Raw genomic sequence first — 72,089 nt, 5'->3', positions numbered from 1 at the left:
GGGAGGGAACCACTGGATGGAAGATCTTTCTGTCTCTCCCTCTCTCTGTCTGTAACTCTACCTCTCAAATCAATCGCTAAATTGAAATCTTAAAAAAAAAGAGGATGTGACTTTTAAGGTTAAGAAACAGTGCAGACTTAGGAATAAGCAGCCACTATGTCTTTGAAGAAGCAGGATTCAGGAGAACTATTTCAGGAGCAAAGGAGAGAAGCAACGGCAGGTAGGAAAATTAATCAGTTCAAATGTCAGGGGCAAAAGGACAACTCTGTGTATAATTAAAGGAGAAGAAACAGTCGTGAGCAATGTTTAGAAGAACTGTTTTTTAATTCTTTTTAAAAATTTTTTAAACATTTTTAAAGGCAGAGAGAGAGTCAGACACAGAGAGGTTTTCCATCTGTTCACTTCTCAAATGGCCATCAATGGGCAGGGCTGGGCCAGGCCAAAACCAGGAGCCAGAAGCTTCCTCTGGGTTTCCCACATGGGTGCTGGGGCACAAGGACTTTATCCATCCTCTGCTGCTTTCCCAGGCACAGTAGCAAGGAGCTGGATCAGAAGTGGAGCTGCTGGAACACAAACTGGCACCCATATTGAATACCAGCGCTGCAAGCTGTAGCTTAATCTGATACACCACAGTCCAGCCCCCTTAAGTGTAGTTTCTTGTGGAACACTAGATGATGTATTCACAGAAAATAGATCATAGCAGGTGTCCACAGCAGACATTTCTGAAATGGCTTCCAATGTCCCACACACATGACTGCCATATTTTTATGTGAACTCTCTTCGTGTGTGTGTGTGTGTGTTACCTTTTATTTTTTTTTATCTGACCAGAAGATTACAAAGATGATTTGTCTTGTAGTTCAGATATTCTTTCTTCTCCTTCACCAAGTCTGCTATTTTGGCCTTCCATTGCATTTTTTACTTGATCTATTGAATTCATTTCTAATATTTCATTTTGATTTCTCCTTAAAATCTTAATTTCACAGGAAAAATATTCATTCATGTCATATATGTTTTCTTCAGTTCATGGATTTCCTTCTGAGTGCCTTTGAGTAATCCTATGGTTAACTGTTTTTATTCTGTTTCTGGCATGTCCTCAATCTCTTCATCTTCCCATTCTAATATTGGAATGTTATTGTGTTTCTTTGTGGGGATCATGTTTTGTCTTTCTTATTCTTGTGTCTTGAATTTCTGTGTTTGCTTTCAGGCATTGGTGGAGTTGATTTTTGTATTTTTCCTCTGCTGGCTTTTAACTTTGAGCTGTGCCTCTGTGGCTTAGTGAAATCTCTGCACTTTCTGTGAATACCAAGAGGTGAGTGTGGGTGTGGCCAGGGAGCTCTGGTCATTGCTCCAGGACAAGGCGAGTATCCACGGTAACAGAAAAATTGGGCATGCTAAATCTCAGTACCCAGCTACACTCTGCACTTTGTCGTGTAACTACTGAGTCCCTACAGTCTGAGCACACAAGGCTCCCACAGTGGCTGGGTCCAGAGGTTTCTGTCTGCCCTGCCAGTCTGTCTAGTAAACAGAGGCTGACGTTCACCAAGATGGCTTCACATAGGCATGTTGATCCTCGGAGGCCACGGGAGCCTTACCCTCCCAAGTGGTAAGATTGCTCAGCCATCTCCAAGCCAGACTCAAAGTCAGTGGGGACTGAGGATTGTTCCCTATAACTAGAATCTCTGAATCACACACATGTAAAGAGCCACTGGCTGAATCTGCTCCCTCCCCACCACTGCCACCAGCACTGGTGAGAAGACGTTCTGTCTCAGCCAGTTGCTGTGTACACACACAAAGGCTTCTACAGCTGCTGCCCAAACCCAAAATGGCTCCTGCCCTTTCTCAGCTGGGCAGCGGGCAATTCTGTGGGGAAGTTGGGGCAATATTAATGTGCCGTCTCTCTTTCACTGGGCAACCACTAGCAACTACTAGGAACCACTGACCCCCAGGGCTCCACAATGGACTCATGCCATGCTCTCTCTACAGCTACATCACCACGGGTTGCTACCGTCTGGTCTCACCTCTGTCTCCAAACTACCACCTGCTCTGGCTCTGAGCTGCTGCAGTTGTCTGTGTTCGTGCTGTGTGTCCGCATCCTCCACACAGGTCCACGGAGTTCTTCCTTTTGTAGGATTTCCAGTGCAGTTTTCTCTCCAATTCTCCCGTGAGAGTGCACTTCCTACACTTTTTTTAAAAAGTTTCTTTAAGGATTTTTATTCAGAGAGAGAGAAATGCACAGGAAAGAGAGGGCTTTAATTAGTGGGGAAAGAAGTCTAGAAGCTAGATTGGGTCCATACCATGCAAAGAGCAGGCTGGCATGAGGAAGCATGCAGGCAGGAAAGCAGAGGCAGGGCAGAGGCCATAAAGCCTTGCCCTCAGAGGTGCAGTGCAATAGGGGTGCGCAACCGAAAAAGGGAGGGACCCACCATGCTCCAGGCCCTTTATCTATCCCAAAGGTGGTGGTTACATCGTCTGATCAGCAGGTGAGTGTCCAGGTGAGATCAACAGGGGCATGACATCACACAGGGGGCGTGGTCTCCAGCTTACAAATCTGATCAGTTTTATCCTGTCTGCCTGCCTGCATCATTCCCCCCTCAGAGAAATTCCAGACTGTAATCTTAAGGGACTCTGGAGGGTGTCGAATCACTATATCTTCTATAGCTGCTTCCTGCTGATTAGGGGCGTAGTGCAGGACTTGCCTGCCCTGGGTCTGGAAGTCTTCGCCTATCTCATCTAATGAATTTGTTTTATGAGCTGGAGAATTTTTGGTCACCACCAATGGCTGTGTTCCCTGCATGGCCAGTTGTTCTTAGAAGTTGTTGAGTTCTGAAACATTTAAGTTTGTTAATTAGCATGAACAAAACTGGAACAAAGCCAGCTGCAAGTGGTGTGCCCCTTCAGATAGAAAGAACTTATCTTACAGACTTCCAGATAGTGAGTGGTGATAGGCTACCCTTATGTAGAGTATAAAACCATTTAGCTTGAGTGTAGAGGATTATAATAAAAGAACCTAATAAGGAATTTATTGTCAATAGCAGCTCCCAGACAGAATCAAAAGAGGAGACAGGTACAGCATGTCTGCCTTAAGGTGCAGCAGTCTTGATACAGCAAAAGCAAAAGCTTCACTAATCTTTTTGTTTTTGAAGAGATATCTAAGATCCTCAGTTGACTTCAGGAATAATCAGATGTGCCTTTTGAGTTCACCTGTGAAGACTTTGAGCATGACCACCTCAGTACACTTTTTTATCCTTAGTCTAGTGCAGTACGTCTTTCCCTAATCTGCCATCTTGGAATCTCTCCCCAGTATGGCATTCTTTGAAGCCAACCTTGCCCTCTTCCTTTTTTCTCCTGAATTTCTCAAAAATTTTTCATCTCAGTCTTGTAACTCTTTCACTGAATGTTTCCTAATTAATTAAGTTTCATTTACAATATTTTCTCTTCAGTTTAAACTTGATGGTAGAGACCATGTTTGCTTTGTTTGTGTTGACAAAAAATTAAGTCATTTGTCAAAAAATATTTAGTTAACTGAAATACCTATGTTGATTATTAAATGCAGTAGCTAAAAATCATGGATCTTGGGGACATCTATCAGTTCTGGATCTTTCATTCACTACCTATGTTTACTTTCCTAATTATGGCATGTAAAATACTAATTTGCAACCTGCAGGGGACAGAATCAGGACAGCTGGCATATGATCCATTCTATTTTTTTTTTTTTTGACAGGCAGAGTGGACAGTGAGAAAGAGAGAGACAGAGAGAAAGGTCTTCCTTTTTGCCGCTGGTTCACCCTCCAATGGCCGCCGCAGCCGGTGCACTGCAGCCGGCGCACTGTGCTGATACGATGGCAGGAGCCAGGTGCTTCTCCTGGTCTCCCATGGGGTGCAGGGCCCAAGTTCTTGGGCCATCCTCCACTACACTCCCTGGCCACAGCAGAGAGCTGGCCTGGAAGAGGGACAACCGGGACAGAATCTGGCACCCTGACCAGGACTAGAACCCAGTGTGCTGGCGCCGCAAGGTGGAGGATTAGCCTATTGAGCCACAGCACCGGCCCCATTCTATTCTTGGTTACTATGGAAATACACCCAGAGGAACAAGGTATGGCTAGTCACCTAATCCAAGCTCCTTAAACATAGATATCTAGACAACATGTTTATAAGTTGCTATGAAAGAATATCATACACTGGGTGGTTTAAAAAATATTCTTCAGGGAAGATTTGGCGTCTGTTAAGGGCCTGCTTTCTGCATCATAGATGATTGTTCTCCGTGTTCTCACATGGCATAAAGAGGGCTGGTGGGCTCTCTGGGGTCTTTTGTAAAAGCACTAACCCCATTCATGTGGTCTTCACCCTCATCACTCAATCATCTCCCAAAGGCTGCACTGTCTAATATTGTTAGGATTTCAACATATGAATTTGAGGGAACACATACCTTCAATCCATAGCACCAGAGCATGAGGCAAGTAGACTAGTGATCTTTGGTAAGAGGAAGCACCCTTATCTATGGTACACTTCTAGCAGGATGTCTCTGGTTTATAGTTGCTTATAGTAAATACACCTGAAATCTGTGGACTCCCAGAGACTCGGTTCTCTGAATAATATCACACAAGTTGTATAAAACTCTGGGTTAAAAAGGTGTTATTTCAAAACATCAATTTTCCTACTCTATAAGGTGACTGGCAAGAAGATAACAGAAAACTTAAAAACAGTGTTGGAGATTTATGGGATGCTATCAAACTACCCAACATACAGGTCTTAGGGGTTTCTGAAGGTGTGGAAACAGAAAATGGATTAGAAGGCCTTTCTAGTGAAATAATTACAGAAAACTTCCCTAATTGGGAGAAAGAAAGGGACATCCAAGTACAGGAAGCATAGAGAACTCCTAAAAACACGACCAGAAAAGATCTTCACCACAACACACTGTAGTCAAACTCTCCAAAGTAAAACCTAAAGATAAGATTCTAAAATGTGCACAAGAGAAACGCCAGATTAATTTCAGAGGATCTCAAAGTAGACTCACAGCTGACATCTCATCAGAAACACGACAGGCTAGAAGGTAAAGCAAGAGATAGTCCAAGTCTTAAAAAAAAAAAAAATGTCAACCCAGAATACTGTACCATGCAAAGCACTTTCATTTATGAGTGAAGGTGAAATAAAGACCTTCCGTAACAAACAGAAATTGAAAGAACTTGTTGCCACTCATGCAGCCTTACAAAACATGCTTAAGGATGTGCTACACAAAGAAAACACAGAAACATGGTTATCACTATGAAAGAATGAGAAGCAGAAAATAACCCAGTAAAGGTATAATATAAATCCAAAGTAAACAACAGGGATATCTGAGCAAAAACAGCAGGGCCAAGTCAGTGCTCATCAATAATAACCTTCCACATAAAGGGCCTCAACCCTCCAATTCAAAGATACAGACTGGCTAAATGGATTAAAAAACAAAACCCATCTATTTTCTGCCTAAAAGAAACTCATCTCACCAACAAAGATAAACACAGACTGAAAGTGAAAGGATGGAAAAAGATATTCCATGCTAACAGAAACCAAAAAGAACTTGTGTAGCCATCCTAATATCAGAGAAAATAGACTTTAACATAAAAAATGTTAGAAGAGATGAAGAAGGGCAATATGTAATGATTAAGGGATCAATTCAACATGGAAGATGTGATTATAATAAATGTATAGACACCCAATTAAATGGTACCTGGCTAATTAAAAGAAATGTTAATGAATCTAAAGGGAGACACTGACTCCAATGCAACAGTAATGGGGACTTCTATACCCCACTTTCAGCAATGGACAGATCAACCAGGCAGAAAATCAACAAGGAAACAACAGACTTAATCCACACTATAGACCACATGAACCTAAAGGATATCTACAGAACTTTGCACCCCTCAGTGGCAGAATACATATTCTTACCAGTGCATGGAACTTTCTCTAGGATAGACCATTTGCTAGGCCATAAAGCAAGTCTCAGGAAATTTTAAAAGATTGAAATCATACCATGCATCTTCTCTAACTACAATGGAAAAAACCTGGAAATCAACAACTCAAGAATCTCTAGATAACATGCAAACAAATGGAGACTAAACAACAGGCCTCTGAATGAACAGTGAGTCACAGAAAAAAATCAAGAGAAATAAAAAATTTCTGGAAACAAATGAAGACAACAATACATCATATCAAAATTTATGGGATGGGGCTGGCGCTGTGGCTCACTTAATCCTCCACCTGCAGCGCCGGCATCCCGTATGGGCGCCAGGTTCTAGTTCCGGTTGCTCCTCTTCCAATCCAGCTCACTGCTGTGGCCTGGGAGGGCAGTGCAGGATGGCCCAAGTGCTTGCGCCCCTGCACCCACATGGAAGATCAGGAGGAAGCACCTGCTTCCTGGCTTCAGATTGGCACAGCGCCAGCCGTAGCGGCCATTTGGGGAGTGAACCAATGGAAGGCAGATTTTTCTCTCTGTCTCCTTCTCTCTCTCTCACTGTCTATAACTTTACCTGTCAAATAAAAAAAAATAAAAAAAAAACTTATGGGACACAGCAAAAGCAGTGTTACGAGGGAAGTTTATAGCAGTTGGTGCCTACATGATGAAACTGGAAAGGTGCCAAATAAATGAGCTATCTATGCATCTCAAGGACCTAGAAAAACAACAAACCGAATGCAAAATTAGTAGGAGGAAAGAAATAATTAAAATTAGAGAAGAAACAATATTGAACCAAAAAAAATCAGAGAAACAAAAAGCTGGTTTTTGAAAAAATAAACCACACTGATACAAAATGGGTTAAAAAACAAGACCCATCTTTTCTCTGCCTACAAGAAACACATCTTACCAGTAAAAATTGCCATTTTTAGTCAAAATTAAAAAAAAAGAGGGAGAAGTACTTAAATCAATAAAATCAGAGGTGAAAAAGGATATGTAACAACAAATACCACAGGAATAAAAAGAATCATCAGGAACTACTACAAAAAGCTGTATTCCAACAAATCAGGGAACCTAGAAGAAATGGATAGATTCCTGGACACATACAACCTACCTAAATTGAGCAATGAAGAGATAGAAAACCTACATAGACCAATAACCAAGATGGAGATTGAATCAGTAATAAAGACCTCCCCTCCCCCACTCCAACAAAGAAAAGTCCAGAACCAGATGGCTTCACTGCTGAATTGTACAAGACATTTAAAAAGAACTAACTCCAATTCTTTTAAAGCTGTTCAAAACAACTGAAAGGGAGGGAATCCTCCCAAACTCCTTCTATGAAACCAGCATCACCTTAATTCCTAAACCAGAAAAAGATACAATAGAGAACTATAGAGCAATTTCTCAGATGAACATGGACACAAAAATCCTCAACAAAATACTAGCCAATAGAATCCAATAACACATCAGAAAGATCATTCACCAGGACCAAGTGGGATTTATCCCTGGCATGTAGGGATGGTTCAAGATTTGCAAATCAATCAATGTGAACCATCACATTAACAAATTAAAGAACAAAACCCACTGGTGCCGCGGCTCACTAGGCTAATCCTCTGCCTTGCGGCACCAGCACACTGGGTCTAGTCCCGGTCGGGGCACCAGATTCTGTCCCGGTTGCCCCTCTTCCAGGCCAGCTCTCTGCTGTGGCCCCGGAGTGCAGTAGAGGATGGCCCAAGTGTTTGGACTCTGCACTCCATGGGAGACCAGGAGAAGCACCTGGCTCCTGCCATCGGATCAGTGCAGTGCGCCGACTGCAGCGCGCTGGCTGCGGCAGCCATTGGAGGGTGAACCAATGGCAAATGGAAGACCTTTCTCTCTGTCTCTCTCTCACTGTCTACTCTGCCTGTAAAAAAAAAAAAAACCCATATGATTACCTCAATAGATGCAGAGAAACCATTTGATAAAATATAACATCCTTTCATGATGAAAACCTTAAGCAAATTGTGTATAGAAAGAACATACCTCAACACAATCAAAGCAATTTATGATCAACACATGCTCAGCATCTTATTGAATGGGAGAAAGTTGGAAGCATTCCCACTAAGATCCAGAACCAGAAAGGGATGCCCACTCTCACTATTTCTATTTAATACAGTCCTGGAAGTTTTAGCCAGAGCCATTAGGCAAGAAAAAGAAATCAAAGGCATACAAATTGGGAAGGAGGAAGTTAAACAATCTCTATTTGCATATGGCATGATTCTATATATATGGGATCCAAAAGACTCCACTAAGTGGCTATTGAAACTCATAAAAGAGTTTTGTAAAGTGGCAGGATATAAAATTAACACACAAAAGTCACCAGCCTTTGTATACACTGACAATGCCATGACTGAGAAAGAACTCTTAACATCAATCCCATTCACAATAGCTACAAAAAATATCAAATGCCTTGGAGTAAATTTAACACAGGATGTCGAAGAAGGGTGGGAAGCAGGTGGAAGGAAGGTCAGGAGGGGAAGAATCACTATGTTCCAACATTTGTAAATGTGAAATGCATAAAGTTTGTATGCCTTAAATAAAATGTTTCTAGGTTAAAAAATAAAAATAAATTTCATGGACATATCTCAAAAATGCTAAAAAAAAGAAAGAAAGAAAGAAAAAACCTCCAAATACCAACATACTAGGGATTAGATTTCAATATATGAATTTGGAGAATTCACATTCCATCTATAGAATCATGGAATTCGTGGAAGACAGGATGATGAGTCATGATGAGATCTCTACTTTAGAAAACAGGCACAACTGGCAGGGACTCATTTATTATTTCTTCAGATTGATGTATTCTTACCTCTCTCAAAAAGAAAAGTGCTTTGATTTTATTATGGAAATTACTCATATACATGCAGAGATATAATAAAATAGAAACACAGAACTATTTCTTGAAGCCTGAGATTGTGCAACAGCCTTCTCAAGACATAAATTTGTGACCCAGAGCATGATCCAAGTAGTAGAAACAAGTGTCTTGAAGGAAAGTCAGAAAAAAAAACTCACCGGAAGATTACTAACAGAAAAACAGTCATACACTACAGGATATAAATCACAGGGCAGAAGTCATCCTTCTAAGAAATCAGTTAAAATCTTAAGTGGCCTTAAAATCTTAACCTTGGCTGCCTCAGAAATCTTCAAATGTGAACTTGTGTTCATCATATGCAGCCTTCAAATGAGCCTAGAGTAAAATAATTTTCCATCTGTCATGCTTCATCACAGAATACCACCTTGCCCTTCTCAGAAGCACAGAATTGTCACCCTCACGCACCTTACTTCCTCAGAACTAAACACTGCACTTACAAAAATCTCCCTTCTTTCCCACCTCTTCCTATCCCACTAATAAAATTTTAAAACTCTAAAATACTGTTATTTGATTAAATTCTAAGCAAATATTTTAAATATTTAATTATACATTAAATATTTAAAATATTAATTTTAGTTTAATCTAAATGTATCCAATAAATAATCCAACTTTCAAATGTTTGCAAATGAAGAGTAATGCAGTAAATTCATGTATCACTGAGAAATTTTAAATTTTTTCAAGTAAAAAGTTCATTAAGACTTTGTGCAAGTCAGAGCGGGGCAATATGAAAATAAACCAGAAACATCAGAAGTAAAGATGAAATAAACTGTAACTCATCTATAAGAAGAATCCAGTTACCAAGACCTATGGGTAGATTTGGATGAATTATCTGCTTTTCTCGAAGTTCAAGTCAGCCCCCAAACCTTGGTATTTACTTTGGGGGGAATCCTACATGGGAAAACCAACAAACCTGTCTGCAAATAACCCCTTATTATCACCAGTAGGCAACACCTAAAATGACGGAAGAGCAGGTCCCACATCCTTCAAAGATAGCTATCTGAAGGCAACTGCTGCTGGTGGGAGTGTGTGGGGAAGACAAGCAAGAAATTCACCAACCCAAGACACTGCACGGATGGAAGGCCATGCTCTTCTGTCCCTGCCGAGATGCAGGGAACACACCATACTCCAGACCCACCAGCAGCAGCAAGAAGCACACGATTTGGGAAAGATCAGAAATTTTATACAAGTCCAGCCCCCCAGATTCAGGCACATACAATCTCCCCAAGACTAAAGTTGAAACAGGAGTATCAAGTAATGTTTCTCTCCTCACTAGAATTCTTACTCCAAATACCAAAGGACAAATATCGGATCTCACAAGAGCTACTGAAATCTGAGAGTGTGACAAAAATACTGAGAAAATCCCAGTGCTTTCTGTATGCTGCCTCTGCTATGGCCTAGCTTATGAAATACCCTAAATTAATTTCGGGTGCTGGCCTAGAAATCTGATTCTTGAGTTCAACCTTACTGAATGGCTTATTTTTTGTTTTGTTCGGCAAATACTCTGTGCATGCAAACACAGTGGTAGGCATGGGCAAGATCTCACGGAGAACCCTGACTCCCATTACCATACGGTAGTAGCTTGGCAGGTAGGACCAGAGTTCATGTCTAAAGTCCACTGTCACGGAGATTTCTTCTTCCACAATAGCTCTTGATTGAGTCTTCACTTTTATTCCCACTTCCACCACCCCAACACAAATGGTATTATATTGAACATAACTTGCAACACAGAAATTTGCCTGTTTGTGATCTCTCCCCTAGCTTTCTACACCATCCATAAAACCTTTCATAAATCTTTATTAAACTGCTTTTCTCATGCCAGCCCCTGTGCAAGAATCTTCAGTAGATTCCCAAGTCCTACATTCTGATATCCATGACACCAATGAAGACAAGCTAATCTATGGACAGTGCTGGAAGGTCTAACATAATAATTAGGAATATAAGATGGCACTACTTAAGCTCCATTCAAGTTTTAAAAAACAGGATAAAATTATAAGACTGAAGCCCATGGAGTTGCATTTGGAAAATGTTGTATAAGAGAACTATATCAGTGTCCATTCAAAAAGTATGAACTACACAGAGATGCAATAGTCCTCCATTATCAACCAAGGATATGTTTTAAGACATTCTGCAGATGCCTGAAATCATAGATAGTACCATATATATATATACCATGGATACTTTTCACTAGACATACATACTTGTGATAGTTTCATTTACGTATTAGTCACGGCAAGAGATTTCTAAAAAAATCTAACAAAATTAACAATTATTAAAAATACAATGCTATTTAAAATATGAATTGCTTATTTCTGGATTTTCCATTTAGTATTGTCGGAACACAGCTGACTATCGATAACTGAAAATGCTGAAAGTCAAACCATATAATTTCAAATAAAACATAGTTAACTAAATAAAAAACTATTAAATAGTTTCACTGAAAGAGTACAGACAAGAGGTAGCAACTGCAAGAAACAGCTTTTATCCATAGGCTTGAGGGAACAAAGGGAAAAGGGTGAAATTGTTAAAACTTAGAAACTTGGAGGAGAGGCTTATGCTTGATGGTTAAAACTTCCATTCCATTATTTGTTTGCCCTTAACTAGGACTTCAGTTGTTTGGTGTCTTAGTTTGTTTGGGGTGCTATAACAGGTATTTCTCACAGTTCTGGAGGCTGGGAAGTGCAAGGTCAAGGTAGCAACCGCTTTCCTCTCTGGTGAGGGCTCACTTCCTGTTAATACAAGGCACCATTTCACTATGTCCTCACGTGACGGGAGGGACAGGCGGCTTTCTGTTTCTTCTTGTAAATGACATGTATAAGGGCTACATTTTAAATGTAATCATCTCCAAAAGGCCCCACCTCCTCCTTGGAGATTAGAAGTCCAACATAAGAATTTGGGGCATACCCAAGCATTTAGACTATTTGAGTAGTCCTGACAGGCTGAGAAAACCTCCAGGCCTGATGGGTCTGAATCCTTAGTACCCTGCTTTAGTCGCGCTAATTTTCCACTAGCTTTTACAAATGGACATGAAAGTATGAAGTATCCCTAGAAAACCCCATAATTTCCAATGGTGCCTCCACTGTATGACATAAGTCAATTTCCCTTACATTTCCAGATGTAAAGTACTGAATACGTTCTTTTGAATTGTTTTTGTTGTGTTTTGTTGACGAAATGCCAAAATATAGGCCGGTGCCACGGCTCACTTGGCTAATCCTCCACCTGCGGGGCCAGTACCCTGGGTTCTAGTCCTGGGTTGGGCACCGGATTCTGTCCTGGTTGCTCCTCTTCCAGTCCAGCTCTCTGCTTTGGCCCAGGAGTGCAGTGGAGGATGGCCCAAGTGCTTGGGCCCTGCAGCCGCATGGGAGACCAGGAAGAAGCAACTGGCTCCTGGCTTCGGATCGGTGCAGCACACCGGCCATAGCGGCCATCTGAGGGGTGAACCAATGGAAGGAAGACCTTTCTCTCTGTCTCTCTCTGTCTGTCTAACTCTGCCTGTCAAAAAAAAAAAAAAAGAAAGAAAGAAATGCCAAAATATTACATATATTAGATCAAACAGGAAATATGACATGAATTACACAGTAACTCTAAAGAGCAGAACATTTAGAAATGGATTTGGTCTCAGAAACTAACACAAACTGTATCATTTATGGAAACTGATTAATAGTGCTTCACTGCTTCATCAGTGGCCAGCATTGTGGCCCAGTTGGTTAAGATACCACCCGCAACACCAACATCCTATATGATCACCAGTTTAAGTCCTAGCTGTTTCACTTCTGATCCAGCTATTTTACCTACTTCATATAGTCCTTACTACAACTTGCTAAGGTATGTATTATTGTCCCCATTTTACAGAAAACAAAACTGACCCAGATTGACTTGCCCAAAGCTATTCAAACAATGAACAACACAGCACCAAAACACACTTTTCTACTACCAAGTCTTGATTGTCACACCATTCCACACTATTGCTTATTATAAACAAAATTCATAGATATAGTAAATCAAATTATCCGATAGGATTACTACTTTAGTAATGTAAATAAATTCTGAGACATGATCTAAACTTTATGAGTTATGCTGATCTGTATTTTTAGTGATTCAGTTAACTTTTTCATCCTTATCAGATGTCTAGAACTCAAAGTTCAACAAATATTAACAAACATGATTTGTATAATCATTCCTTGTCCCTTTCCAAGAAAAAAGTCATTTTACAATCAGTGTTTCTGAAATTAGTATTTTTCCCTTTTTCTAACAGATGTAAGACACCTATTAGTTTGACTTACATTTCTTTTGTCTGTTATATAGTTTACACCTAGGTTTGTGTTGCACTACATCTTGACTGCATACATATTACAACACACTCATGGCTTCCTTTTGAAATGGCTCCTGCTCTATGACATTAGTGGTATGTATTAAAAACAGACAGTAGGGTGGCATGCTAAGATCCGGCAACAATGAATTCTATCACTTAGACCTTAAGTCAGATTCTCCCTTTCAAACTCCATTTCTGAACCTCATTTAACCCTTTCTCTCAACTAGTTAATACCAAATGCCTAGATCTTCATAGACTCCTTTGTCTGCAAAAGGATGTCCTTCTAAGTCATTGAGACTCTAGGCCAGAAGCACTCCAGGTACGGAAGGTATAACACTGAGCACAAGAGACTCAAATCTGCCGTGGGGGGAGTTTCTGTTCTACTGGGACCTCCCCATCAAAATTCTATCCTTGAGTGTCTTTGCTGGGATGAGGAAATTTCAGATTATGGTATACAAGGGATGGAGTTTTTGCTTAAAAAAAAAAAAACTTATTAATTAAAATATCCTGACATAAGTGGGATGCATTTACCCTTTCCTCCTTTCTCCTGTGAAATGAATTTTTAATTTAAAAATATAATGATGTATTATGGAAAAACGTATAGGGATGTATAAAACTAAACTGTTGCATCAAAAATTCTCAAACATCATTAAACAGTTTCCATTTTCCCTTTCTGCATGAGTATGTTTCCTGAGGACACCACTGGGGTAAAAACTCTTGCTCAAGTTCGCACAGCCAGCAGGCCAGAGAGTAGAAACCCAACCCGACCTAACTTAATTCTCAGAGCAGGGTTCAAGGCCCTAAACTCGGGTTGTGTCAGCATGCATAGTATCCACACTGCTGGTGTGCAAGGTGGCACCATGCCACCTGCACAGCCCACGTTCCTACCTGGAGGTGAAACCCAGAAGCGTGCCGTCACCACGCTGCCACTGCGGTTGCTACAAAAACGAGGTCCACAGTTTCCAGTCACTCCTACCGTTGTGAAAAACGCGCTGTCTCCACACCACGCCGTCCTCACACTGCCCTCACTTGGCAGGGCAAAGGGAAGGCGCCATGTGTCCACGCCACGCCGCTGTTAGGTCCACACACAGCTTCCGGTCATTCCTGCTGTTGTGAAAACCAGCACCGCACCATCTCCATGCCGCCATCGTGGTTGTTATAAATACGAGGTCCACACACAGCTTCCGGTCATTCCTGCCGTTGTACACACCGCACCGCGCCGTGTCCACACGGCCATTCCGCGCCGCCCTCACACTGCCCCCAGTTGGCCGGGAGAAGGGAAAGCGCGCCACGTCTCCACGCCGCCATGTTAGGTCCACACACAGCTTCCGGTCACTACTGCCGTTGTACACACCGCACCGCACCATCTCCATGCTGCCATCATGGTGGTTATAAATACGAGGTCCACACACAGCTTCCGGTCATTCCTGCCGTTGTACACACCGCACCGCGCCGTCTCCACACGGCCATTCCGCGCCGTCCTCACACTGCCCCAGTTGGCGGGGAGAAGGGAAAGCGCGCCGCGTCTCCCGCTCCCGGAGCTGCAGGCCTCCCGAGCGGCTCGCGCACGTCCGTTCCCTCGTCAGCCTCCGCGACGCCCCGGACTGGCGCCCGGGCTGGGCCTGCGGCGGGCGCGGCGCCTCCCTCCGCCATGGCCGCCCTCCGGAAGAAGCTGGTGGTGGTGGGAGCCGGCGCCTGCGGCAAGACGAGCCTGCTGGTGGTGTTCAGCCGCGACCACTTCCCGGAGGAGTACGTGCCCACGGTGTTCGAGAACTACGTGGCCGACGTGGAGGTGGACGGCCGGCGGGTGGAGCTGGCGCTGTGGGACACGGCCGGCCAGGAGGAGCACGACCGCCTGCGGCCGCTGTCCTACCCGGACACCGACGTCGTGCTCCTGTGCTTCGCCATCAGCAGCCCGGACAGCCTGGAGAACGTGCCGGCCAAGTGGGCCCCGGAGGTCCGGCACTTCTGCCCCGGCGTGCCCCTCGTCCTGGTGGGCAACAAGAAGGACCTGCGGAACGACGCGGGCACCAGGCGGGCGCTGGCGGCCTGGAAGCAGGAGCCCGTGCGGCCTGAGGCAGGCAGGGACGTGGCCAGCAGGATTGGCGCCTTCGGCTACCTGGAGTGTTCGGCGAAGACCAAAGAGGGCGTGAGGGAGGTGTTTGAGATGGCCACGAGGGCTGCTCTGCACGCCAGACGCGGCAAGAAGAGGTGGGGCTGCCTGGTCCTGTGAAACCTTGCGGCTCGGTGCGAGTGGCGTGTTCGCCGGGCTTCCTGTCTGCTTATTGGCGTGTTTTTTTTTTTTTTTTCATTTATCAGTAGTTTACCAAAGACTGCAAACCAGAAGTCACCTTGCTACAGCGTTTATTAGTCAACCATGGTCAATGACATCCAACTCGGCCACCACCACCACCACCACCCCCCCGCCCTGTACCCTAACCCTGCCTGACACAGCAGGTGCTGTGAATTTCTTCACTTCTTGCTTCTTTCTTGAAAGGGAAAGCAGGTGTCTCTTGTGAATCAGGTTGGAACTACTTTAAAACCAGCATCCCACCTGGCAGCTGCAGGGTACTCTGACGCGTTACCACTGTGGCGCTTTGCTCCTTAGCAGATCTCATTGGTGTACCTCTGGGTATCCAGTTTGTTTCAAAAAAAAAGGGGGGGAGTGGGGACTCAACCAGCAAGACCAAGTCCATGCGGCTGTGGCAGAGTTACAGCTCTGTGGTTTCAGGTTTGTTACCTTATGGTTCCTGTGTAATTAGTGCCACTTAATGTATGTTACCAAAAATAAATATATCTACCCCAGGCTAAATGTGGTTTTGGTATAATTGCATTGCATAATACCGATATTTGCCAACCCTTCAGAATGTGTATTGGCTTGTGAAAAAAAAAAAAAAGTAGTGTTTGAAAAAAATTGAGATTGAAGTTTCATTTTAGAAATTCCCACTTTATCTCTGGTAAAAGATAACCACATCACTTGTTTTCTACCTATATCAGTACCTGTTTCCAGAGATGAGCTAAGTCAATAGGACTTTGTTTTCACACCTGAGGCAATTAGAATCTGTGGAAGGTGCTATAATCTCTCTCACCTGGCCTGCAGGCTCTGGCTCTAATTCACAGCGCTTTTTCTCTTCACTGGGTCCAGGTTCCCTCACAGAGAAGTTGCCAATCTTAAAGGTGGAGCTTGATTTCCCGCTTCTCTTTAGTGGACTAATTTTTTTCCCCTGTACTTGTTAATTTTTCCAACTACTAATCAAATAAAGGTAGTTTCAGCCCCAAAAACAGTGCTGAAGATTTTTGAAACCTGAAATGGCAAGAAAGGTGATAATGGAAGACAGATTTCAATGTCACTGTTAGTCTAAATTATTAAGCAACCAGATAGGATTTATAGAGATTTAAAATATATCATCATGGTGGGAATAAACAAACATTATCTTGGTTTGTAGCTCCACTCTGAATTCTGTAAAACACTGGTAGAAATGGTTTGCAAACTTGTTCAGTACAGGGCCACATCATAAGTATCTTAGGCTTTAGAGACCATTCTTTGTTGTATATTCTTTTGTTGGTGGTTTATTTTATTAACAACCCTTTAAAGAAACAGAAAGCATTCTTAGCGCTATGCAAAAACAGGCCCCAGGCCAAATTTAGTCCATTGGCTGTAGATTGCTGTCCCCTAGAAATGAGGTTCTGGGTGTCTGGCTCCACCACAGCCTTCTCTGCTATTGTCTACATACATGTCTAAGATATACAAAGTGAACTTTTTCACTGGAAGTTTTGTGACTGGCCGAAACAGAGGTAACTTAAATATTCTGATTATATTTTTTCTTTTAAAAATGCTCATGATGTTACAAAATAAACAGATACAGCGATTTCATGCTATATTAACATAAAGAGATTCTTTGTTTTTCTTTCACTTATAAAAGTTCAAGAAATACTTTTAAATTTTCAAATTGAGTACTTTTTTACAACAGTAAGTGCATAAATGATTGCTGTATCAGAAGTAAATGTATAGCAATTCATTGGGCATTGTAGAGTATCACAAATATATCAAAGTAGACTATATATTTTTTTGACAGGCAGAGTTAGACAGTGAGAGAGAGAGACAGAGAGAAGACTTCATATTTTTGGCCAGCGCTGTGGCTCACTAGGCTAATCCTCCACCTGCAGCGCCAGCATACCGGGTTCTAGTCCCGGTTGCTCCTCTTCCGGTCCAGCTCTCTGCTGTGGCCTGGGAGTGCAGTGGAGGATGGCCCAAGTGCTTGGGCCCTGCACCCGCATGGGAGACCAGGAGGAAGCACCTGGCTCCTGGCTTCGGATCGGTGCGGTGCGCTGGCCATAGCAGCCATTTGGGGGGGGGGGTGAACCAACATAAAGAAGAACTTTCTCACTGTCTAACTCTGCCTGCCCCCCCCAAAAAAAAGGCAAGAGAAGATTTTAGAGATAAATGTGTTCACTTATTTTCTGAAATTGCTTTCATAAAAATGTTCCCTATACAATTGCTGGTTTTTGTAGCATCTTTCTAATACATTTTTACTACCCAGACCTTGTGTTTCAACCTGTGCCTTTTTTGGACGACTATAAACTAAAAATAATTTCTTTTTTGTTCAGGTAAGAAGAATAATTTTACAGTGAAAAATGTTTCACTCTAGCTCATGATGAAACAGGGGTTATTCCACTTATTGGTTTACTGTCAGAGACTGCCTTTTTCATATTAATATTGCATAATAACAAGTTATTTTTGTAAGAAAATCAAGTATGTAGATCTAGGAAGGGAGTTCAGTTTCTGAGTTGTTCAGACTACAAAAAAATCATAAAAGTATTTCCTTACATGTTAACACAATTGTGAGTAAAATATAGTTGCTTAGTTCGAATTCAGAGTATTTGGAATGGTAAAAATTCCAGTTCTTCAAAAGAGGTCAGTGAATAAAATGATTTTTCTGAAAATCAATTATATCACTTATATTAAGGCCTTGTGTACTAATTGTGAGCTTCATATCAGCAATTACAAGTCGCGAAGCCAGATAACATAGGCCTGATACTACTGCCGAGAGCAGAGGTCCTCTTTGGAACCAACTCAGCTCTTATGAAACCATTTGATATGAAAACCATCTCTCTGGCTTTAACTTTTTGCAAAACTGAATATCCAGAAGTAGTTTGGCATGCAGATCCCATGATTCCAAATGCACATCTTTGCATGGTTGTAAGATTTCAAAGAAATTTAAGTCTCTAGGACAACTTAATAAACTATCAATTTGTTTATTTGCTCCTAATAAATTGTTATAGAAAAAAAACTATCAACTTGCTTTTTAAGTATCTGATCTCTAATCTTAAAAATGAAAGAAACTTTTAAAATAACTGTTGGAAAATTTATATAATCAGTGGAACAGATTAAGTGCACATAGGTTTTTTCCCCTACTGAAGTGGTATTAGAATCTCTCTCTTCCTTTAATGAGTTTTGCTGTCAACTTTATCATGTGATCTGATTCTAAATGTTTTTAACTTGAGAATCACTGTCTTGGCTTGCCTAAAAAAGTACAAATTGCAAAGGGAGTGTCATAATATCTTGCTTCTCTTAGGTGAAAATGACCCATGCAGATGTTCAGGTAAAGGAAATTTGGCCTGGCTATCAAACGGTCATGGATGAAACAAACAAGAATTTCAACTGAAGCCTGAGATTTGCAATCTACACCACTGCTTTTCCACTGAGTAGCATATGAATTGACAATATGATCATCTGCTTTCTGTTATCATTAGCTGATTGTATTATTGGTTAAAGCCAGCCTATGAGGATGAACATATAGCTTAATATGCAAATCAAATAAAATGTGAAATACACTTATTTACGATATACTTGCATTATAGAAAGTATGATTAAAATTTAAAGTAATTTAAAAAGTTAAAAGTGATTTTTAAAAAGATTTATTTATTTGAAAGGCAGTTATAGAGAGAGAAGGAGGGACAGAGATTGATCTTCCATCCACTGGTTCACTCCCCAAATGGCTGCAATAGCTGGGGTTGTGTCAAGCCAAAGCCAAAAACTAGGAACTAGTTCTCACTGGGTTCTGCTGCTTTGTGCCCCAGCAGACTGACTCCTTCCTATTACCTCCCACTACACCCCACTTTCCAGATGCTCTGGTTACTGTCGTTTCTACTGAAGTTTGTTTCAGCAATTTCTACACTGGTTTGGATATTCCTGGTAGGACGCACTATGGTGATTGATTAACACTATTTTGTAAATTAAAAAAAAGTATTGTAGTATTGTATGCGCACTTGTGTGTCACCTGTGTTACAATCATTTGGGTTCCATTTCAGGCTTTGGCTCTGGTTACTAACGTGGAGTTAGCCAAACTATAGTTTGAGTGCATGATCATTTCTGACACCCACTGCAAGGAGTTACAGTCCAGCTACAAAGTAAAAAGGGAAAATTCATACAAGATTTCTCTGACTTCTGCACCAACTTAAAAGTCAGTAGTTTCCCAAAACTACCCTTGTGCTTGCTAATTCACGAGAAAGGCCCACAGTAATCAGGAAGGCTGTTACACACCTGGTGATGACCAATTGTAATGCAGGGGAACAGAGGATTCCACATGCCCCTAGCACATACTGCCTTCTCGGCACTCGTGGGTGATAACCACACATGCAGTGCTGCCAACCAGAGAAGCTGACCCAGGTCTCCCCGTGTGCAGAGCTGTTATTGTGGTCCTATTAGGTAAGCATGATGGATTGACTGACTGCCTCTGTAGTTGAGATTCAGCCTCCAGGTTAACTGATACCACATGATTCAAAGACCCAATTCTAAAATCACATGGCTGAGCTTTCTGGTGTGGTCTGCTCTCATCTGAAGATTATCAGTCATGGCCAGCCACATTCTCAAATAAAAACATTCCAGATAGTTATGATACAAATTTCTCTCCAGAAGCTACAGGCAAAGTCCAGACTCCACTGTGAACTACGTAACATCTCTAAGCCTGTGTTTTTTCATCTGTAAAATAAACATAGTCATACTTTCCCTATGACTTTCAAGCCTTAATTCATGAAGAAATGCTGTAATCCTCTATATTTAGAAAAAAAAATCCCAGCTAGTAAAAATTAAAAAAAAAAAAAACTCTTCATTTCTACTAGAATGAGGTAGCTTCTCTGTCTGACAGAATACTGTCAAATGGCCCCCACCACAAATCCCATTTTCCAAAGATAATTCTGATTGCATCATGTCCTCAGACAGGCTCTCCCATTGTCAGGGGTACAGTACCTTGTGGTGAGACATCCACTGTACCAACCACTGGCAGGAGAGCCATGTTCTAAGCACTCATTAGCTGTGTGGTGTCATACAGGTAGTCTAACTTCTCTAAGCGTCGGTTTCCTTGTGAAGATAGCGTACTCGCTTTGTGTGATATCACAGCTTATTGTTAAATCAATTGAATGTCATTGAGTTTAAAAATCATGACAAATATATATGTATATGAAAATACTCATAAGTCAAAATTTAGTGAATAGTAAAGCCTCCAGGTACCCCCAAGACAGTGGATTTCAGTAATGTACAGAAGAAGAAAGGGACTAATGTGTCAATACAAAGTGTAATTCTGAGTGTTTCTGTCCCCACAAAAACTCATGTATTACAATCCTAAAGCCCAGTGTGGCTGTATTAAGAGGCTGGACTTTGAGGCTGTGATTTGAAGCAGCTCTGTCTTCATGATTGGGATTAGTGTTCTTATAAAAGAGGTCCCAAAGAGACCCATACCCTTTCTACCATATGAGGACAGAGCAAGAAAATTGTGCTAAACCATGCTGAATCAGTTAGCACCTTGATCTTGCACATCCCGGCCTCCAGAATGTGAGAAAAAAAAAGTTGTTCTATTGTTTATAAGCCACCCAATCTATGGTATGTTGTTATTGCAGCTTGTAAGAACTAAGAAGTGGAGTGTTGAATTTTCTGCTTCATCTCTCCACAGTACTTTCAAATGTTTTCTCCTGTATTGGTTTAGTAGCGTTAAAACATTTGTTAGGTAATCTCTCTTCAGCACGTACTCAATCATAAATACACCTGCTGGGAGGTACAGACAGAAGATTTTTGAGAATACGCAGTTCCCCGACTGCTGAGTTTGAGATTCCATCCTCCCACGTGCCTACTGGGCCTTCAGGATCTCAGACACAGCCTTGGGTATGAAACCTGATGCTGGCCTCATTTGCTCTTCTTCCCTCCTTGAGAAATAGCCCAGCTGCGGCGATCAGCAGCACCCTCACGCTCTGCCTCCTTTCCTGCACTGGCAAGCTGGCCAGACAGCCAGGGAGGGTTTTCCTTCGGCGTTAACAGCCAGCTCCTACTTCTTTTCCAATATGCTGGGACCTCACTGCCTCCACAAGCCAAACAGACCAAAGAAGGTGTGGAGGTTTGTTAAGACTCTCCCAGTACTTAGACCACACAATTCAAAAGCCTGCAGCTCTCGGTGCCACAAGAAGCAGCAAATGATTTGGGAAGATTAATGTCAAATAAATACCAGCTCAGGCTTTAACTTGGCCCATCTTCAACATTTAATAATTTAATGTTTAATAGAAATATCAAAATTCACATCATTTAATAAATTTAGAACAAGGATCCTTTATATATTCTATATTCTGTGGTAATATGTCATATATTGTGGGTTGTTTTTGGCCCTATATCTTTTAAATCTAACCATCCAAATCTGACTTATATAGCACAAATGATTTGGGAAGATTAATGCTAAGTAAATACCAATTCAGGCTTTAACTTGATCCATTTCAAAATTTACATCATTTAATAAATTTCTAAATGTTAAGAAAATTGCTTATTCCAAAGTTGAGTATGAATATACTCAAGGATCATGGAAAATGCACAGGAAAATGTTCATGAAAAACGTGTGCTATGAAAAAAGTATGCATGGATTTTGAAAAAGTATATATGAATTTAAACATTTTGCACCAAAATTATCTTTTAATTCATTTCTCCATGACCTTTTTGAAGTACCTTTGCATATTGTCCTGAATACAAAATGTTTATGAATTTGAATCTATCGAAAAGAGTCCCTGGTGTATGATTTACTCATGATAGATTTGCCTACAGTTATCTCTTCCTGTTTAACCAAGGTCTTGAAAACCAAAACTCTGACATGCTCACAGAATTCTTAAATTAAATCAATCAAAAATAACCTTGGTGGGTAATTTGATCTACTCCACTTCAGACAGGACTACACCAAATCCATTGCAGACAAGTCAAAGTCTACTCTGTTTTAAATTCAATCATTTATGTGATGGCCTAAATGCTGGCCTTCAGAAAGATACGTCCATACCCTAATGCCAAGAATGTTATCTAATTTGGAAAAATAAAGTGATCTTTACAGAAGTATTTAAATTAATGACCTTGGTATGAGGAGATTATCCTGGATTATCTAGGTGGACCCTCAATCCAGTGCCAAGTGTCCTTGCCAGAGACAGAAAAGGAGGAGGACAGACAACAGAGAAGCCAGGAAGGTAAAACCACACAACTTCTACTTTGTCTCCCAGGACCCCTTAATATTTATGCAGTGTAACAGACAGATATGTTGAAGTCCTAATCTCTGATCATGTAAATGTTACCTTCTTTGGAAATAGAGTCTTTGCAGATGTCATCAAGTTATGGATGTACCTGGGCTCCTAGTTTTGGCCTAGCCCAGTCCTGGCTGTTACCAGGGGAGTGAACCAGTAGATGGAAGATCTCTTTCTCTCTGTGTCTCTTCCTCTCTCCTTCTCTCTCTCTTTTTTTTTAATTTTTTTTTTTATTTTTTGACAGGCAGAGTGGACAGTGAGAGAGAGAGACAGAGAGAAAGGTCTTCCTTTGCCGTTGGTTCACCCTCCAATGGCCGCCGCGGCCGGCGCGCTGCGACCAGCGCACCGCGCTGATCCGATGGCAGGAGCCAGGAGCCAGGTGCTTTTCCTGGTCTCCCATGGGGTGCAGGGCCCAAGCACCTGGGCCATCCTCCACTGCACTCCCTGGCCACAGCAGAGAGCTGGCCTGGAAGAAGGGCAACCGGGACAGAATCCAGTGCCCCAACCGGGACTAGAACCCGGTGTGCCGGCGCCGCTAGGCGGAGGATTAGCCTAGTGAGCCGCGGCGCTGGCCCTCTCTCCTTCTCTATAATTCTGCCTGTCAAATACGTAAAGATAAATCTTAAAAAAAAAAAAAAAAGAGTAGGGGTCTGCATTCTGACACAGTGGGGTAGGCCGCAGCTTGTAACACAAGCATCTCATACTGAGGTACAGGTTCAAACCCTGGCTGCTCTGCTTCTGATCCAGCTTCATGCTAATAAGCTCGGGAAGGCAATGGAAGATGGCCTAAGTAGTTGGGCCCCTGTTACTCACGTGGAAGACTTGGATGCAACTTTAGGCTCCTGACTTGTCTGCCTGTCAAATAAATAAATATTTTAAAGATAACCAAAGGGCTATAGATGCACCTAATTTAATTACTGGTGTCTTTTTCAAAGAGGGAAACTCGGTGGACATCCATAGACACAGAAGAATACCATTTTATTACAGAGGCAGCTACTGAAGTGATGTGCCCACAAGCCAAGGAATACCAAGGACTGCCAGCAACCACAAGAAACTAGGAAGACACAAGAAAGGGTCCTGGCCTGAAGTCTTCAGAGACCATAGCCCTGCCTATACCTTGGCTTCATATTTTGAGTTTCCAGAACTGTAAGATAAAAAAAACTCTATTGTTTTAAGCCATCCAAGTTTGTGGTAATTTGTTGCAGCAATGATGGAAAACTGGTAGACCATGTTTGCAATAGATGATAGTTCCTGACTCAGCATCAACATACATGTGTTAATGAGATTCAAATGAAATACTGCCAATGGAAAACTACCTTCAGAGGCAAGGAGTTACTTTTCAAGCACGGGAGAGGGCATTGTCATTGGGATTGACTGATGTTCCTGAACGTGATGCTGCTCACAATTTTTAGAGGGTCAGTACCTGAGCAATACGTTTCTATCATTCAACTGTATGTAATTATTTTTGTGACGAAATAAGAAGCTTTTCTAAAGACCCTAAGCAGAGGTTCTCCACCAGGGGCCAATTTGTCCCCCAGCAGACATTTGGCAGTATATAAGATTTTCCATTGTTACACATAAAGGGTGCTACTGACCTCTAGTGGGTGAAGGCCAGTGATGCCACTGAACATCCAACAACACACGAGAAAGTCCAAATGTCAATAGTGTCAAGGTTGAAAAAAACCTAATCTATAGGAATATTCCAGGAATGTGGGTTGGCAAAATAATTTGTTATTGTAGAAACAATGAGCAAATCCACATTACCCCAACAGACAACATTCATAGATGGCTTATAATGGCCCATCTCACAGACGCTCGATGATGACTTGTTAGTGGAGACCACAGCGCTTTGGTTTCCCTGTCTTTGAAATGGATATTAAAACAGGATGAACATTTGTATTGGCCATAAAGTAGGACATGTACGAAATGTGCTTAACACATTCCCTGTTGAACAGTAACTTCTTCAGTAATGTTAACTATTGTCCTCATCACTGCACGTACATTGTGATTACTACTAGTTGTTCTATCCTATCACTAATTTGTCCCAGAATAACCCTCTCATCTCACTTCTGAGTTTTCTGTTTTAAAATTACCTGATTCTGTGAACTTGCAGGAAAAATGAATTGCTGATCTTTGACAAAAATTCTAAAACCAACCTGAATCCATTTCCACAAAAATATATCAAACTGGAGGTAAAGGCAAAAATGGACATCTCATTATCCTTGAATTACCAAGTATCATCAAGACAGACAGGATTCTGTCTCCATTTCCTTATTTTGGGAAAAGAAACAAAAAGTCTCTACCCTCTACTTGATGTTCTTTTGGTTTGGCCAGATTTTTCACTACCCAACTATGTGGAAAATGTTTCTAGTTTTTATGTAAATTAAGCTGGTTACATGGTCTTACAAACCTATTTAATTGTGTTTTAGTTTTTCATAGGGCTTGTAAAAAAAGGCAGAAGACTGCTCTCTCCAAATCATGAATTTGCCCAGGGAAAAAAAACCTGGTTTCCATATGTAGAGATTTCGTGCACCTTTATCTCAAGTAATTATCATAACAGCTAGGCAAGGGATATATTTTTATTTTTGCTTTGGGGTTATAAAACTAAGCCTCAGGGAGATAAAAAACTTATGAAACATCACATGGTTTATCAGTGGTCAAGCCTGGATTTGAACCCAGGTTCATCTCATTCCAGAGCCTGACCCCTTCCCATGATTCTTCATGATACCCATCAGCATCTGATCTCTGGCATCTTAATCTCAGCATAGAAAAGAGCAATGAGACAGAATGGCAAATGCCCTAAACAGCACTCCGGCCTCAGAATCAGCCCTTAAGGCATTCAGATCTGGCTAAAAGGCCCATGAGAGTTTCGCAGGAATGGAAAGCCAAGACACTGTGCCAAAAATGACCTGAGGGAAAGATCTCTGTGAGTGAGATCCCAGTGGAAAGAACGGGCCATCAGAGAAGGAGGTACCTTTCTCTGAAGGGAGGAGAGAACTTCCACTTTGATTATGGCCTCGTCTAAATAAGATTACAGTTTGTGAACTCAAAAGGCTTCTATAGCCTTGGCAGCTCATGACAAGAGCCTCGGGCGATTATTGACATCACAAATAAGAGTGTCAATTGTTAAATCAACAATGGGAGCCACTGTGCACCTGCTCCCCATGTAGGACCTCTGTCCTTAATGTGTTGTACTATGAGAATTAACGATAAAACTACTAGTCGAACAGCACTCTATATCTTGTGTGGTTGTGTGGGTGCAGTCTGTTGAAATCTTTATTTAGTATGTACTAAGCTGATCTTCTGTATATAAAGATAATTGAAAATGAATCCTGATGAAGAATGGGATGAGAGAGGGAGTGGGAAATGAGATGGTTGCGGGTGGGAGGGAGGTTATGGGGGGAAAAGCTGCAAGAATTCAAAACTTATACTTTGTAAATTTATATTTATTAAATAAAAAATGGAATGCTATGTTTAAAAAAAAGAGCAATGAGAAATCATGTTAGGGCACTTTAACAGGTAATTGTAGGGAACATTGCCCGTTGGACTGTGGTGGCCTAGAGGAGGATTCTGCCTAACACTTCTACAGCTAAAACCTGATGAAGAGTGTTCACTTCTCTCACTAAACTCTCCTTCTCCAAGAGCTTTGAAAACAATTTTGAGGGGCAGATATTTGGCCTAGCACTCAAGACACAGGTTAAGACACCTGCATCTCACATCAGAGTATCTGGGTCCCATCTTGGCTCAGGTACCTGATCCCAGCTTCCTGCCTGTGCAGATGCTACGAGGCAGCAGGTGATGGTTTGAGTAGCTGGATTCTTGCCATTGTGTTCTCAGCTCCCAGCTTTAGCCTGGCTCAGTCCTTGCCAGTGCAGGAGTTCGAGGAGTGAATCAGCTGATGGGAGTGCTCTCTCTCTCTGTCTCTAAAACTATATATATATGGGCCACTGCCTGCGGTGCTGGCATCCCAATTGGCGCCAGTTCGGGTCCCGGCAGCTCCACTTCCAATCCAACTCTCTGTTGTGGCCTGGGAGAGCAGTAGAGGTTGGCCCAAGTCCTTGGGCCCCTACGCCCATGTGGGAGACCTGGAGGAGGCTCTGGGCTCCTAGCTTTGGATCAGCCCAGCTCCAGCCATTGTAGCCACTTGGGGAGTGAACCAAATGATGGAAGACCTCTCTCTGCCTCTGCCTCTGCCTCTTTGTGACTCTGCCTTTCAAATAAAGAAACCTTTTAAAAATTATATATAACAATTTTAATATAAAAATATAAAATAAAGGTAGGTTTTGAAACAGTCCTTGTCCTGCTACTAAATCTGCAACTTTTCCCTTTTTTTAATATGCTTTTTTTTTTAAGGTTTATTTATTTATTTGAAAGGCAGACTTATAGAGAGACGAAGATCTTCCAATATCTGGTTCACTCCCCATATAACCACAACATCCTGGACCAGGCCAAACCAGGAACTTGGAACTCCATCTGAGTCTCCCATGAGGGTGGCAGGGGCCCAAGCACTTGGACCACCTGCTGCTGCTTTCCCAGGTGCATTAACAGGGTGCTGCAGCAGAAGCAGAGCAGCCGGGACTCAATCCAGCAATCTCATATAGTTAAACCCACTATGACACAACACTGGCCTGTCATTGGCTGCTTGCCCCCACCCTCCCAACTTGGTCTTAGAACTCAAGGGCAGAAATACCTGACAGCACAGGTACAGGGTGAATGGACTCTGCTTGTCTCGAAAGGAGATTCCACAGAAAACTATGCTGACCCAAACCCAAACAGGCTGGAGAGGGAAGAATGCAACATTCTTTCCCTGGTGTTCTCAGCGGGCCACAACCTGCGTCCCTTCGCTCCTGTCTAAATTCCTTCAAGGCCTTAGGTTACAGCCAAGGCTTATTCTGACCGATTCGGTAGTATTTACACATACTGTGCTTCTCTTTTAAAAGTATGCCAAAGGGGCTGGCGCTGTAGCGTAGTGGGTAAAGCCACCGCCAGCACTGCTGGCATCACATATAGGCATTGGTTCCAGTCCCGGCTGCTCCACTTCCCATCCAACTCTCTGCTATGGCCTGGGAAAGCAGTAGAAGATGACCCAAACCCTTGGGCCCCTGCACCCTGGTGGGAGACCCAAAGGAAGCTCCTGGCTCCTGGCTTTGGACAGCACAGTGGATGAACCAGTGGATGGAAGACCTCTCTCTCTCTCTCTCTCTCTCTCTCTGCCTCTCCTCTCTCTGTGTAACTCTGACTTTCAAATAAATAAATAAATCTTAAAAAAAAAGTATGCCAAAGCCTCTAATAAACCAGAGACGGACTTAACACATGGCACTTGTGTACTTACTATGACCCAGGCACTGTGCTAAGCACTTTCTGTAGATCACAAACATTTGTACACGTGGAAAGGGTGGGAAAAAAAGAAGAGTGGGAGGAATTCCTTCTGGAGTCTGACTTCCAGCAAATGTCAAGAGCCCAAAGCTACCTCCCATCAGTGGAGGCCTTGTTGGTTGAGGTTTCCATTGGCATCCTGCAATATTTAGTCACTAGCTGAGCAGCCTCCCATGGCCTTGTTTCCTAAGCACTGGCCTTTAAAGGAAAAAGAAAAAAAAAACCTTGCAAGGCCGGGACAAAACCTGACATTCAAAATTATCAGAAGTACATGTAGAGCCGGCGCCGTGGCTCAATAGGCTAATCCTCCACCTTGCGGCGCCGGCACACCGGGTTCTAGTCCCGGTTGGGGCGCCGGATTCTGTCCCGGTTGCCCCTCTTCCAGGCCAGCTCTCTGCTATGGCCAGGGAGTGCAGTGGAGGATGGCCCAGGTGCTTGGGCCCTGCACCCCATGGGAGACCAGGAAAAGCACCTGGCTCCTGGCTCCTGCCAGGATCAGCGCGGTGCGCCGGCTGCAGCGGCGGCCATTGGAGGGTGAACCAGCGGCAAAGGAAGACCTTTCTCTCTCTGTCTCTCTCTCTCACTGTCCACTCTGCCTGTCAAAAAAAAAAAAAAAAAAAAAAAAAAAAAGAAGTACATGTAAATGGTAATGCTTTGAAGCTCAAAGATCACATGATCTGAACTCCACAAAGGGTGCTTATACCATGAGGAATGCTTGCGGCTACAAGTCACCATAAACAGCCAGGGAAGAGTGTCGTTTTCTCACTCGGACACTGGTATACACTCACTTTTGTCCTTGAGCAAAAAACTCTGATGAAGTTAATGTCCCTTTTAAAATTCAAGATAACTTTTCTCTGCAGAAATCCTGCACAAATCTCCCCATGGCATCTGAACTATTTTTCTATTACTGGGCACACACAAACGTATGGAAAGATAGATCATCATGATCCCATCCATATCAACAGCATAGAATTCTCATGTAATCCCATCTGTACCTCAGCATTACTGTGATAAACAAGCCAGAAACTATGTCAACATGCCTCCTAAACTATGGAGAGATTTAAGACAGTGTATTTCAGCTTAAAACTCTGGCATTCTTAAAAACAGAAAGTAATTCTATAAGGACATTTTGAAAAGCTAGAGAAAATGGAATTAAAATTATATTTTGATGCAAAAGATTCAAAATCCATGCATATGCAGGGGGTTCAAAAAGTTCATGGAAATGTGTGTTATGAGAAACAGAGATTTTGAAATATTTTTCATCAAAATAAATTTATCTTTAACGCCATTTAGCCACTACCTCTTTGAAGTAAGTTCATATTTAACACAGAGAACTAAAGGGAGAGCAGCAATCCTCTTCCATGTCCTCTGATTTCAGAGATCCCACCAAGGTTCTGGTCTGCCTAGTGGAAGTGACTGGTAATGAGGTGCCAATAGCTCCTAGGCTTAGCTGGATACAGAGACACACAGATATGGGTGTAGCTCTTGACAGAGGTCTACCTCCTGATTCAAAGGATATAGCTGGACTCAGAGCATCATCCCATGGTTTAGATTTGATGCCAACAAGAGCATCCCTGTCTGTTACCTCCTTTGTCCCACTATCCTGCTCTCTCCCTCTTGTCCTTGCTCCTGTCTTCCAATATCCGCACCAGTGTTCACTGATTCCTCCCCAAGGCTCTTATATCTCGTGCTGGAGCTTCTTTATGACCCCAAGATCCATTCTGTGAGGGGTGTGGCAGCAGGAAGACATGTCACAAGTCCATGGACTTGATTCTCTGTCTTGCGCAGGGGGCCAATGTCCAGGCTCTAAGGAACAACAGCATTTGTCATGAACAGATTTTTCTGGGCAACAGAAAGCTGTTTCTGAGCGTACATTTTAACCAAAATATACTCACCAGCACAAGGTAAAGATTTTTTTATTACCTTCCATTTTGACCCTCTTACTTTCCAAAAGAAATTTCCTTTGAAGAGTCAGAAGATTATTAGGAAAAGAACCTTAAAAAATATCATCATGGCAGCTCTATACCTTCAAGCTAAATATAAGTATACTTCAAAATGTTCATGAAAGTGGAATTAGATAAATTTATTTTGACACAAAAAGTTTTGAAATATCTGCAATTTTTTTTTCACGAACTTTTTGAAGACTCCTCATATGCATGGATTTCAAGAGGATTTTTGGACTAAAATAAATTTATATTTTTATTCCACTCTCCACCAACATTTCAATGTACCCTCATACAAGCAGACTGAGGTTCCCAAAGCAGCCAGCCCCTCTATGAGATCAGCTCCACCTACTGCTCATGTCTTCTGAGCCCACCCAGGGCCCTTCCTACCTCCCATGCTCTTAATCTGGGTGATTCCTCCGTGACTCCCAGTTAGTCAGCTGCAATTTCAGGTATTTGTCAACAGTGAGGGAAACAATCTAACTCTACTCAATCTCTGTTTATGCAGGAGACCTGATTTCAGGGAGGCCTCCGCCCGGCCCAGAGTCAGGACCTGGCTATTGGTACTGGGGACTGGATTGGGAGAATTATAAGGTGGTGAACAGGTTGGAGGGGGAGCTCTCTAGAAAGCAAGCTCCCCCGAGAGCTACAGGATCTGAGGAAGATGCTCTACTTTAGAGGGTCCCTTACTGAGGGAGAGCCTGTGGGAAAAAGGAGGAAGAGGAGAGTCTATACGATTTGACCTCAGTCACTTTCCTGGCAAAATGCAGTTATGAGCCAGAGATGTCTAGAGAGTCAGTGTAGAGCATGCAAAGGAGGAAGGAGAGAGAAGGAAGAGAGGCTAAGGAAAAGTGTGGAAGTTTGAATGAATAGAACACACATGGCAGGGGCTGGCACCGTGGCACAGTAGGTTAATCCTCTGCCTGCGGCGCCAGCATCCCATATGGAATCCAGTTTTTTTTTTTTTTTCAGTTTATTTGACAGATAGAGTTATAGACAATGAGAGAGAGACAGAGAGAAAGGTGTTCCTTCCGTTGGTTCACCCCCCAAATGGCTGCTACAGCCGGCACACTGTGCCGATCCGAAGCCAGGAGCCAGGTACCTCCTCCCAGTTTCCCATGCGGGTGCAGGGCCCAAGCACTTGAGTCATCCTCCACTGCACTCCCGTGTCGTTCCTCCATGAAGAGGGGGAGCGACATAATGGTGCCGTGACTCGGATAGGAAACTTAGGAGGGAAGAAACGGGAAGAAGTGGGAAAATACCGGAGAGAGAGACTAGCAAAGAGCCTAGGGAAAAGCCGGACGGAAAAGGTGCCGGAAGAAGCTATTGAAAGCCTAGGCATAGACTCGGATATGGACTGTGGGAAACAAGTTAGGATTGAAAGCGAAAGTGAAAGCTTTCATAGACTCGGATGCGGACTATGGCGGGGAAGCTAGGAGATTGAAAGCGAAAGTGAAACCTAGAAGAAACTTAGACTTGGATACGGACTGTGGGGAGAAGCCAGGAGAAATGAGAGGGGAATATTGTTGGAAGAAAAGTTAGGAAACATACCGGGTAGAGAAAAATATGTTAGGGAGGATGAAGCCGCGAGGGCAGGCCGAGGCGGAGACGTAAGCTATGTTGGAATTCTTCAAGTCAGCCCGGGGAGCAAAAGGCGAAAAGCTAAAACTAGAGGCGGACGTGTAAGCCAGGTTGGAATCCGTCAGATTAGCCCGGGGAGCAAAAGACGGGAAGCCAAACCGAAAGGTGCAGACGTGAGCTAGGTTGAATTCGCCAGGTTAGCCCGGGGAGCTTAGACTGAATACCGGTGGCAGAAACGTGAGCTAGGCTGTGTGATTCGCGGAAGCCACCGTGTGCAGAGAGAGCACGGGGCGTGAATAGATAGGGAACGCAGGGCTAGCGCGAAGGCCGTGGTGCGGGCGCGAAGGGCGTGGAGACCGCGGAGAGCGTGCGAAACCGGGAAGCGGCTCAGAGCCGGGAAGCCGCCTGGGGGCGAGGCGCCAAGAAGCAGCCTCGGGGCGGGTGCTGGGAAGCCGCGGGGATAAGAGAAACAAGTTTAGAAGTAAAATGAGAGAAATAGGAATGCTGGCAGATAGAAGTAAAATGGGAGAAATAGGAATGCCCAGAGATAGAGAAATAGAGAAAAATAAGGCCTCCCCACAACACGGCAATGAGAGAGCTTGGATTCGGTCTGCCTGATTAGTAAGACGATAAGCACCTGCAGGCGGCTAGCAGCTTATGCGCCGCAGGTCACCGAAGACAGGCACGTTATCAGCACCAATAAGTCTCCCCACAAGACGGCAATGAGAAGGCTTGGATTCAGTTTGCCTGATTGATAGGGCTTGTAAGCACCTGCAGGCAGTTCTAGCAGAGCAGAGCATGCGCTGCAGGGCACCGAACACAGGCACGCATCAGCGCCTAAAAACCTCCTCACAACATGGCGAAGAGAGGACCCGGATTCGGTTTGCCTGATTGGTAGGGCTTGTAAGCACCTGTGGGCAACTCTAGCAAGTAGAGCAGAGTGTGTGCCGCGGGACACCGAAGACAGGCGCGTATCAACGCCAAAAATAAAAAGAAAGGGGGATCTGTGGGGAGCAGCTTGGACTAGACTAAGTTACTCGAATTAAGACTTATTCTATGCATCTGCTCTCCCACAATATGGCGCTGGGAGAGGAGGAAACAGCTTCTACACAGCTGCCTCCAGTTCAACCAATAACCTGCAGGAGCTGATCCTGCTCCTGATTGGAGGAGAGCAGTGTACTCGGCGTGTGGGTAGCAGAGTTGGGATTGGTGGAAGAGGACTATAAAGGAGGAGAGAGACAACATGCACCGGGAACATCTATCTGAAGGAACACTTGTGCAGCCCCCGAGAGAGCTGGCCGGCGGTGTGCCGCTCCCCCACGGAAGTGGGGAAAGTGGCAGGGGGAACCGCCCTTCCACGGAGGTGGGAGGGACGGTAGCCAACCCAGGAAGAACCAGCAGCAAACCCGGGGAGGGCCGAGCAGACCAAAGAACAACGCAGGGTCCTGTGTCGTTCCTCCAGGAAGATGGGGAACGACACTCCCAGGCCACGAGCAGAGAGCTGGATTGAAAGAGGGGCAACCGGGACAGAACCCGAATGGGCACCAGTTCTAGTCCTGTCTGCTCCTCTTCCAATCCAGCTTTCTGCTGTGGCCTGGGAAAGCAGTAGAAGATGGCCCAAGTCCTTGGGCCCCTGCACCCAGTGAGGGAGACCTGAAGAAGCTCCTGGCTCCTGGCTTCAGATCAGCATAGCTCCAGCTGTTGCGGTCATTTGGGGAGTGAACCAACGGAAGGAAGAACTTTCTGCCTCTCCCTCTCACTGTCTGTAACTCCAGCTCTCAAATAAATAAATAAAATCTTTAAAAAAAAAAAAGAACATACATGACAGGTGATTAGAAAACAAAGTAGAAATGCAAGTGAAATGGGGTGCCATATTTTACGTTATAAAAGCTCCTAAATAATAATACTGGGTTTGAAAGTGATTCCTGAATGGGAAAAGAGAAATGACTTTCTTGCTTTTCCATTTTTCATATGTTTTGATGTCATTCCAGAGAATCTGGGATGGCAGTCCCTGGCATGCCACCCATGTACCTATAAGCCACATACCACCACCAGCCTAGGTGCATGAGGGCTCGCCACAGCCCATGTGAGAAACTGGAGTTTGGAGGCTGGGGTTGTGATTATGGGGCCCATATCCTCACTTCTGCATTCATGAATGAAAGAAAGGACCAGCACACTCAGGGTTATGCAGGCAGGAGCCTGCTGGACCATTCACCTAGCAGAAGATGCAACCAAACATCCAGCCTCCAGCGCTTCTCTTCATATCTGCCCATCAGTCCTACTTGTTGGCACCTGTACCTTGACAAAGAGCACATGTGGCAGCCTGGAGCTTAAGGTACACCCACAGAACTGGTACTTTATTACCTCAATTTCACACACACTTGGCTTTGAAATGCCTCTGTGTGTTCAATGCGCAAGAAGTGTGCTTTAGGTTTTAAGCAAAGAAAGCTGTACCACCTCCCAGTTTAATCTTCCCTACCCAGACCCAAATCCTAGAGCAGTGGTTCATGAAGCCAGATAAGCCATCACAAACACATCTATGAAGCTGTGCTTAGACTCAAAGCCGTTTTCTCACCATCCTGCTCTTCAAATCGAAAGTTTAAAATAAACCCAGGGGAAAAGCTGCAGTGACATTTCTGGAGCAGAAGGGAGAGGTAGGCAAACGACTTTTGCCAGCTGCACCATCGCAAGGGTAGGGAATAGAAGTGGGCTCAGCAGTGGCAAAGCTGAATCTTCAGGAATTTCTAGAATAAATATTAGTGTCATTGTAAGAGGGAAGAACAGTTTTAGCCAGAGGGTTCACTGAAAATTTTAAGTCCTGCAGTCAGGACAATAAGAAGAATGCATTATTATAATTTTCAAACTCACAAAAGGACAAACTCGGCCACTGGTTTGGCTCTTCATGTTCTGATTTACACACTCTGCGGGGTGCTGTATTTTGTCTTATGCTCATCAGCCAGTGATTTCTCAGTAATTCAGTAATGATATCCACCAGGCCAGTTTTCTTTCTTAAGTCCATGAATAGGATTTCAGCTTGATCAGTTTGCATCACAGAGTTAATAATGGTTTAATTCTGAAAAGTTACAAAGAAAATAAATGAGAAAATGACCACATTTCTCCCAGTTTTGTAGCAATTATAGCAGGTAAACTCTGTTTCTAAAATGAAAAAGGAAGAGTAGTGAGTGTTCCATCATGTTGAGTTCCCAGTAAGCTTTCTAACCATGCATACAAAGGATCTTCAAGAAGTTTATGGAAAATGTGAGTTACGACAAAACTAGGCTTGTATCTCAATTTCTGGACAAAATGACCTTATCTTTTAACTCCATTTTCCATGAACTGTTTGAGTTACCCTCTTATCTAAAGGTAGACATTTATCCTAGTTACCCAGAATGTCTGGGCAGAGTCCTTCCACTTTGTGTCACTGTCATCTCCACATGGATGCTTAGGTGATAACCCTTCAGAAGCACCAACCGATCCAGGCAGATTTTAACAATGCAAGGTAGACACCAGTCTCACAAGTCTTGAGGTATAAGCCCACTATGCTTTTCTCTCTCTTTTTTCACATTATCATTCTGACCTTAATATTCCGTGGTTGACTGGGTAGTGTTTGGTCTAGAGGCTAAGGTGCTGATTTGGGTGCCGATTTCCACATGGAAGAACTTGAGTTCAATGCTCATCTCTAGCTCACGTTAGTGCATGCCTGGGAGGCAGTGATGACAGCTCAAGTAATCGGGTTCCTGCTATTCTCATGGGAGACCTGGGTTGAGTTCCTGGCTTATAGTTTTAACCCAGTCATTTGGGAAGAGAGCTAAGAGATAAGAGATCTCTTTGTCTCTCTGCCTCTTAATAACAATAAAATATATATTCAGCAGTTGCTGATTAAGCAGCATCAATAGAAAAAACACAATCATTTAAAAATAATTTTTAAGGAATACTACTATAGTTGATACTGAAATTATTATCATGCAGTCTAGGATTGCCTTATCTCTTTGTCACCACTCTCCACTAAATACCACCAGCAAGCTCAAGTCACCTGCAAGCGCCTGAGCTCATTTTGGCCTAACAGAGACTCAGTATTACACCACCCCTCTTCTGATACCTGGGTTTTCATATCATCTACCAGCATTATCTCACCTGAGGTTCTTCTTTTTTTCAGGTGAAGTTTCAATGGATATTAAGTCTAGGGTGGCGCCTTTCTCTTCCCAAAAAAATCTAGCTTCCAACGGTGCAGAGCTGGTGGAGCGTCCATCCGTAGCCCACTGCCCTGGCTCTGCCTGGGGGCTTCCTCTGCCTGCTCACATCACCAGTGTTCCCACCACTGCTAGTCTTTTGGGGGATTCTGGGCCAGCTGCTGCTCCCACTCAACTTCCACCAACTTGTAAAGCTCCATGGTGGCCTGAGCTTCTTCCACAGGGGAATGTCGGCTGTTCCCGACCTGTGTGTCCCAGTGCAGCAGCTTCTGGGTGAGATGCCTCAGAGACATGGTGGCTTTCTCTGGGAAGCTGGCTTTCCGGTTGAGGAGGGCAGGGGATATGGAAGATGTCCCGGGTTAGGGCTGAACGTCCTGGAGGGCTTTGAAGTCATTGGGGATGGCACTCCTCACCACGCCTCCCCAGTGGGTAGCTTCAAGATCTGCCTCTGAGCAGTCTTGAAGGGTGTAGCATTAGCCATGCGCTGTTTCTGGGTACCACAACACTGTGATGCTGACAATGCTCCATGGAGCCAAGGAACTGCCGCGCCCTTGGGTCCCGTGCCCACCATCTCACAGCCAACTGCCACCATCGTCCTCTGCAACTTCCGGGAGAACTTGTTCTCTGAGTGAGCCTGCGTGGGCTCTGGGCGACATTCTTCTGGGAGCCAGTGGGGCGGCTCTTAATCTTCGGAAAGGCGCCCTGGAACTCCCTCCAGCGACAGCACGGGCCTTCTGGGGAGGGGCGGGGGGCAGCCAGGACACAGACACGCAGCTTTCTTCTCCAGGGACTGCTCTGACCCAGTGCTGCAGGCCCCTGTCTCCTTTCTTGAGAGGGAAGGGGTATTCCCAGCGCCATCCACTGCAGGAGCCTCCCCTGTCTCCGGAGAGTCCGAGTGCAACTTAGGAGGAGACTGGCCCAGGGGGCTGTTCTCTTCCTTCCAGAAAGCCTGTCCGTTCCAGGAGCCGCCGCTTCTTGACAAAACGTCGAGCACTCCATCCCGGCTGACTCCCACAGCGGAGTTACGGATGAGGCTCTCCTAGACCGGCCCCACTGGGAACAGAAGCGCCCGGCGCGGGAGACCCAAAGGAGGCTCCTGGCTCCTGGTTTCGGACCAGTGCGGCTCCAGCCATTGCAGCCATTTGGGGAGTGAACCAGCGGTTGGAAGACCTCTCTCTCTCTCTCTCTCTCTCTCTCTCTGTCTCTCTGTAACTCTGCCTTTCGCATAAATAAATAAATCTTAAAAAAAACTATTCAAAAAAATTTTGTTGAATTGATTTGAAAAGGGTTCTTAAATTACCTTTAAATGGCCTTCCTTCAGAATAAGTAATAAATACTACTCCAAAGCCCAAAGTATAGCAACCCACATATTGGAAGTCAAAAAACAATATAAAACAGGATACATTTAATTAAGACTACAGTTCTTTCTAGGTCATACGAAAGACGTGAGGTACAGTGGAGCCAGGATTGGCGCAAGGGCAGGCAGACATGAGTTTTACTCTCGCTCTGCCATTTAGTAGCTGTGTGAAGTGAGCAGTTTAATTAAATTCTGAATATCTTTCTTCATCTGTTACATAGGAAGACTGTAGCACTACTTTTTTTTTTAAAGAAAAGATTTATTACTTATTTGAAAGTCAGAGTTACACAGAGAGAGAAGAGGCAGAGAGAGGGAGAGGTCTTCCATCTGCTGGTTCACTCCCCAATTCGCAGCCAGGAGCCAGGAGCTTCTTCCAGGTCTTCCACAGGGGTGCAGGGGCCCAAGGACTTGGGCCATCTTCTACTGCTTTCCCAGGCCATAGCAGAGAGCGGGGTCAGATGTGGAGCAGTGGGGAGTTGAACCGGTGCCCATATGGGATGCCAGCACTGCAGGCGGCAGCTTACCCACTATGCCGCAGCACTGGACCCAGCACTACTAACCTTAAAATATTGTAACTGTAGTTTCAAAATACTGCATTTCAAGTGTCAGGCACAGAGGGTAGCACAAGACACTTCTCAGTAAAGGTAAGGGTGATAGTGACAGTGATGACAGCATTGATGGGGAGGACCACAGGCCACCTTCCTGGGGGAAAACATGGGGTGAGCGTTTTGTATTTGCTGAATAAATCTTCAAAAGAAAAGGAGGGAGAAAAGAAAAGGTAAGAGAACATCCTCAAAGAACTAAGACAGCTTTAGATTAAAAGAAGTAGGGGGCTGGCGCCGTGGCTCTCTTGGTTAATCCTCCGCCTACAGTGTCGGCATCCCCTATGGGTGCCAGTTCTAGTCCCGCCTGCTCCTCTTCCAGTCCAGCTCTCTGCTATGGCCTAGGAAAGCAGTGGAGGATGGCCCAAGTGCTTGGGTCCCTGCATCCGCATGGGAGACCAGGAGGAAGTTCCTGGCTCCTGGCTTCGGATCGGTGCAGCTCCAGCTGTTGCGGCCACTTGGGGAGTGAACCAGCAGAAGGAATACCTTTCTCACTGTCTGTAACTCTACCTGTCCAATAAAAAAAAAGAAGCAGGAGAAAGTACAGCACTCTACAAAGTTACTGCCTTGGGCCCCCTGGCATCATGAGGTGTTCCAGTAAGTTTCATCAAGGTGATGTTTCTTCTCTTGTCTTTATTTTATTTTTAGACATAGGGACAAAGAGCTTCCATGTACTATTCCACCTTCCAGATGCCCACAACAGCTGGGACTGGGCCAGGCTGAACCCAAGACTCAGGACCTAATCTGGGTCTCCCACGTGGGTAGCAGGGACACAAGGCCTTGAGCCATCCCTGCTGCTTTTCAGGGTGCACATCAGCAGAGCTGGGACTCAAAGCCAGGTACTCCTTATGAAATATCTGCAACCCAAATGGTGTCTTCACCACTAGGCCAAACACTTGCCCTGATTTCTCTTATAGACTATATACAGTTTTCAGCTTGGTCCACATGCATGGCTCCTACCCCAGCAAAGAGAAATCTTAGTCCTGTCTTTGAAAATACTCATTCTCAGGAATTTTGCAATGATTTAAATTAATCACATAAAACTATCATTATAGCCTATTGTAGAAACTCAAGTCATGATAAGTGGATTCAATTATGACTGTATAGTAGAAAGAAATAAAGGGTAAGGAATCATAGCATTTGTAAGTATGTTAGATGATGTTTAAGAATAGCAAAGTCAGGATGCAGTTTATTTATAAGGTGAAGCACAAAAAAATCTGGGCATATTGTATCTTGACATTTTTCAGGCGAAAATTTGAAATGTCATCCAGTCCTAACCACAGAAGACAATCCTCGTGAGAATTTTGAAAAAGAGAAGTTGAGTAATATGTTGGAGTGAATGATAGGTTTTTAGCCTCCCACAACACCAAATCATGGAAAGATTTCAGAGGTTGAGTATATAAATAAAATATGAATTTCAAAGCTCATAGTTCCCTTTCTGCAAATACTCTATCTCTGTTTATGCGAAGAATTGGACATAAAAATATGAATTAAAATGAACTATTCCCTCCATGGTAATGTGTCTAGTTTCCATCATCAATGAGAAGAAATAGTAATGTTCAAAAAGTATTATTTAATTACAATCAATTATACAGTCCTCTTCCTTGCTGATTTTAATTCCCTAAAACAATCTGACCTTGGGTCTGGCACTGTGGCATAATGGGTAAAGCTACTGCCTGTAGTGCTGGCATCCCATATGGGTGCCAGTTCGAGTCCCAGCTGCTCCACTTCCAATCTAGCTCTCTGCTAATGCACCTGGAAAATGAGCAGAAGATTGCCTAAGTGCTTGGGCCCCTGCACTACGAGGGAGACCCAGATGAAGGTCGTGGCTCCTGACTTTGGAACAGCCCCACTCCAACTATTGTGGACATTGTGAATTGAACCAGCAGATGGAAGATTTCTCTCTCTCTCTCTCTCTTTCTCTCTCTCTCTCTTTCTCTTTCTCTCTTCCTCTCTCTCTAACTCTGCCTTTCAAATAAAGAAATCCTAAATAAAATAAAATAAAATAAATTTGACCCTCTTTTTCACAATTCAGATTTGTTTAATCCTCAACTTACATATCGCCCAAGTCCTTGCTTGCTCTAACCTTCAGTTCTAAACCAAAAGTCTAAATCAGAGTTTTCATCTATGCTAAATTTACACGAATCAACAATTTGATGTCATTTCCAAAAATGTAAGCATCATCTTGAACTGTCTTAAGAGAAAGACAGTATTCCAGTAAGACAGGTGCTTCTGCAAAGGCCACATCTAAAATATTAATGAATTATATCTCCTAAGGAAGCTATAGATTCAGCTTCCATTTCTCCTGTTCTTGAGTTCAGAACCAGTAGAAAAGTAAAGACAAGTTAAGCTGTCAACTTTATTCTTGATAATCTGTTTCGAGAAAGTGATATTAGATCTGAGGACCAAGATCCCATTAGTACTCTGTGCCAGTCAACTACCACTTTTGTCCCCAGGCACCCAAAGCTTATGCCAGCACCTAAGAGAGTTTGGAGCTGGCTCTAGGGAGGGGAAGGGGAAGTTTACAGTTTTCTGATAGACTTGTTCTGCCCAATTAAGGCACCATGTTCTCCTCGTAATTAGGTGACTGACTTCTCTACAGGGAGGAGTGAGAGAGGAGTGGGACTAAGGCCAAGAGTCTTATTCTAGGAGAGGTCCTTCTGCACAGACACGAACCCAGGGAAAAGGAGCTTCCCTCCCAAGAGCACTTAACCTGCACTCCCCATTAGACAAAATTGGTACACTGTAAGAACACAAGGCCATATAGCTCAACAAATGGTTGCAAGAGCAAGACTGCAGGGAATTAATACCTTCCTTCCAACAGCTGTATGGGTAATTCAGCTGGTCTGTATGGCTCAGTGGTAGAGAGGCACGTTGTATGTGCTCCCTCACCTTCCTTGCTTTCTGTTCAGTTAGGCAAGGCCATGTGACTAGCCCTGGCAAAGGAAATAGGAGCAATGCTGGCATGTGAGACTAAGGCAATGCCAATTCTGCTCTTGGTTCTAGTCTTTTCCTCAGTGGATCGGGAAGTCACACTTTCTAGATGGTACAGCTATGCAGAGTGGGACCTTCATCAACCTAGGATCAACCTAGGTCCTGAATGAATGAGGAAGAGGGCAAAGTCACGCTGAACTGAAGATACTGCTTAGGGTGCCTGCATCCCACGTTGGAGTGCCCGGGTTTGAATCCAGCTGAAAGCTCAGCTTCTAGTTCCAGCATCTTGCTAATGTGCAATTGGGAAGCAGCTCAAGTAGCTATGTCCCTGCCACTGACAGGAGACCCAGATTGGGCTCCCAGCTCCAGACTTTTACATAGCCTGGCCCCAACTGTTGTGGGCAGCTGGGAAATGAACAAATAGATGGGAGATATTTTCTCTCTCCCTCTTCTCTCTCTCTCTCTCTCTTTCTCTCTCTCACCATCCCTCCCAAATAAATAAATACATAAATTTTTTAAAGAAAAGTGCAAAGTCAGACCATGAAAACCAGTAAGAGAAGCAAGCTGTTCACAGAGTGTAGACCCAATTCTGAGATCAGAAATGTTTTCCATCCCCCAAACAGGAGGCTTATAAAATATCTACTTGGCAAGATTTCAGAGTTGCTGCATACTGATGAGTGCTTGTACTGCTTATTCTTCGCCACTTCAAATGGGGTGTTTACTGACTTTGCCTCAAACACAACCTCTCAACCACTGAACCTTGTGTTTGATAGACACATTGACTGGTCTCTCTCTCTTTAGTTCCTAAGTGTCTGGAGCAAGAGCAGGAACATTCAGAGCTGATGTAGACACTAGTGTGGGATCACTCAGAAATCCCAAAATTGAAACTCAAAACCATGGTTTGATGTGACGTTAAGTTGCCCCCTTGTGGAGTGAACCCTATGTTTGGAAAACCGAGAGCAAAGTCTTGTTAGCGACCAGGAGAGAGGACTGTGGCAGCAATACGGTTGCCCAACAAATGTGGTTAAACAGGGCTGTGTGACTAATTCTGCCCATGGGCACTTCTGCTATGGGCAGCAGTGACTTCAGTTATCTCTGTGTGACCAGAATGAGACTGAGAGAACCTTGGGTTAGCTGTCCGGGTGACAAGGCTGACAGCCTATCGCTGGGTCACTATGTGCGGAACAAGTTTCCTGGAGAGTTGCATGGATGTTACAGACTTCTCATAGGAAACAAATGATTAGGTTAAACCACTGAGGTTTGGGGTTGCTTCTCTTTATAGCACAACCTAATATATCCTGTTTTATATAGAACTACAAGGAGCGAACTTTGAAGTTCCTTGGAGTTCAATCCAGATCCTGTTTTTCTTCTCGCTCTGAGTTCCTCCTAGGGGAATCTGTATATTCCTGTGGTCTTAAAGATGACCATTGTACCAAACTTTGCCCCCAAAATGCTAGATTATACCTAATGCCCTCCCATAATCAGCTATGTCCCTTTCATTCTTTAAAGGGCCACAGTTTGGATGATTAAATTAAAGGAAACATCTGCATGTTGATTTCACCTGACTTTCCACCTCCAATCCCAGGCCCCTTTTTCAAGCATCCCACATGGAAGATCCAACCACACACCTCCATCTGCATATTCTCAAGTATAGGCACCTCCAACTTAGCATTTCCTAGACTGAAATTACTATTTTCTCACCTTCCCCAATCTGCTTCTTCTCCAGTGAGCCATAGACTACAGACCCACTTGCTGAAGTTGGAAACACAGTATTATCTCCGATAGCTGCCTCTCCCTTGTCACCACATCCAATCCATTATCAAGACCTGTCAATTCTACCTGTGAAATATTCACATATAAACTCTCTTCTTATCACTACTGCCACCACCTGATCCAAGTCACCTCTCTCTTGGACTCCTGTAATAGCTTCTTATCTGCTCTGTGCTCTTGCTTCTACTCTCTCCACAGCAATGAGAATACTCCTTAGAACCTAAGTTACATCATGTCCCTTTCTAGCTTACAGATACTCAGTAATTCTAAGAACTCAATCCTCAGTCTTCACATCTGGTCTATGAGGTCCGCATGATACTTTCCTGTGCACCTCCCAGGTTTTAATTCCCATATCTCACATCTCCCTGCTCCATTCATTCTGTCCTTAGTCCCCCAGAAACATTCTTTTTTGCTCTGATTCCTTTGCACCTGCTGATCTTTCTAGCCAGCAGACTGCTGGAGGTTCATCAAAGTCCACATTCTCCTCCCCCACCTATATGTACTGTTGGACTATATTTCCCAGACTCCTTTGCAGCTATTGTGGCTGAGGAATGTAACCACAGGCATGTGAGGTGAGCAGGTGGAATCTATCCCTCTCCCAGGCCTGGCCAGTGAAACATCCCCTCCATGCTTCACCACGCTCTTTCCTCTCTTCCGCTGGGAGCGATAGAGATGACCACTGATGCAATCCTGGTGGGCACATGCAGAAGATGGTAGATTCTTCAAGAAGAATGGGATGGGAGATGCAGTGGGAGATGGGATGGGTTGTGGGTGGGAGGGAGGTTATGGGGGGGAAAAACCGCTATAATCCAAGGTTGTATTTTTGAAATTTATATTTATTAAAAAAATTTTCTGAACGAAAAAAAGATGGTAGATTCAGGATGTGTCCCCAACTGTGTGGTAAAAAGGCACCTTATCTATCTTCTTCCCAGTACAGGTCCCTGGACCAAGAAATATACTATGTTCTAAGCTAACATATAACAGTCTTTTTTAAAAAAGTTCATGGAAAAATAGAATTAAAAGACAAGCTTATTTTGGTACAAAAAATGGAAATCCATGCATAATTTTATCATAATATCTATTTTCCATGAACTTTTGGAAGATCCTTTGCGTATCTGAAGATTCACTGCTACAACATTTAGCACTATCCTAACAAAAATGTGTACCTGCGACATTGAGCAATCATACTACCACCAGCATACACACACACACACGCACATGCACACACACACTCAGTCACTCTGCAGGGCTCCCATCTACTCATATTTTAAGTCTGGGCTTATGTGCATAAAAGGCCTCACTCTCGTACCCAGTGGAATTTAATTTTGTCTATTATTCTTACTCTCCACACTCTATTCTTTCCCATTGATTTACTCACCAGAATGCATTAATTACGTATTAATTTTTGTGTGTGTTTAAAGTTTGTATCCACAGCTAGCCCATAAGATCCATGGAATCAGAACCTTTTGTCCAGCATGATAATATACACAATGCCAACACCTTGCTTGGCATATAGAAGTCCACGCATTTTAAAATGCAGATGAACAAATAAGAAGTCACTATTAAGGGAATATATTTTTTTCATTACAAGAACTCAGCTCTAAACCAAAAACAATGAAGAATCAAAATACACACCAGGAAGATTTTTTTGTAACCTTTATTCATTCAGAATGCATTTTTGAGTCAATCTACAACCAAAAGAAAATGCTAAATTCTTACGTAGTGTTAACAGGCTGAATGATATAATAGTGCCCCTATGTGTGCAAGCAAGAAGTCGGTCTCTATTCCTTTCATAAAATCTCTTGGTAAACATGTATGTGTTTTTTCCATCAAAAATGCATTAACAACATCATGCTTATGTAGCTAGTCAGCACAATAGACAAATAATAATTTCTACTGAACTACTGAAGTCTTGCGATAGAGTGCTCACAACTCCAAGCAACGTCCATTGATCTTTTCAATGGCATTCATTATGTGACAGGCTCACCAGTTACATTAAAATAAGTCTACTAATTTTAAAAGCTAAAATTACTCAAAAAGTCCTGTATTGTAAATAACACCTAGAATATTGCGTTTGGCTAAGATGACTAGATGACATAAATCTTTTCTACAGTCCTTTCCGCAGATGTAGGAAAACAAATGCTATAAGAGAGTGAAATAAAGCTCTTATATTTTTGCCTAAAAGTCTATTTATGTATTTTGCTTAATATTTAAATGATCAAAAATCAATATTAAATAACTGCACAAAACCTAAAATAAAATGGCCACATTACATCATACTACATTATATAGACAGATTAGAAGCAGCTAATTAGAAGCCTTTCTAAAAATTCAAAGTTTCTGACATCATTTTCCACCATTCCATCAACTCTTCCTTCTCCTCTTCTTTCCTTTCTGAAAATGACTCCAGTTCAAAATCAACCTAAGGGAGAAAAATCAAGAACTTATTTTTATCAAATTGCTTTTAAAAATAGACATAAAAATGAACAGTTTCATTGCTTAAATAACAATCTCAACTCAGTCACCCAAATTAAAGTAGATCCTCAAAAAATCTCTTATAATAAACAAGAGATATTCTCGGGGAGAAAAATCGAAAGTCATTATGTTTGAAATGTGTTTTGCTCAAATCACTTTAAGGCAGGTATAGTTCAAGAAAACCTCCTGCCCCAGTCTCTTTCCCTCATAAAAAGGTGTCACTTGGAGTTAATATTCTGCCTTTATCTATTGAATGAGCTTTCCCTGCCAGCTTGGACTTTCTCTTACTAGATGGAGACATATGGGAGAATACAGTTCTATGTGCTGTTGTCCCCAGCCATCAAGTTCTGCCTTCCAAAGTCTTGAGTTTGTTGAAGAACTGAATGAAAACACGTATCTCCAAACCACTGCCCTTGTCATGTGGGAGCTTCGTCAGGTCTAGGCGGCCTCCTGCACAGAGCCTATTCAAAATCCGCAGCACTCAGCCCCAACCCTCAGGCCCCGCTCCGCATGAAACCAAGAGTTCTGAATGTGGCCACCTGCACCCCTGGTTGTTCTAGAATGTGATTACATATCCCGGAACCAAGACAGCCAGAAAAGTTAAGGATCAAAATGGTTGAACCTTTACGGACTGTTCCTGGGGCTATTTTTTTTTTTACTTTTTGAAAATTTGCCTCCTTATTTTAATGTATACACAACCTAACTCACACGCACACACAGCCAAAACCAAAGCATAAGTTAAAAACTCGATATATTTTGTTTGCCGAAAACAAACTTTAATACTCCAAACTTTGGGTGCACAAATAAAACACAATACATTTATTTCAGGTAAGCCTTTGAATTGGAAATACTGTGGTCTCATCACCATCTCCTTTCTAGCAAAATTAATGGTATCTGCTTGAATAAAATATACGTTTCAGTAGTACTTAGCATAGGGGCCGTGCTCATGGTGTATGCTTAACAAATGTTTAGTTAAAGCCCCAAATCGTCTAGTTGGCATCATTTTTTTTTAAATATTTGGTGAGTAAAGCATTGTGCTATGTGCCAGAAATAAAGACAGAAAGGAACAAAATTCCATGTAGATTGAAATTCAGGTTAGCAAATAAAATTGTAATTTTTCATGTATCTTTAAGAAACTGAGAAATGGTAACACCGGTGGTAAATCATTCAATGAGATTTGGGGCAGATCATCTAGTATTGTTAGGCTTCAGTGTTCTCATCTATTAAATGGGGCTAATACTCCCCACCTCATAGGTTTATTATGAAGATTAAATGTAAGTCACTCGAATATGCCTGACAATGGGTGGTACTTAGTTTTTACTAGGTTCGCTATTATTGCCATGCTAAGTTCTTACGTTTACTCACCCCAACAGCAGGGCTATAAGGAACTGCTACCTTCTTCGTTATTGCCAGATAGCCAGGAGCTGAGGCCGTAAGTTTATAGTTTCCAGGTACGAGCAATCTCCAGTAATCACCATCTTTCGCTGTAGGAAAACAAAATATCAAATCACAAGGCACACATGTGGATCGCATAGTTATGCCATCTAAGAAATACCTACCATTGCTTGGTTAGACTCCGATCCCTATTTTTAAAATAAATATACAGGGAATTTGAAGAAGTTCTCTTGAAAAGGGAAAGACGCTCTCCCAATATGCTCGTTTCTTACAGCTGCTTTACAGACATTACTGTTATCTAGCAGACATCTAAGAGCATGGCTCTTCTGATTGCACCAGGAGAAATACAGGTAAAAAGACGTCTACAGTGGGGCCGACACTATGGTGCAGTAGGTTAAGCATCAGGCTGCAGTGCCAGCATCCCATGTGGGCACCAGTTCTAGTCCTGGCTGCTCCACTTCTGATCCAGCTCTGCTGTGGTCTGGGAAAGCAGTGGAGGATGGCCCAAGTGCTTGGGCCCTGCACTCACGAAGGAGACCAGGAAGAAGCTCCTATCTTCGGATCAGCCTAGCTGGTGAATCAGCAGATGGAAGACCTGACCTCTCCCTCTCTCTATCTCTCGCCCTCTATAACTCTGCCTCTCAAATAAATAAATCTAAAAAAAAAAAAAAAAAAAAAAAAAAGATATCTATCAAGTCCTGAGTGGGGAGGTCAGAGCACCTGGCAGCACGTTTTGATTCATGCTAGGTGAAGACCTGATGGTGCAAGTCCAGGTCGGGGGTTTGCAGAGTGCAGCCCAAGGGCGGCATCCCCACAACTCCCGAGGATCTAGTTAGAAATTCCGATTCCTAAAGATTTCAGAGCAGGTGGATCTCCTGAGTTCTTCCAATCTCCTGTTTTCCTACATCAAGGCTTCTCAAACTTAGGTGGATATCAGCCTCCTGGAAAACCTGACAAAATGCACAATCCGTTGCACTGGCTCTGGGTGGGCCCGAGATGGGGGCCTTCTGCCTCTGCAGGGTGGTGCTGAGGCTGTGGTAGGAGCTGCACTCTCTGCAGGAGGTCCTCCAGGACAAGCCACACTTCCTCCTTCTCCTGAGTTGGGCCACACATCCTCCTCACCCGCTCTCTCAGGGCATACTTCCCATCTTATCTCACGGTGAAACAGATCGAACCAGGGCAGGTGAAGCCCCCATCACCACATCGTCCCGTCTGTCTCCAGACCCCCACATCTCCTTTCAGACAGTGCCTCCTGTATCTTGTTGATAACCAAAGTTCTGGAAAGATCTGTCCGCATTCTCTGTTACTGATGATTCTCCTCCTACTCTCTCCTGGACTTTCTCCAATCAGGTTCTGCTTATGCACTCCACAGGAAACAGATCTTGTCACAGCTACCCACACCGGTACAGGGGAACTGGGCAGGGTGTCAAGAAGAGTTGAGCCAGAATATTTTCGCATAGGCATTGTAACTCCTCTCCCTTACCTGTCAATCCAGTATGCTCACTTTCCCATGATGCTCCAGTGTCTCATCTGAGACCAGGAAGGAGGAGATGCCATGATGGGCACATGGAAGTTAAGCTCCAGGTGGAGGAGGTATGGAACTCCCAGGAAGCCTCATACACACTAAACTCCACCTCGCTTGTATATTCTATTAGGGCACTTCACCGTAAAACAGATACATGTGGAGACACCCTTCTTTTGCCCTTGGCCATGTTCATGGGTTGCCCTCTGGCCTCCTTCCCATCTCTCCTCATAGGCAACCCTCTGGCCCACTCCTGATGGGCATTTCTCCATGTAGGGTCCCCCACACTCTGGCATGAATGTATATTCACCGTCTCCCTTAAATAAATCTCTCACATGTGTACCATGTTTATGTCTCTGCTTTGAATTCCTATCTCTAGGCAAGCAAGAACCTGGAATAAAATGCATGGTACTTGTGCCCCTAATGACGTGGCTAACTCCAGCGATGCATTCACGAGGCTGCTCTTGCTGGCATTCCTTATCACCCCCTCCTTCCTGAAACACCCCCAGGCTTCCAGGACAACGCATATTGTTTTCCTTCTGCTTTGGAGGCCATTGTTTGTTCTCCCTTCCTTATCACCTTGACTTTGAAAAGCTGGAGAGGCCGGCACTGTGGCACAGCAGGTTAACACCCTGGCCTTAAGCTCCAGCACCCCATATGGGTGCCGGTTGGAGACCCGGCTGCTCCACTTCCAATCCAGCTCTCTACTATGGCCTGGGAAAGCAGTAGAAGATGGCCCAAGTCCTTGGGCCCCTGCACCCACGTGGGAGACCTGGAAGAAGCTCCAGGCTCCTGACTTCGGATCAGCGCAGCTCCGGCCATTGTGGCCAATTGGGGAGTGAACCATCGGACGGAAGACCTCTCTCTCTCCTCTCTCTGGGTAACTCTGTCAAATAAATAAATAAATCTTAAAAAAAAAAAAAAAAAAAAAAAAAAACAGGAAAAGCTGGAGTATCCAAGAGTCCAGTCCTCAGATTTCATTCCCTTTGATTCCCTAGGTCAGAGTTTCCTAAACTTTTCATATGATGGAATGAAGAGAAAGTAATATTTGTATGGCAGCCAATGGTTCACAGACAGAAGAGGTGTCCTGGAGCCAGAGGGTCCCAAGCCGGAGTTCTAGCCCTGCTAAGAGGTAAGAGGACCATATCTTGGCCCAGATTCTGGAGGCATGCTGCCCTCAGTGGGGTGTTGATAAATACTGCTGGGCATGTGAGTAAATGGCATTTAAGAGGACAGATGTTATAGATTTAAAACAAATCCAAGCAGTGAATGTGAAGATTAAGAAACAGTGATATATACACCAGTTTGGGAAATTAAGGTTAATTATGCGTTAGACCTAGAAAAATTATAAAAACCTTATGACTTAAAAAAAAATGTTGCAATGATCCCAGCAGATGACAGTTAACCTAAAATGAACTTGACAGGAGTTTAATAGCAGGAGTGCAGAGAAGTGCCAGGAAAATAGAACATTTTTCCCAAACTGGGAAACTGGAAGTGGGGCTTTAAACCAAGAAATAAATAACATCCCACTTGAATCCTACAGCCTCCAGTTTCACCTTGAATAACTCTGCATTTATGATACGGAGTAAGTGAAGAAATAAATGCAAATTCCAGACACACTCTATGCCAGCAGTTACCTTCTACCCTACCCTTCTAGACCCCTTCACAGCTCATTGCAGAGACTAGGAAAGACACTAGTATGCTAACTCCAGCCAGCTTTGTTTCCCTTTGCTTTCCTGGGCAGCTCTGGGGAGACACAGCTGAAGAAAGGGCGCCACCTGCTGCACCCTGACTTCCAGGCACAGCAGCCACCCTGCGTTTCACTGTGCCTGACCTGCTCCCACAAATGCAATGGGCCTAGGTCAAAAGTAAGGGAGAGACAGTGGAAAGAGACAAGGAGGCCAGGAGTGTAAGATTATAATTACGATAATGAGAAGTAGGCTTTTTTGTACCTTGGGCTCCAGGTCAGAGCAGACACTCACCAGATGTAACATCGTGATCTATTCCTTCCACGGAGATGGTTGCATTGGCAATCGGGTTACCTTGAAGGTCTCGGACAAATCCTTTAACTCCTCGGTGTATCTATCAAAGTCAAGAACAAACAAAACATTCCTGTAGTAAGTGGCCTTCCAAATGTTCCATGCCAAGCATTCCTTATTTTCTAGCGAAATACTGTCGATCCTGAGTGTTAAAGAATCAAAGCATGAGAAACATGCCAGGGGATTCCAATGCAATCCCATCAAGGTGGCATGTACCAATGCCATCTCACTAGTCAGTTACAGGGGACTCAGATGATGATTGATGTCATATGTAAGAGTGTCAATTGTTAAATCAACAACAGGAGTCACTGTGCACCTGCTCCCCATGGAGGATCTCTGTCCTTAATGGGTTGTACTATGCGAATTAACAGTAAAACTACTACTCAAATGGTACTTTATACTTTGTGTATCTGTGTGGGTGCAGTCTGTTGAAATCTTTACTTAGTATATACTAAGTTGATCTTCTATATATAAATAGAATTGAAAGTGAATCTTGGCCGGTGCCGCGGCTCACTAGGCTAATCCTCCACCTGCAGCACCAGCACCCCAGGTTCTAGTCCCGGTTGGGGCACCAGATTCTGTCCTGGTTGCTCCTCTTCCAGGCCAGCTCTCTGCTGTGGCCCGGGAAGGCAGTGGAGGATGGCCCAAGTGCTTGGGCCCTGCACCTGCATGGGAGACCAGGAGGAAGCACCTGGCTCTTGCAGGTGGGAGGGAGGTTACGGGGGGAAGCTGCTATAATCCAAAAGTTGTACTTTGGAAACTTATATTTATTAAATAAAAGTGGCAAAAAAATCAAAGCATGACCAAAAGGAAATGACAAGTAGCTTCCTGAAAATTTGTATCTTGTTCTGAGTTAAAGAAAGACCTTAAAGACCTTGAAGTACTTTCTGGATTAGAATAAATAAAGTTTTTCATATTTGTAAAGTCACAGGACTTACTACAGTGTACAAATCAACACCCTGGTAAGTAGGTAAGTATCAGGGGCCGCTGGCTAAGTTGCTGCCTGTGGCACCGGCATCCCGTGTTGGAGTGCTATTCTAGGTCCACGCTGTTCTGCTTCAGACCTGGCTGCCTGTTAGTGCTCTGGAAAGGCAGCACAGGGTGGCCCAAGTGCCTGGGCCTCTGCCAGTCATAGGGAGTTCAGGCTCCCAGCTTCAGCCTTGCCCAGGCCTGGCAGCTGCAGCCATTCCTCTCACTCTCGCTCTCTCTTTCTCTCCCTCTCTCTCTCTCGCTGTCACTCTCCCCAATGCTCTTCCTTTAAAATAAATGAATAAATCTTTTTTGAAAGCATCTCCCCTCTACTATGCCAATTGTGGGCAGCATTTTTCTCTCTTTTATCCTTTCAATTTTATTTTTTCTTTATTCTTTTTTCTGATATGCCAACTTTTCTGTTTAAACGATTCCACTGCAGTAATAAATACCAACAGAAGGGTTATGGGCTGTCAGAACCCCACATGAATTCAGGTTGGAAAACACTATCACTGCATGGCTTTTGCGAAGGAAATCACAGAAGTTCTAGTTTCACTCACAACTTAGAGAGGCTGTTCATGACCCCTGCCCCTCTAATCATCTCTACCCAGATTCTAGGGCGTTTCCATTTCAACCAGAGTTTAAAAAGCATCCAGGAGATTCTCCATTGTTGCTGGGACTATTTGTATCAGTAGCTTCTAACCTCTTATGTGCTTAGGTATCACCCAAAGAGTTTTTGAGGGGCCAGTGCTGTGGCATAGCCGGTAAAGCCGCAGCCTGTGGTACCAGTATCCCATATGGGTGCTGGTTTGAGTCCTGGCTGCTCCACTTCCAGTCCAGCTCCCTGCTCATGCACCTGGGAAAGCAGTGGAAGATGGCCCAAGTCCCTGGGTCCCTGCCACCCACATGGGAGACCTGGACGAAGCTCCTGGCTTTGGATTGGCCCAGCTCCAGCTGTTGCAGACATTTGGGGAGTAAACCAGTGAATAGAGTATCTGCCTCTCTCTCTCTCTCTCTCTCGCTTGCACTCTCTCTCTCTCTCTGTAATTCCGCCTTTCAAATAAATAAACATTAAAAAAGAAGAGTTTTTGAAAGAGTGTGACTCCACATGAGACAAGAAATTCATTTTTAAGGACTCAGATGATTCTGATACAGGTATCCATGAACCAGTCCTGCAAGATCCCTTGAGAATCTTCGTAATAGACCTTTCCAAAGCTGTTGAGTGGGAGACACTGCTCCTCAGCACACCGTTTACCTAATTAGCTTCACAGGTCTCAGTTCCTGCAAACATTCCTTTAAAACCCTGCAAGAGATTCCTTCCCAACCAACCAGAGTTAGCGCCACTAATCACCTACTTTCCATGAAGTGCAAACTGGTCCCGGCCTAGATTTTAGGCCCAGGTGTTCAATCAGTAGTCACCACCACTGTCAAGAACACCGCATCAAGGCAGAGCTCCTGGCGGTCTTCCCTGATCTTTCATCAGCCTCGGATTCCCTAAACGGAGTGTTTATGGTGTCAGCTGTGTGAGCCTGTTCATTACAAAAGACCACTGTATCTGCTGCTACACAGCTCGCACCCCTAACACCAGCACCGTGTCAGGGCAGGTCATGGGGATCACAGAGCAAACCCCTGTCCAAGTGACTTCCAACAGAGTACATAACTTCATCCCTCTTTTCAGCTGATTTCTTTTCTTTTTTTTTTTTTTTTTTTTTTTTTTTTTTTTTTTTTGACAGTCAGAGTTAGAGAGTGAGAGAGACAGAGAAAGGTCTTCCTTCCTTCCTTCGGTTGGTTCACCCCCCAAATGGCCACTACGGCTGGCGCACTGTGCGGATCTGAAGCCGGGTGCTTCCTCCTGGTCTCTCATGCGGGTGCAGGGCCCAAGTACTTGGGCCATCCTCCACTGCACTCCCGGGCCACAGCAGAGAGCTAGCCTGGAAGAGGGGCAACCGGGACAGAATCCGGCACCCTGACCAGGACTAGAACCCGGGGTGCTGGCGCCGCAAGGCGGATGATTAGCCTAGTGAGCCGCGGCGCCAGCCTCAGTTAACCTTGATCTTAGAAAATCCACCTAAACACAGCTGTCTTCAAAGAAGACCTATAGGGTTCCCACCAAACCTGATCTTGGGTTTGGAACATGGCTACTTATCCTTAACTTTTGTGGTTCAAACATATTTTTATGCTAATTTGCAACAGGAATCCCCTGACTGAAAAAATCCTGTGGAATGGGGCCAGCGCCATGGCATAGTAGGTTAATCCTCCACCTGCGGCGCCGGCAACCCATTTGGGCGCCGGTTCTAGTCCCAGCTGCTCCTCTTCCAATCCAGCTCTCTGCTGTGGCCTGGGAAAGCAGCAGAAGATGGTCCAAGTCCTTGGGCCCCTGCACCCACGTGGGAGACCAGGAAGAAGCAACTGGCTCCTGGCTTCGAATCAGCAAAGCTCCAGTCATTGCGGCCATTTGGAGACTGAACGAATGGATGGAAGACCTCTCCCTCTGTTTCTCCCTCTCACTGTCTGTAACTCTACCTCTCAAATAAATAAATAAAAGCTTTAAAAAAAATCCTGTGGAATGGGCATTCTGTAATCGGGTCCATTCCAGTGGCTCTAGTCCATGATAGTCCTTGTTAGTAGGGCTGTACAGATGTTTGACATGTGTAGAAGAGTTGCTAAGCTGACTTTGATTTTTGGAAAATGAATTGGTTTCATATATATATACATGTGTTTATACAAACACATGTATATATGTAAGTGACTAAATATTAACAGCCTTTGTTCGTATCAGATTAGCTAATAAATGTGTGTTTCTACTGTCATGGATGTTGACATCACTCTACTGGACTTTAGGTGTAAATGACCACATTCAGAACGGAATTCAAATACTGTCTAGGCACTCAGGCAAGGAATGGCGTCTACGTCCTTCCACTGCCCATGCCCAATACCAATGTCACAGCCTATACAGGGAGTGAGGCAGCAAGGGGCTGTCCCGGTCTTAGGCAGTGAAGTGCTGGCAGAGGATGAGAACCTCTGCAATTCTACACGGATCTCACCAGAAGGGCTGCATCAGTGACTCTCTGGTGACTGTCCCAGCTATGTCATAAGAGGCATAGAGCACAGTGATTCTGGATTCAAATTCCAACTGAAGGACCTCCCTGTGTGACCTCCCTGTGTAGCTGATTCTTCATCTTTAATTCACACACTGAGGAAGGTGATGGTGGTGGTGGTAGTGGTGGTGGAGGTGGTGGTAGTGGTAGTACTGATGTAACTTCCCTCACAGGGTTGTCATGAGGATGAAGTGCCACTATTGTTACATGCCAGTCATTTAGGATAATGACCGGGAAACAGTAAGTGCCCAGCCAGTGTAAGCTGCCATGATCGTGATTACCCATGATGCAGCTGAGCTAGGCTGAGACAAGCGAGGGATGCAGGACATACAGTCAAGGACAAACTCACTCGCAGTCCTGCTGCTACACTTGCATGAGCTCAAGAGTGAAGTGCACCCTGTGGGCCTCACTTTCCCTACTCAGCCCCTGGCCTCCTGGGGTGCCACACACTGAAGGGGCTCAGGGAAGGTGAGAGTCCGGGATTGCTCGTTTCGAATAATATGGATGAAAACAAGGTTCTACCTCACTTCTCCACAACTTTCCAGTGCAGACATTCTCAGTGAATAGTCATGAAGCACAAAAGCTATGACAAGTGAAAGCCTAACTAACCCATGGCCAGCACCTGTCTTCCAAATAAGACAGCCTCATTCTGGGGCAGATGGATGCCTCGGGCTGAACACCTCTTGGGAGACTGTGGCACACCAGTGTAAATGCTCCTGAATCTCCCATTGCATGCTGGGGACTGCATTTACCTGCTCAAGGTAGCTGATGAGGGAGTTCTTATTATCCTTCCAGTAGCTCTTCAGGGTCTCCTCGGGTGGGAACTTCTCACAGCTGAGCTCCACTGTGATCTCGAAACAGTTGCTGCTGAGGTAATTGAAGTCCTGCATCCCTGCCAAAGCACCAAATGGAAAATCAAATACTCTCATGGTGATTAAAACTCTACACAGAGGCCGGCGCCGCGGCTCACTAGGCTAATCCTCCGCCTGGCGGCGCCGGCACACCAGGTTCTAGTCCCGGTCGGGGCGCCGGATTCTGTCCCGGTTGCCCCTCTTCCAGGCCAGCTCTCTGCTGTGGCCAGGGAGTGCAGTGGAGGATGGCCCAGGTGCTTGGGCCCTGCACCCCATGGGAGACCAGGAAAAGCACCTGCTCCTGGCTCCTGCCATCGGATCAGCGCGGTGCGCCGGCCGCAGCGCACCGGCCGCGGCGGCCATTGGAGGGTGAACCAACGGCAAAGGAAGACCTTTCTCTCTGTCTCTCTCTCACTGTCCACTCTGCCTGTCAAAAAAAAAAAAAAAAAAAAAAAAAAAAAAAAAAAAAAAAAAAAAAAAAAACTCTACACAGGCCACTCTGCCACCTTGAGGGCCAAGCAAAAGATACACCAACTGGTGCATTTGAGGAAGTTTGTAGGAAACTTCCTACCATCAGTGATTGAAAAACACACTTAGAAAAGACAGTCACTACCCTTAAAGCACCAACTCTCCTAGGTTCTTAAGCGATCATTTAGCTTAATGCATTGCTGAGGTAGGGTGCTAAGGCAGGTGTTACCCACATTCCCTGCTTCTGGAATGGGCTTCAAGAAAGACAACAAGGTAAAAGATTCAAGCTCATTTGGACAACCGCATCCCATATTGGAGTTTCTGGATTCAAATCCTGGCACTGCTTCTCGTTACAGCTTCCTGATAATATGCACCCTACGAGGCAGTAGGTGATGGCTCTAGTTGGGTCCCTGCCACTCACATGGAGGATATGAATTGAGTTCCTGGCTCCTGGCTGCAGCAACCACCCAACCCTGGCCATTGCAGGCTTTGGGGGAATAAACCAGCAGATGGGAGCTCTGTTGTCTGTATCTCTCTCAGTCTCTCAAATGAGAAAAAAATTCATGGAAAACAGGTATTATGAAAAAGTATGCCTTAGTTACCAAAAAATTTGCACAAAATAGACAGGAAATTTATTGGTAGAACTGTAAATTCAATGTACTCTATAACAATGGAGGAGGATGAATGGCTGACTCTCAGTGGTAACTGTCAATAAGCAACCACCACATAAACAAAGATCAGAATGGAAACTCACCGCCAGGCACACTATACCAGGCACCACCGTTGGTTGTGCCTTCTACAAAGCTGCTGTCATCATCATTCTTGCGACAGGGTGGCCGGTTGGGGTCAGACATGACTGGGTTGAAAGAGGAGTACGCCCGAGCCACGCTTTGGAAAATGGCATCATCTGGGCAGGAGCTGTATTCATGAGCACTTCCTGCAAAAATAATTCTCAAGATGAAAGGACTCGACACTGATCAAAATACCCTGCTTGTTTTTCCAAGGAGCGATTCCGTGTTGAGTTTTTACTGGTACTTTTTTTCCAGCTATGTCACCAGGGGAAGTGGGGTAAAGGGTGAAGTACTAAACTATTACCCATTGTGCTTAGGTTCTGTAACTTCCGCTCCTAGCACTGCCATGGAGAAGTTGGATAGAATGCATATGCCACTTACTAACTGGAGCTTCACAAGAAAAGCTGGTAAGGCCACAAATTTTGCAATCATAGTTTTTTTATATGCATTTCCCATGAACTCTTACTCAGGTAAGGATAACAGAGACAATCCTGCTGATTAAATGTTATTTAAAAATGCACCTGCACAAACCTCACTGACTCTATGAACCACTCTCACACAAGCTATTCAGTATTCTACTTTAATTTCGTTTTAAATCTCCTATGTACATTGAAGAAATACATCATATCAATTTTATGCTTTGAATTCTTACTTATGTACTATAAAATATGAGGGGACTTCAAAAGGTTCACAGAAAACTGTATTATGTGAAAACTATGCATGGATTTCCAAATTTCTAATACACTTATCTTTCAATTGCACGTTTTGGAGTTTTTTGAGGTTTTTGGAGCTCCCCTTGTATTTCTAGCCTACAAATTTCCCAGCTCCTGACAAGTCACAAAATTCCTAAGTTTATTTAACAATTTTGTTTCACTAACCTTTCTTCAACTCCCAAAGCTTCCCGAAATCTAAAAGCATCATAGCATGTTTACAAAGCGCTAACTCTTTCAAGGTCCCCAGGAGTGGATACGATGCAGGAAACTTCCTGGAGCAAGAAAAATTAAGCTGAAATAACTAGCTAAAGTTTGCGCTACCTGAGGTGCAACTGAAACTCATGGAGGAGACCAAGCGACACTTCCCCTTCCTGGCATCCCCAGAAAAAGCGCACACCAAGATGCACAGAGTCACGGCGCCCTGCCCAGGCACCAGGAGGCTGTCTCTGTGTGGAAGTCCTTGGCGCACAAGCCTATGTAACTTCTGTAATCGCTCCCTTTTACCAGTGACCAGGAGCGACCCAACTTTGACTTCTGTCTTCTTTTCAGAAGTATTCTATCGGCATCATGTTTGGGGGCGGGGGGCGGGAATCTAGCCTAGCCATTGGAACACTGGCTGCCCCATCAGAATGCCCGAGTTCAACCCTGGCTCTGGCTCCAGCTTCCTGCCAATGCAGACACTGGAGGCAGCAGTGCTGCACTGATCTCTCAAGTTATTGGGTTCCTGCTACCCACGTGGGAGACTGAACTTGCACACCTGGCTCCTGGCTCTGCCCCAGCCACTCACTCAGTCCCGCCTGTTGCAAGCATTTGGAACTGATCCAGTGAACAGGAAGGTTCTCTCTCACTCACTCACTCACTCTTCCCCTCCGCCACTTTGCCTCTCCTCTCCTTCTTCCTCTCCCTCTCAAGTTAAACAAATACACCTTTGAAGAAAATCCTGTTTCTATTCACCTAAGCTTTGAAAAAACATTACAGTCTTTTTATGTCCAACAGATGTGCCACTGCTAAATGAAATTATTAGAGGATGTTCCTGTTAAACAATACGTATGTCTATCACTTAATGACTGGTTATCTAACAGAGTATCACACAAGTCATCCTATATACCCTCACTGAGCATAGTCATTGCAAACCATGAACCAGTTGGACAGGCAAGAATACCTACCACTCCTGGTCTCATCGTAGGGATAATTGGCCACAAGGTCTCCTCCATGGAGATTGGCAGAGAGCACAAAAGGAATGTCCATAATCCAGTGAATGACAGCCTTGGTCTCAGGAGCAAGCTATATGAAAGATTGGAGAGGAAAAGGACTATGAATTGGAGTCATTGGTACGCTCTCATGACAGCAAAGACATAGGAAAGGTCAAGAAAAAAAACTGGAACCTGGTCCTATTTCAACCACTTTGCGGTTGTTTTCATTGGAAAAAAGTTTCCTGTAAGAGCAGCAGCCCGCATATCTATCTTTCTCAGATGTGTAATAAAAATATTTCAATAGCACTTAAATTTCTTTACAAGTCCTGTCCGTTTTTCTCTCTTTGGTAAATTGAAAACAAACCTGCAAATCACTTACAAATGTCGGGACAGCTTTAGCTGATCTGTCATAGCTCATGCATCTCGGCTCGTAATAGTTAAGAATAAGATAAGGAGAGAAGATAACAGTTGGGCTGCAGAACAGAGTTCCTCATCTAAGGTTCTTCAAACACGTGGTAGATTTTTGTTTCCAACTTTTGGCTTACTGTTTTTCCAGTTTTCTTCTACTACTTCAAACACTGTCCCTATAAAAGAATATTAGTCTGGGTCTATTTTAGAGGTAACTATAAAATCTCAGTTTACTTTGGAATGATCATCTTAAATTTACAAACAAAAGCACACGTTTCAGGAATTCATGTTGAGTTTTTTGAATGATTCACATCCCCTCATATCTTGGAAGCAAAACAAAGGAGAAAAATTTATACCAAAAAATTAATCTGGAGCCAAAAACTTGATACTTTTATATGATGAGCTTTTAATAGCAGTAGGGGAGATTCTAAAACTCCAAGTATTTCTGTGGTAAAAAGAAAAAAGCTGTCCCTGGAGATGTGATCTGTACTGTTCTTTGGGACAGCAATTCTAAAGGCATCCATATGGGTTGGTGGTCAGGGTGAGATCATGTATTTGTGTATCCCAGTTTGGCTTATGAACAGCTCTCATATATGCTATTTTATTGCACTTCGTAACACCTCACTGGATAACAAAGACAGGGAGCTCCACTTCCCAGGGGAGAATCTGATGCTGGGGGGTGTGAAATCCCATGCACAAGTCCACACAGGTGAGGATTCCAATCCAAAGCAGGAGCCAGAAGACACACATTACTCTTAGTATGTCAGCGTCACTGCAGAAAACGCTCCTATTCTTCACATGTGCTACTCAGAACTGTGGAAAAGGGTGATTTAGGATATTGTTAAGGGGTAGCAAAACATGGCTAACTGGAAGAATAAGTTGTAATGTTCTACAACATGGCAGGGTGACTATAGCTTACAACAACTTATTGCATGTTGTATAAAGAACTAGAAAAAGGAGTCCAGAGGCTCTCAATGCAAAGAAATGGTAAATGTTTAAGGAAAGAGAAACAGTAGATACCCTGATTTGATCACCCCACAATGTGTTTGCTGTATTATCATACCATACTCCAAAAATTCGTAAACTTATTGTATGTTGGTTACAAAAAGATTAGGGTATTATTTTTGCTATTTGTCTGGTTGGTGGATTTTCCCCTCACTATTAACAAATGCTCACTGCACAAACTGTAGAGGAGACAGATAGTCACAAACAAGAAAATTAAAATTACTCATAACTTTGCTACCTAAAGAACTTTTTGAGAACTCCCACATTTAAGTGGCCCACCGAGAAGACACCAAGACACCCCTAAGATCAAGCCCCTGTGGAACCTAAAACCAGCTGTGGCCTATCTTTACAGCCTGCACTTGGGGGCAGGCATTTGCTGCGGTGGCCAAGGTATCACTTGAGTGGCCCTCATCCCACATCAGAGTGCCTGGCTTTAAGTCCTGGCTCTGCTCTCATTTCTAGCTTCCTGCTAATGTGCACCTTGGGAGGCAGTAGGTGAGGGCTCAAGGACTTGGCTCCCTGCCAGCCATGTAGGAGACTAAGATTAAGTTGCCAGCCCGGCCCCAGCTACTGAGGGCATTTGAGGAGGAGTATCTATGTGCGTCTGTCTCTGTCTCTCAAATAAAAATAAATACTTAATTAACTTTAAACTTCCATTTAAAGACTGTAAATGCAGCCCAAATTTTAGGCTGTATCATTAGATGACTTTGGCTCCCAAAATAAGTTGAAACTCTAGGAGTGGTATTAAAAATGTATAGAAAATACATACCATAAAAAGGTTATGCATGGATTTCAAAAGTTTTACACCAAATTAAACATATCTGTTAACTCTGCTTTTCTATAAACTTTAAAATTTTTTTGTTTCTTTATTTCAGAGACAGAGAGAGAGAAACCTCCTACCCTCCAGTTCACTCCCCAAATGCCTACAACAACTGAGGCCGGGGCTGGGCCAGAGCTGGAGCCTGGAGCTGGGAATACAGTCTGAGTCTCTCACATGGGTGGCAAGGACCCAATCGCCTGCGCCATCACTGCCACCTTCCAGCATGCTAGCAGGAAGCTGGAGCCAGCAGCAGGAGCCAGAACTCAAACTCGGGCACTTCAACGTGGGACCCAGGCACGGTGCTAGGCCAAACAGCCGCTCCCCGATTTTTCCATGGACTGTTTGAAGTTCCTCATTTGATTTAGGTTTCTTCACAACGGTAACCATTAAAGGTAAGTATAAACTCAACAAATTATGGGATGCATTTTCATCCACTGAGCCTGGATGACAGGGGAGGCAGCTGGACCGACAGTTGAAGAGCGGCTGAGAAATATGACCCAGCAGGAAGAAGAGCAAGAGGAAGCTCTATGCAGAGAGGCTCAGAGGGGCCAGGAGAGTGTTGGCCTCGCGGCCCGTCTCAGGGGGGCCCCGGAGCACCAGGGGCTCGTGGAGAATGTCAACTCCTTCCACCACCAAGGCCACAGCACACACCCCAGACTCCATGGAGCCGTATCAGCTGGAATCTGCATCTCTAACACAGGAAGGCTGGCCCAGCAAACAGCAGAGCTAACCTTGCGATTCCAAAGCATTCCTAGGTGATAGGCACAGACAGAGGTATCAGGGGCGAAGGGAAGGGAGTGGGAGGGGATATATAGTGACGCTTATGAAATCCCTGCCAACTGTCTCTTCCCTGCTGGGTCTTAACACTCCCGCATTCTTACTGACAAACTGGGGAAACGGAGACAAGGCACAAGACATGCACAATACCATCCCCCAATTATAAACAGCTTTACTGAAGAATCAGTATACAGTAAACACATTTGCTTTATGTTTCAGGAAGGGGATTGAACTTTGATTTCCATGTATTTTTCTTTAATTTGCATTTATCTAGAAAATGTAGTGGCACTGAGTTTTGGGTTTTTTTTTCTTTTCAATAAAAGTTGTTTATTTTTTTATATTTGACAGGTAGAGTTATAGACAGTGAGAGAGAGAGAGAGAGAAAGGTCTTCCCTTCATTGGTTCATTCCCCAAATGGCAGCCACGGCCGGCGCTGCACCGATCCAAAACCAGGAGCCAGGTGCTTCCTCCTGGTCTCCCATGTGGGTGCAGGGCCCAAGCACTTGGGCCATCCTCCACTGCACTCCCGGGCCATAGCAGAGAGCTGGACTGGAAGAGGAGCAACCAAGACTAGAACCAGCACCCATATAGGATGCCGGCGCCGCAAGCAGAGGATTAACCAAGTGAGCCACCGCGCCGGCCCCTCAATAAAAGTTCTTATTTAAAAGAATACCATCGGCATAGGCATTGCGGTACAATCAGGTTAAGCCACCACTTAGGAAGCCGGCATCCCGTATTGGAGGGCCTGGATTGAGTTCTGCCCCCCACTCCCGCCCTGTTTCCAATGCAGTTTCCTGCTAACATGTCTGTGAGGCAGCAGGTGATAAGCCAAGTACTTGGGTCCCTGCCACACATAGGGGGAACCTGGATAGAGTTCTAGGCTCTTGGCTTCAACTTGGCTCAGCTCTGGCTATTGCAGGCATTTGGGGAGTAAACCAGCAAATGGAAATCTGTCTCTCTCTTTTTCTTTCTCTCTCTCTTTCTTCATCTGTCATTCTGCCTTTCAAATAAATATTTTTAAAAAATAATAATACCAATAAGCATGCATCATTTAAGCAAATATTGCCCAAGCTAGAAATACAAAATTATCTAGAGATTACACAAATATTATCCCGGTTAAAGCTGGGATGGAGAAGGTGGTGCAGGCTGGAAATAATGTCACTTGCACAAAGTTGCCAATCACACATCTGGTCAACATGAGTTCAGTTCACAATTCTTCCATGACAGGTGCCAGAAATTATTTTCCTTGTTTCTCAGATGTAACAAAGGCAGGTTCAACAAAGACAAAGATGGGAAAGTCTGAGGCTAGCGTTTTGTTTCTGCTGAAGTCATACTAACAGGTCTGTACCCTCTTTGCTGGCCATCACCTGTCCAGCTCTCCCTCTCCCTGGAAAAGGTACTTTGGGGGGGCGGGGCTGAGAAGCAGCGAGTGTGTCTGTGACTCCCAGGCAGGGAAGCTCTGGTCACTCACTTAGAAGGTCTGGCCAGAGCCTAGCCCTTGGCAGACCAGCCTGCGCCTGTAGGCTGAGCCCAGGTTTCTGGGAGGAATCCTAAACACAGGCAGGAGAATGTCGAGAATTTAGGTCAACAATCTGGGACCCTCTGCCTGAGGACCCTCTCCCCAGTGTCCCAGCCTGGATTGTTCATGACTGCATTTTCACATCCTACATTTTTCAGATTTGCTTGTGGGACTGGATTGCACCTGCACTCATAGCAGGCCCTGGGAACAAGGGGGTGAGATGCAGACTCATGGAGAAAGGCAGCCACATAAACAAATCCTGGTGAGAGGAGGAATGCTCCCGCGACAGTGAGCACCGCCCTGGAGAACACAAAGCAAGCTTCTCAGGACGCATCCTCGAGAGCAGAGGGACATTGCCCGGGGGGGACCTGGGAGCAAAGGCAAGGGATCCCAGGCCTGGGGACAGTTCAGAGCCAGGCACTGAACTGTCAGAAAACAAGATCCCGGGAACAAGGAGAGGGTGTGGTTGTACCAAGCATCCAAGCCAGATTACGGGGTGAGCCAGCTGGCAGCTTCCAGGGGCCAAGGGACTTGTGAATGACCCTGAAGCTATAACAGGTGGGGAAATGGCTCTTTCCCCCTCCCACTTAGAGCAAGAATTGCCTGCGGCAACCAAGCAGGAACTGAGAGCTGCCTCCTGCGCTTCTTCCTTGTGGGCTCAGCTTCTCTGCAGCACTGAAAAAATGTTGGTTTGAAGACACCAGTGCTGAGTGAGTATGTGTCCATCTAGTCCTGAGTACCTCCCTAACAGGAAGCGCTGAGAAATTACACGGAGATGATAAGAGTTCTGGCTCCCGACCTCACGCCCTACACCTGTTAACTCTTTCAGTCTCTATGAGCATCTGATGAGATGGACACTGCTGCCGTCTCCACATCCCTGATGAAGACACTGAAGCACAGAGATGTCAAGTAATCTTTCAAAGTTCACACAGCAAATCTCAGAGCTAGAACTTGAGTCAGGGTCTCCGAGTTTCACCGTCACACTGTTCTCCCATATTGGCTTTTCACTCTGTCAGCATTCTTCACTTTATGGACCACTGGCAAGGTCTGAAGCAAAAGAGTGACTGGGGGTGGGGGAGGTGGAGAGGTTCACTATGGAGGACTCTGGGAAGACTCAATAGAATGGAGAGAGGCTAGACACAAAGAGTGGGAGTCTCACCCAGCAGAGCAGACCGTGGGGACCTGAATTAAAGCCGTGGGATGTCTTTGCAAAGGAAAGGAGACTGCCGAGGTGGGAGCTGTGGGAACTCACTGCTGGTGAGGGCGGGGAGCAGAAAAATCAAAGGTTTTCATGATCAGGATAATGGAAGAATAGTGACTCTAAGAGAAAATAGTTGTTTCCAGAGAAGCTAAGCTTGCGGCCCTGGGTTCCACTGGGCAAAGGGACCCAGCGAGCAGGTGAAACTGAGAATGGAGCTCCACCAAAGGTCTGGAGCTAGAGCGATGGAGCCGGGAGACCTTGAAGAGAACTCACAGGGACACAGATCCAGGGCCGTGGTGACTGAGATGCCCATTCTGGGTTCCTCCCGTCTGTCCCCACCCCTGAACCCAATTCCAGAGAGCAGGACTCACGTCCAGCACCAGCCCGCCGGCCATGACTTTCATGTCAGAGTTAACTACTCCACACGTGACAGTCTTCGCCCTTTTCTGAGACCTGCAGTGAATGCCTGCAGGTACTACCAAGCCCTTTCTATAAGATGCTTTTGGCTAGACATCCATCCCTCTGATAAAGTTTAATTTGTAAGTCAGACACAGTCACAGATTAACAATAACTCACAAGAAAATAGAGCTATAATGATATACTGTAATAAAATAGCCAACGTCACTATTCTCACACATCGGGGTCCCAATCCCGGAAACTGTTCAAGAATGACTTGAACAAAACCCCGTGACAACATGACAGCTGATCTCTTTAACAGAGACACCACTGAATGGTGGGGTGGCAGATACAGTGTGGATGCTCCAGGGACGACTCACAGCCAGGGAGGATGGAGTGGGACAGCCCGAGGTTCCATCACGCTACTCTGAACAGCTCGCAATGTAAAGCTTAGTGAACTGTTTATTTCTGGAATTGCCCATTTAATCGTTTTGGACTGAGATGGGTGGTGGGTAACTGAAACCACGGCAGGTGACAGGGCAGACACCCGCCGCACGCCTGCATCCTTCAGGAAGAACAAACACGTGAGGGCCCATCGCCTTAGCTTAGAGGACACAGCCCGGAAAACGACGACGACACGTATGGTCGACCTTTGTGTTCTGATCCACAATCTTCTTCAGGTTTTTCAGCAGATGGTTATTGGGGCCGCCTTCTTTCTCATTGACGTACACGATCCTATCCAAGTCTGGGAAGTTCCGGTTCAAATCTATTCCCTGGGCGTTGCTTCGACCCACAAACCAATCCTTGAGCTCACCAGGCTAAAAAAAAAAAAAAAAAATTCACAAAGATGCTCAGTTATTCGGCATTGTGTAACTATAAGGTCTCTATTCATGGTTTTTAAAATAAGTTTAAAATAAGGATTAAGTATTCATTTCAATGATATCCTCCCATAATGCAATTTTCACTATTTTACTTACAAAAGAATGAAGGTATCGATTTAAGGTACTTGTTTGGATATTGTGAAAATATTTTGATGAATCATATTTTAAGTGTTAATAAGTATTTAAGAGGTATGTGTCATTCAATTTCAAAAATTCAGTATATATTAATTAATAATAGCATACATTCTGTATTTAGATTTAACTAAAATATTCATTGCCTCTAAATCATAGCAAACTATTTTTAAATATTTAAAAGAATCATTAAATAAGAGTAGAAGCTTAAAATAAGTCCAACATGAATAATTCATGTTTTAATAACACATCTCCTTCCAGTAGTCCTCAAGAAGAAAAACAAGCTCTAGAACAAAAGTTCTAGAGTCTTGCGATTTGAGGAATTTCTGTCCAATTTAAATGCTTCCTTTCACTGTGCTACAACCTAGAAACTTAATGAATTTCCAAGATACTCGGTTTAATGTTATAATGTGAATTTTGTTTTATGATCAAATTACTTCAAATCTATGATGGATTTTTAAGTCATGTACTCCTATATACCTTAGACTGTGAGAAATAAAAATCTGTAAGACACCAAACAACCATGATAATCTTTTATTCATCTGTCTTATAAGATCAAGATCACATTAAGACATCAAATAACTTAATTTTCTTACTAGATTTTTTCTCCTATAACTTTGGAAAGCATATCAATATTATACTCATATACAGAAATTCACTTTGTGAGTAGATATCAAACTACTGGGTCCCTGGATTTTCTTAATTGCAGCTACACACAAAAATATTTACTTTAAAAAATAAAAATTAAAAGCTTTACTTGTGTTCCCATACAATAGGAAAATTATTTCAAACTGAAGAAAACTGCAAATATTATATCCCCAATCCTGTCCAATCAAAATGAGAATACACTCTATAGCTTCTCTTAAATACCATTCATTTCTAGCTATCTAACAGCCAAAGTCTATCACATTATTTTTAGTTTATTGGCGAGTTAATTTTTGTTTTATTTGTGTTTTTTTTTTTTAAGATTTGTATTTATTTATTTGACAGGTAGAATTACAGACGGTGAGAGAGAGAGAGAAAGGTCTTCCTTCCATTGGTTCACCCCCAAAATGGCCACAACAGATGGAGCTGCGCCGATCTGAAGCCAGGAGCCTGGAGTTTCTTCCCAGTCTCCTACGTGGGTGCAGGGGCCCAAGCACTGGGGCCATCCTCCACTGCCTTCCCAGGCCACAGCAGAGAGCTGGACTGGAAGAGGAGCAACCGGGACTAGAACTGGTGTCCAAACGGGATGCCAGCGCTGCAGGCGAAAGATTAATCTAGTGTGCAACGGTGCTGGCCTCTGTTTTATTTGTTTTTTTAAATATTTTTCATGATTAACCAAAGATTAGACAGCTATTAAAACACTGGTCTGGCCAGAAGCTCTTCCTCTTTGGTTTCGGTAGAGGGCGCTGTGTCCCTGACTCATCCAGACCGAGCCGAGGGATTCCCCTTCAATACAGAGCAGTATTTTTCATACTGGCAAATTTTTAGAAGGAAATTTATCTAGTCACAAACGAGGATGAATTAATCAGAATTATTTAACAACACAAGCAAAACATTATTAAAAAATTAACTGATTAACAAAACTTCTCATTCAGTCTCTGCTGAAGAAGAAATTCTTTAACCCCTCACGTTCTGGCTTATTTTCTTACCAGCCAGCTGAGTTCTGTACCACTTTTACTCTCCAGTGAGCCTTGTGGAAACTCCAGATGACAGCATTACTTACAGATGTGTACATACGTACAAGCACATGGATCACGAGGAAGGCCAGCCCCACCTGACCAGCCGGGCACCCACCTGGGATGCTGCCTTCTCAAAGCCGTCGGGGTTCAGCGAAGGCATGATGTGGATTCGGGTGTTGTGGATCAGGTTGACGACTGTCTCATTCCCCTTCTGGTATTCGTTGCATAAGTACTGGGCCAGGAAAATGAGCAGTTCCCTTCCAACAGCCTCATTACCGTGCATATTCCCAATGTACTTAAATTCAGGCTCACCTGGCAAGATCAAAAATAGAAAATAGAAAGACGTTTTCCATAATACCAAAGAGAAAGCAAATAGCACACACTGGTGACGATCTCTTCTCCCTACTGCCGGACGACACATAGCCACAGCTTCCTTTCCTCCCTGAGGCGATGCCTGAGACATCTACCTTACACATTAAAACTCTAGAAACATCCTTTCTCTCCTAGCCCTCTCTCCTCAGCTTCCCACCTGCTAGGGACTGAACTGTGTCCACCGACATTCATAGGTTGAAGGCCTAGCGCCCAGTGTGACTGTAATTTGGAGATAAGGCATTTACAGAGGTAATTTAGGTTAACTGAGGTTATAAAGGTGAGGTCATAATCCAACATGACTGATGTCTTTAGAAGAAGAGACAAAAGATAACTCTATTCTCTATTTCTATCTCCCTCCCTCCTTCCCTCCCTCTCTCTCCTCCCACCACTCAACACAGGAACGGCCATGTGAGGACATGGCAGGAAGGTGATGGCAAGCCAGGACAAGAGCCCTCAGCACTCAGTGGAAACCCACTCAGCGGCACCTTGATCTTGGACTTGTAGCCTCCAAAACCATGAGAAAATAAACCTGTTGTTCAATCCACCTGGGCTGTGGTATTTCTTTTTTAATGACCGTCTGACCAGGCTACCCCACCACCAAAATCTATTAATAAGCTGCTAACATGACTCCTGTTGGCTAAACACTATATTTGGCATGTTTTCTTATTTGATCCCCACCAAACATCTACAAGTGTTTTCATTGATGAGAGCCAGGCTGCCTAAGAATCTGACCACACAACACAGCCCGTGAAGCCAGGATTCAAATGCTGGTCTTCTAGTGTGGGCAAAAGTTTATGCTTTTGTGGCTTTTTTTTTTCCCCTCTAAACCATAGTGGTTAAAAGGAATCAGCCTGGGTTCAAATCCTAGCACCAGTCCTTCCCGGATGGCTTACTTAGAGTTCCTCCAGGTCTCCGTGGTTCTCATCACCTATCTGAAATATAAAGATAGCAACAGACTTTTCCCTCAAAAGGTTACAGTGAGAACTAAGTGAAATCATGAATGTAAACTCAGAACAGTGCCTGGCAGTAAGCAAGAGCTACGTGTTTGCTGCGCTTGTTTTCCATGGTATCATGGTATTATTACTCCCCCATTTTATCTTGTCGTTGCGGGGTGCTTTAGCACACATAATCTAGTTTTTCTTTACAACAGCTCACTGAACTATGGAAGGCAGGGACTGTGTTTTCATTATGGCTCCAAGGCTGCCTGAAGAGCACAGGTTGTGTTGAAGGGCTCGGCACCCAAACACAAATCGCAGTCGCCTGTCTCTGCTGCTTTCCGACGCGGTTTTGCAGGAGCAATGAGAACGCAGAGCGAAGTGGCCCAAGGTAACCCTGGGGCTCTGCTCCTTTCACGCTCATCCAGCCCACAGGCCCAGCCTCTGCAGTCCAAGGATTCTCCCATCTGGGACCGCCTGCTCCTGGCACGAGCAAAGAAGCCGGAATTCCTTTTCTCCCGCGAATGCCCCGGTATCTAAAGATTCTTCGCCTGAGATTCTGAGTGTCTGATTTCAGTGGCTACTAACCCAGAACCCAGGCCCTCGTCCTCCTGTTGACCTCTCCAGCTGAGTTTATGCTAATCTTCATCTGCGGGTCAGATGGGGGTAGGAGCAGTGCTATTTATACCCCCTCGGATTTGACTTGGACGGAGAGATTCTTAGTAAAACCAGACTCGCCCAGAAGGTGCGAGAACAAACGAGAAGGCGTGAGAGGAAGCAGTTCCTTGGCTTCTGAGTTCAGAAGTGACAGTAACTCTCTCCTTCCTGTGACTCTCACGCACTTTGTACCACCTCCCCCCAATGTATTAATTTCATTGAGGCACAGGAGGAGTTGCAGTAGCCCTGTATGTAAAGAAAAGGAGAGCAAGCAGCCAGGGAGGCGGGAGAGGCTGGTGCAGCTCTGAGCTTGGCCCACAACCCGGGAGCCGAGAGGAGCACACTGAACATTGCCTATTACTTCTCTGGGAGCAAGTGTTTGAAAATCATTTCAAGAAGAAATACCAAACTCATAGTCACTTAGCCACGTTGTTTAAATACGGCATTTTGTAAGACACACAGAGTAGACGCAAATCTTGGTGTCCAGGACGCTACAGAAGCCCCAAGAGCAAATAAGGTGTGTCTCCAAACGCAAGGAATACAGGGTCTGGGGGAGGACCCATAGCACCTGAGCACTGCTCAGAGGGGAGGGAGCACCGAGCAACGTCGGATCCGAAACTAGCCAGTCCCACGGTGTTAAGCTGCAGTGTTCCACCTGCCTCTCAGGACTGTCTCCAGGCCCCTTTCCCTCAAAGCCAGAGTTATCTTTTTTTTTTTTTTTTAAGATTTATTTATTTATTTGAAAGTCAGAGTTACACACAGAGAGAAGGAAAGGCAGAGAGAGAATTCTTCCATCTGATGGTTCACTCTCCAATTGGCCACATCAGCCAGAGCTGCGCCCATCCAAAGCCAGGAGCCAGGAGCTTCTTCCGGGTCTTCCACGTGGGTGCAGGAGCCCAAGCACTTGGGCCATCTTCTACTGCTCTCCCAGGCCGTAGCAGAGAGCTGGATGGGAAGTGGAGCAGCCGGGTCTTGAACCAGTGCCCATATGGGATGCCGGCACTTCAGGTCAGGGCGTTAACCCACTGTGCCACTGTGCCACAGCACCGGCCCCGCAAGAGTTATCTTTACAAAACACAGCACTCATCAGGTCACCGGTACATGAAAACCCATCACTAACCTCCCACTTGCCTTCACAATTGACACAAAATTCTCTACAAGATCTCTAACTGCTACATGGTCTTGATATCGGAATTTGGCCCCCTAAAATATGTGTCAAAATGTAGTCCCTTAAAGTTCCCTGAAAGTCCCATCTGGGGTGCCACATGTTATTGGAATTTGGGGTGCCATACAATATCACCATATGCTTATTAATAAGTTCCCAATATTAATAAGCCTGTGTAGGTTCTTGCCTAATATTCAGAGAATTCTGAATACTGGCATAAATGAACGAGGCAGCATGGTACATTTTAAGCTTTTATTCAGTGCAAAAGATGCATAGGTTAGGGGCTAGCGCTGTGGCACAGTGGGTTAAAGCCTTGGCCTACAGTGCCAGCATCCCATATGTGCGCCGGTTCGAGTCCCAGCTTTTCCTCTTCCAGTCCAGCACTCTGCTGTGGCCTGGGATAGCAGTAGAAGATGCCCCAAGTCCTTGGGCCCCTGCTCCTGGTTCCTGGTTTCAGATCAGCTCAGCTCTGGCTGTTGCGGCCATCTGGGGAGTGAACCAGCGGATGGAAGACCTCTCTGTGTCTCTCTGTCTCTACTTCTCTCTGTAACTCTTTCAAATAAATAAAATAAATCTTAAAAAAAAAAAAAAGATGTATAGGAGAGTGAGGGCTTTATCTATTAGAGAGAGGTAGATCTGGGTTCATACCGAGTACCAGGAATCAGCCACGTGGAAAAGTATCTAGGCCAGGAAGCATGGAGCGGGTGGGGCCTCGCACCCTGGAGGCGCAGGGCTGCAGCCAGCCCCCTACTGGTAAGTGGCTGGACACACCCTGTCCCAGGCTTTTAACCCACTTCCAAAGGGGAGTGGTTAATTAACCTGATTGGCCGGTGGGCGCTCAGGTGTGGCCAGTTATGGGCATGCGGTCACACAGGGGCATGCCGAAGGCGTGGTCTAACAGCTCACAAACCTAATCAATTTTACCCTCTAGGCCTGTCTTCTTCAGGCTGGCCTGGGGTATTCCTGTCGCCCTGGAGGTCCCATGCCTTCCCTCCTCTCTTGCCTGGAATGTTCTCTGCTCAGACACACACGCTGCCCTCAGATCCTTCTAACACCGCACACATATAGCTTCCTCAGAGTAACTGTCGCCTGGTTCCAGCCCCTTTGCCAATTCTCATGCCTCAATCTGAAACATACATTTAATTATGGGGCCCTGCTGTCCCCCCAGAACTGCAAGGACCCTCAGCACTGGGATGGCGTCAACTTTAGCTCACTCATGTGTCACCTGTGCCCAGCGTAGTCTGGAACATAGTGAGAGCGCCACAGACAATGATTCAGTAAATTCACGAGTAAATGAATAAATGAAGAAGTCTGGCTTCCCCCACCCCAACCAGCCATGGCCACAGCCATGGACAACCTTCCTGGAACAGTGCGAGGGACTTGGGCATCAGGGGGCGACAGCCCAGGACTGGCCGCTCCATGGAACACCCAGGCAGGAAGAGCCATTCTGTGGCGGTGCTGTGAACAGCTGATTTCCCACGAAGAAGATTAATCTCCATGGTCACGGCAAAGCCTCTCTCCTGGCAAGCAGCTCTCGGAGGCTATTTTTGTTGTACATTCTAAACAATGAGCCCCAAAGAGACTTTGCCTGCAGCATCCTTAATCCACAAATAGGAATCGAATGGAAGACACTGGGTTTTGAGGGAACCCCTTCTCTGTCCGTGTCCCTTCCGTTTATTTGAAATATTTTTTTTAAAAAGGGAGAGCTCTCCATCACCACCTAATGTTCTTTTCTGCAGCTACAAAAGCAGGTTTACAGCAGGCTGAGAGATGGCTGACGTATGCCTTCCTGTTTACGGTGTTTACAGAAGGACAAACCCCAGGTTTCACAGGGCTGCAGCTGCCAGGTGCGTCACTGCTGGTGGAGGCGCTGGGCAATGCATGCAGTCCAGAGCTAGCGCATCTCTCTCCTGGCAACGGGAGCAAAAGGCAGCAAGAAGCCGAGCTCCCGGGACACTTGGGGACGGCTGTCTGTGCATTCATATGTGGTCTCGCTCACTCTTGACCTCACCTCTGCTTCTTGCACAGTAATCCTGAGGTGCTGATCTGGCAATGGAGGAGGAGTCCTATTTGCACAGGGTGCGTGGCTAGGCAGAAAGAGTATTTCCCTGCATCCATCTCCCCACAATGTCATGTCGTGATCTTCCAGCGACTTCCCGTGACACAGAGCAATCATCTGACAAACGCAGCCCAGCCTGGCA

General features: G+C 44.4%; 1 protein-coding gene and 2 pseudogenes across 1 annotated transcript; 1 reads left to right on the top strand and 2 right to left on the bottom strand.

The window, feature by feature from the left end:
* The first annotated feature begins 14,714 nt into the window (after positions 1-14,714).
* Positions 14,715-15,961, top strand: LOC100343680 (transforming protein RhoA pseudogene; annotated as a pseudogene).
* A 17,763-nt stretch (positions 15,962-33,724) lies between these two features.
* LOC127487129 (interferon-stimulated 20 kDa exonuclease-like 2 pseudogene) lies at positions 33,725-43,617 on the bottom strand (annotated as a pseudogene).
* A 607-nt stretch (positions 43,618-44,224) lies between these two features.
* LOC100343872 (carboxypeptidase E) lies at positions 44,225-67,070 on the bottom strand. The gene is made up of 8 exons (XM_070048204.1): positions 66,875-67,070; positions 64,733-64,900; positions 57,930-58,047; positions 56,014-56,196; positions 54,693-54,832; positions 49,817-49,916; positions 46,283-46,401; positions 44,225-44,864 (listed from the first exon to the last, which is right to left on the bottom strand). Exons 1-8 carry the CDS (start codon positions 67,040-67,042, stop codon positions 44,766-44,768), a joined length of 1,095 nt encoding a protein of 364 aa, XP_069904305.1. The 5' UTR covers positions 67,043-67,070; the 3' UTR covers positions 44,225-44,765.
* Positions 67,071-72,089: the final 5,019 nt, after the last annotated feature.

The sequence above is a fragment of the Oryctolagus cuniculus genome, chromosome 8 (genome assembly GCF_964237555.1).
Source record: "Oryctolagus cuniculus chromosome 8, mOryCun1.1, whole genome shotgun sequence".
Taxonomy (NCBI): Eukaryota; Metazoa; Chordata; class Mammalia; order Lagomorpha; family Leporidae; genus Oryctolagus; species Oryctolagus cuniculus.
Note: the sequence above shows the minus strand (reverse complement) of the source record. Positions and strands in the feature narration are given on the sequence as shown.

Bases quoted from the DNA above. Each gene is read 5' to 3' on its own strand.
- LOC100343872 (XM_070048204.1), bottom strand. From the start codon at position 67,042: ATGCACGGTAATGAGGCTGTTGGAAGGGAACTGCTCATTTTCCTGGCC. The intron at 64,901-66,874 runs GTGGGTGCCCGG...TTTTTTTTTTAG, and splicing joins TTGAGAAGGCAGCATCCCAG to CCTGGTGAGCTCAAGGATTG. The intron at 56,197-57,929 runs GTAGGTATTCTT...TTATTTTTGCAG, and splicing joins CTACGATGAGACCAGGAGTG to GAAGTGCTCATGAATACAGC.